Source organism: Apodemus sylvaticus, chromosome 7, assembly GCF_947179515.1.
Source record: "Apodemus sylvaticus chromosome 7, mApoSyl1.1, whole genome shotgun sequence".
Taxonomy (NCBI): domain Eukaryota; kingdom Metazoa; phylum Chordata; class Mammalia; order Rodentia; family Muridae; genus Apodemus; species Apodemus sylvaticus.
Genome location: NC_067478.1, coordinates 71,224,325 through 71,285,272, shown reverse-complemented (window position 1 = coordinate 71,285,272; position 60,948 = coordinate 71,224,325). Strand labels below are relative to the sequence as shown.

Genomic DNA, 60,948 nt, shown 5'->3' with positions numbered 1-60,948 from the left:
ATACTGCTGTACGTATGAATGTGTTCCTAAAGTCCGAGCACCTCTGAGTGGTGTGAAAGGGCGTCTGCAGCAGGTGAGCTGTTTGTGGTCCTGGTTGGAGGGGGCAATATCAACCCATGCAGGCCTTGCCCTGCGGTTTTCCTCCTACTGTGCTGTAAGAGTGAACAGCTTGGCAGAGAAGACTTACACCCAGACAGACATCTGGTTCGAAGTCACCCTTCTAAGTCTGTGCCCTGGTTAGAACATTCTCTAAAAGACAGATGACACACAGACCCATTAGCCCAAGGCTCTTCCGGGGCCCACACTCTTCTGAATGTGACCCAGTGAGTTCAGCAAGGGTCTGCTAAGCCACAGAGGTGGCCGGCTGCTAGTCAGATACTCCAGAGCACTGCCATGGTGACCACTATTGTCAGGAGATTCCACCAGCGTGGCTGAGAAATGCAGGTCCAGCCCTTTGTGGAAGCAGACAGCGAAGAAGGTGGGTTCAGGAGGAGCTGGGGGGCCATGAAGTCCCTTTGCACTCTGAAGGTCCTTGTCAGTGAAGTTAAGTCAGTGAAAGGATCACAGACTGGCTCATGTGAAGAGGTAGAGCTTTATTGAAATATAAACATTCGAGAACATGTAAGACAGAAAATAACCATGACATATACAGACACTTGCTGTGAGAGGAAATCTGAGGTATTTATTCACGGCCTAGGCTACCATGTGCTATCACATCTTTTTCTGGTTAGAATACATACAAGACACGGAAGGGGAGGATGCTGTCCTGGCTAACCACATGGCCACGTGGCCTTCAGGACTACACCTGCAGGGGAAGCGCCACTTGGGCCAAAGCCCTGATGCTGGGCACACGAGGCACCCAGCTCTTGCATTTTCTGGCTAGGAGCCTGCTGCTGGCTTGAGGGCAGTGAGGGGCATTGAGAGGGACAGGTGGACAAGCTGCCTGAGGAAAGAGCATTTGAGGACCAGAATGTCTCATAGCACTGCCCCGTCACCCCTGGGTAGGAAGGATCTATCCTTCATGACTAAATCCTGAGACACACTGGCCAAAAGGGCTTCTCACAGCACCAGACCCCAGATGTCCTTTGTCCAACCCTGCACGTGCCTCGTGGATAGAGCTTCTGAGGCAGAAGAGGGTCAGACCTCAGTGTAAGAGTTACGTGTGTGTGTTACTGAGTATGTGTGTCCTGGGGCAGGGATAAGAGCCTGAAGTCAGCAGTGCTGTGCTTGCCAGGCTGAGGTATGTTTGTGCATAAGCTTTTCCCTTTCTTGTCCTAGACAGGACTGCGAGGCCATGCTGTGGCCTCCACTGCTACCACCCGAGTAGTCCCGGTGGGTATGGGTGATGACATAACAGAGGCACACTGGGATGAGAATGGAGCCCTGTGTTAAGTCTACCCTTTCTCTAGCACAGTGGCCTGTTCCAGGTGCATGCCAACAGGAGACAGAGCTCTTAGCATCCTCTTGTCCCCAAGGCTCAGTCTCAGGCAGGGCCCGCAGCCACTTGCCTATGCCCCAAGGTGAGGGTTCTAAGGGTAGAAAGCTAGGGTAGGGGCGGTGGAAAGAACCAGTGTGGGTTCAGGATCCACCAGCAAGCATGGGCTTCCTCCCAGCCTCCTGCTGTGGTGATCCCTGAGTCACCCTACCTGCCACCCCTCCTGGCCAGGGCATGGGCAGGCTGCAGGGAGGCGGCTGCAACCCACCTGGCTGGGGTGATCTGCTTTCAGTTCTTTGGTGCTACAACAGCAACAATAAAAAATTAAAAATTAAAGTCAGCAAAACACATATTAAAAAATATTACAGAGATGCAAATACTTCCTGAAGAATCAAATATCAACAATTACAAATCTGAGGTATTTCAGTGAGCCTGACATCAGCATGTCTTGGGCTGGTAGGGCTGAAATGGCCCTAAGAGACGACGTTAGGGGCCAGGGACCAGCGGTATCATGGGAGAGTTGGCCAACATAGGCAGGCAGGGAGCCAAGGTTTGGGGATCAGAAGGGAGTCTTGTCAGAGAGGTACTGGGGCCTGGGCACCGAGAGTGCTTCCTCTCCATACCAGAGGGGTACTGAACCCAAAGCCCGCCCTAACATGCTTTTTTCTTAGGAACAACAACAAAAGGTATTCCAGGGCCCTGAGGAATGAATTTAAGACTTGGATATGGGAGACCCACACCTGGAGAATAGAGAAGGCCTGGGAAGACCCGTCCCCATCCTATGCTCAGCCGACAAGAGCAAGGAAGACAGGTTCCCGACTCCTAGAGCCCCAAATGGGATTTAAACACTGGGGGACTGGGCTGACTAAGAGTCTGGTGACCCTGGGGTGAAGGCAGAAGGCAGCAGAAGGGAAATAAATTAAGGGGGAAGGGAAGTGAAACGCCTCCAGCCCCATGTCGCCTTACAGATTGTCGATCTACTACTCTGGGTTGGGAGGTGGTTGGGGAACCCTGGGGAAGCTGGATGCCCAGATGCCCCACCCAGTTCTCCAAGACAATCCCTGATTGGACAACGCTACTCTGTCCTGCCCCCCAGGATACAGCAGAACCTGAATGGAGCTTGGCCAGATGGACACTTCCAAATTTAACATCTGGCCAGATGGTGTCTGATGTGGGCTCCATGAGGTGAGGTAAATTCTGTGCATCAATCTCCTTCAATCTTGGCAGGAGAGTAGGGAGTGGGAGCGGGGTGCTGCTCATCAGAGGGACCAGCTGGTGGAAGGCTCCGCACTGGGGGTGCCCCGGGATGAGGTAGGGCTCGGTGAGCAGTGAGAGCTGCTGCTGGCGCTGCTGCTGCTGCTGCTGCTGCTGCTGCTGCCAGTGCTCTGGGGAGCAGAGCCCGTGATGAGGTGGACCACTGGTTTCTGGGCAAACAGCACACCTGGGGAGGGAGGAAAAGCAGTACGGGCTAAGGAGGAGAGACCAGTTCAGTTTGGTTAACCAGGGCGGGACAGCTGGGCTAACCCTGTGTGTTTCACTCTCCTACCATGCAAGATGTCAGGGGAAGCCCAGACAATTGTCCTGCCACCAAAGGTTCACAGACTGCTGAAGGACAAGCATGCAAACACTGTCTTTGCTGGAATGACATACATGTTCTGAGATGGCTGTACCTCTGCTGCTGCACACATCATAAGGGTTCTGGAGAGAGGAGCAAAAGTACAGCCCAGAAAGGTTTTGGAGGTGAATAGTGTCTGGATTGTTTGAAAGGGAAAAAGCAGTAAACTGAAGAGACAGTGGCCAGAGAACCTGAGGGACAGCAGCGAGATGGGCCAGCCCACTGGGGCTGAGGAGGCGGGTGGGGTCTTGTGCAGCTCTATGAACCCGTGTGGAGGCTCTGGGAGCTCTAAGCAGGAGGACACCAAGACATTTGGAATTCAGGATGCACAAGTTCCAGAATGCCTGCAGAGGAGCAGCCTGCGGCGGCAGCAAGCACAGGTGTGAGAAGCAGCAGGCAGGGGGCAGCTGGTGAAGGACAGTGGCCTGGAAGCTCAAGGCTACTCTTAGGTTCCTGGGTCCCACATCCCAACATGGAAAGCCTAGGGCAGACAGGGTCCAGACAGGTGAGTGGCCATTTTCAGAGTGCTGGGAACCTCAACTCCTGACCCTCCCCATCCCGAGAGGAAAGGAGGTTGCCCAGGAGGATGCTGACGTGTGGCTGTATCTCCTAGCTTCTGTTCTCTCCGGGTCTCAACCTAGCTCCACATGTCCCAAGCCACAGCATGAGTGGCACCAGGTGGGTACATGAGCCTGGCAAGCCTCATAAGCATGGCCTTGCCTAGGAACCTGCTCTTTTTCTGGCTGAATTCCAATGCTTATAGCTGATGTCCTTGCAGGTGACCAGGAGCTGTCCCTAGGGAACTGCTCTGGTTTGAGTGCGAGGCTTTACTGGCCTGCGTGTGACTGCTCACCAGGCCGCTGACATGCCTCATGTCTCATGCCAGGCAGATGTCACCTTAACAAGACTCAGCTGAGCTTATTCCCAAGCCTGTCCCTACATACACGGAATAGGCAGGGACTCAGGGTTGCATCTGTCACCTTTGTAAATTTCATGTTGAACACCTTTGAGCGATCTATCTGCTCATTACAGATGATAGTCCACCTACCCACCAAAATACTGCAGGCAATTAGATTGTGACAACTGCCAATGCCCGGGTCAAGGCTGGTTTCTGCAGCACTCAGAGTCACTGCTAGTGTATTTCATTTATTTTTGACAGGGTCTCATTCTGTAGTACGGGGGTAGGGGAGGAAGAAGAGGAAGGGAGAGGGAAGAGGAAGATTTGCCATGAAAAGAGGGTTGGGGAGAGACTCTGGAAACACTCCTGCAGCAGAGGGCCAGCCCAATACTAAACTGTAACTATTTCAGGGATTTTGGCTGGGAGGTTGTCAGATTAGTTTAGAGGACTAGAATAGATTAGAAACTGCTCAGCTAATGTGCTGTAAAGCCTATCAAATAAGTCTTATAGTCTCGTTTATTTGGGAGCTAGCTGGGATAGAGAAAAATTGTCACTTTTAAAATTATTGTAGCAATAGAAAGAATTCTCAGACAGCCAGGGCTACACAGAGAAACCTTGTCTTGACCCCCCTGCACTAAACTACCCAAAAGAAAAAAAAAAGACATGGAACAGATAATTTAATGAGTTTTTTGCAGTCAGGGAAAGGATTCCTTGTTCTCTGTCACTGCAGAAGACTGGTCATACTATCAATTTGTGTACCTATGGTCCAGGGTCTCTTTACCTCAGGAATGCTAAGTCAATGTAAAAAGACACACCCCCACCATCCCACTGCAAGGTGTCTGAAGGAGTCGGCAGGGTCAGCTGGGAAACTGCACTTCAGCTGTGAGGCAGAGTGGGCCTCCCACAGCTCCAGAGGCCTACCTGTATAGGTGGTGCCATCAATATCCACAGACATATTGATGCTCCCAATGTTGCTTGTGGTCAGGTTCAGTGCTGCGGCTGAAGTTTCTGCTCTGTCTTCTGTGGGATCAGACAGACAGCACACATGTCAAGCTTCCCGCCGTCATCTGGTGCTGCTTAGTCAAGCTGATCTATGGTCTAATACTATCTCTGTCTCCACTACCTCTGATCATAGGTCTGGCAGCAGAGCCAGCCTAACCAACCTTCTGTCAATTCAACTCCCTAACTCACAGACTGAAGGGACAGCAGGCCAACCCTAACAGAGAACCCACTATAGTGAAAATCAGCCCTGGCCTCAAACTGCCCGGCGTACCTGAACTGTGAGAATCTTGGGGAGAAGGATTTTTAGGAGGCTGGCATATGGAACGCCTACGTTCACAGAGTCAAACACTCTTCCATGTGCGTTAGCTTGTCCACTGGCCGCTACGTGGTTCCCTTTGCCCATCAGCCAGGAGGGCTCCTTTCACTGTCTACCTTCTCAGCACACAACTGCCTGTGTTTGCTGGACAGAACCACAGCAACAATGGCACAGGGGCGGGGCTTGAAGGGGAGTGCAGGGAGAAAGATGAGGGAAAGGGGGTGTGTGTTTTGAGAAGGTGGAAACTAGAAAAATGAGGGGGAGGGGAAAAATGTCACACATCCTGCTAAATATGCATTGCCTACTTCTTCCTGAGGCCACTGGTGGCTCCACTGTTTCTTGGGAATGACAGACCTGATGACAGCTTATATCCGGTAAGGTACTGAAGTGGATGCAAACCTTGTAATTTAGACAGATCAAAAGGCTAGGCAGGGTTTGGGGGAGGGCACAGCATCTATGCCTGAAGCAACTTCTGACGTATAGAAAACTTTCCGGTGGTGAGATCTCAGCGAGCAGGCACCTCCTGGGGCTCGGCTCTAGCTCTGGCCTCTTTTTGGGCAGTGAAGGCAATGGGAAGGAGGGCTGGAGAGGATGGGTCCTAGGCCAGGTGGTCAGGAGGTACCTACTGCCACCAAGCCTCGGGCCCTGAGTGGAGCTGGGGTGGCAGGCGCTACGAGGAAGGTGGAGTTATACGTACACTGACGCTTACCTCTGCCGTTGATTCTGATCTTCATGGGGAGCTGCCGCGCCATGCTGAAGAGGTTGCGCTGGAAGGCCTGCTGCACCAGGCGCTGCTCCTCCTCTGACAACCTTGATGCCTTCTTCTCAGGGGGCTCCCCTGATTCCAGACGCTCCCGTAGCTGCTCCAGTGTGCCAGTCCGGTTGCCAGCCTGCTGGCCTGCCAAAGTCCCTGACACAGCCAGGCGATTTGGCACAGGCACTGGGACTCCATCACCTGTGAAGGAACCAGAGCTAGATCAATCCACTATAACTTACGCTTTCGCCACAGTGCCCATTCCAGGCAAAGAGAAACTGGGCTTTCTTTCTCTATGCCCTCCCTCGGCCAAAGGCTCTGCTCACCTTTCCTGAGAGTAGATGCTGGGGGTATCCGAGGGCTACTGGCACTGGTGCCACCGCTGGAGCCAAGCCCAAGGATGGAGAAACGGATCTTGGGGGATGAGAGAAGGGCAGGGGTCCCAGCAGAGGCAGCACTAGCGGCAGCGGCAGCGGCTGCTGCAGCGGCAGCAGCAGCAGCAGGAGAATAGCCAAAGAGGGAGGAGCTGTAGCTGGGCCTCCGACCTTCCCTGCGGTTGCCATCGATGGCTGCCTGGAGTTCAGCTGGGGAGCTCAAGGCTTTCTTCTCACACTCATAGGCATATAGATACTTCATGTATCTGCAGGGAAGGAGGGTGGAGTAATCTAGAACACAGTGCCAGACAGACTGTCCAGTTTATATCTGTTTTGGGAAGCAGCCTTGGTCAGGCAAGAGCTAGGGTATGGTACACATAGCAGAAAGAGTCTAAGGAGCTCGCAGGACACATTCCTGCAGGCTTCACTACTGATGCTCAGACACACACTGCCTGAATCTGAAGCATCGGTCAGAGAGAACCTTAAAGCCTTAGCTAACGTCTTCCCTCTAGACTCCACCTTTTGGAATGTCGCTAGGGAAATGAGGCCTGTGTTTCCCTGTGCCCTTTGCCCCTTCTGATTCAGCTGGTCTGGCCTCCCCACAGTACTGCACCAGGAGGGCGGCCCTGCTTCGTGTGTGTCATCTTCACTGGGCCACTCTTTCCTCAACGACACTGACAGTCTGGTTATCACTCTCTCTAATAGTCCTGATGGCTGAAAGTGTTGTTTTTATATTCACTTATTTTGTGTGTATTTGTACACGTGTTAACTGCATAACATGCCACACACATGCCACAGTGCTGGTACAGAGATCAGAGGACAACCTGCAGGGCCCTCTTTTACTACGTCAGTTGGGTCCTAGGGATTGAATACAGAGAGGTTTGGCAGCACTACCTGCTGAGCCACCTTTCTGGCCCCCAAAACCTTACTGCCGCTCAACAAGTCCAGGGCATGCTACCTAAAGATATGCCAACTCTTCATTCACAGAGCAACTAGAACATTCCAGAAAAATACTCCCCACTTTGGCTTTTTTTCTACATGGCTACTCTCGGATTTACTGTTTCTGTCAACCCTTGTCACTAGTTAATCAGTGGCCAAGCAGGGCAGCAACCAACGAGGCTGGCCTGAGGATAGGGGAAGAGGGCAGGCCACTTGGGTGGTCATATTCTCAAAGGAGAATAGATTGCAGGGACAGAAGCTCAAGTCTGAATTTCTGGACCAGTATGGCACTGACTAAACTGATTAGGCTCAGTTTTCATCATCTACAAATGGGATGGTATCTACTTGCCAGGAGAGACTGTGAGGTTTAAGTCACACAGAATAGTAAAATAATACTGGCATTCCGGAGCCATGAGGGGAGCTTTTCAGGTCTGAGGGTTCATCTCAAAGGCTTCATCATGTCAGGATTTTCTTCCCTTCCTCACTTAGGGCTAAACACCTAAAGCTACTTGGCTTTCTTCTTAGCCCTGGCCACTCACTGGGTCCTGAGGGTGAAGGCAGCGCTGGTGATGGATGTGGGCAGGTTCAGGCCTTTGGTGATCTCCCTCCAGATTTTCTTGTTGATGATCTCCACCAAGCCTCCTTTCTCTGTGACCAGTTTATATAGCATATACAGGTCCAGGATCTGCTTGGCCATGATGGGAATCCGGTTGATTGGCGTGCCTGTGATTGTCCAACAGGAGAGGGCTGGGTCAGTCAAGCTGAACAAGAAGACATCAGATTTGTGTGTGCTCATCATTAGCAGGCTGCATGCAATGCTTGTGAATTTCAGAAGCCTGATCTGACCCCAAAGGGCCTGGATCCAACAGTAATTAGACTCATTGTCAGCTTTATTTGGAAGAAAGCAGGGCAGGCTCAACACAGGGTTTGTGGCCTGAAGCAAATCCCTTAGCCTTTCTGATGCAGAGGAATTTAGAGGGTGTTTTGTTTGTTGTCAGAAGTATAATCGCAGATAATTTCTAATAGTTTGGCAACTTATACCCCTGGAGCCTTTGGGACCAAGTTCTGCCCAGGCCCGGCTGGTGCATCCACCTGCCACATGACTGCTGGTGTGAGAGCAGCTGAGGGCGCGCTCCTGTAGACTGCCTGCCTTCTCTCCTGAGACAGGGTGGAGAGACAGGTTTTCTTTTTCTCTTATGACTGGCCAAGCCAAAGTAGCTACTAGACATAAAGGTCTCCCAGGGAATAAAAAGCCACTCAACAATTCTTTCCCCACTCACTAATCACTCCACCCTCCCCCTGGCCTCTTAAAGAGGGAGGGTCAGAGCAGTTTCCGCCCACTGGCCCAGAGGGGAAGTGAGAGGAGCGGGGGACTTGATTAGGAAACCTGGCACTGGGCAGGAAGGGCTACTAATGAGCACTGGGGGACAGGGGGGGAGGGAGGGAGGGAGGGGTCCAGGTCCTTTCACGGGAGGGAGGCTGGGATGCTCGCCTGGCAGGAGGAGTGATGGATGACTGTCATTTGGCAGCTCGGGATTAATGATCTGGAGGTCAGAGGAGAGAATTCCACAGGGAAGGGTCAGCATCCGGGGCAGTGAATGAGACTTGTTGCCTTTTGATGGCAAACTCCCCTTACTGTACGAGGCTGCTGCTCCCGCCCCACCCCTTCCCTGCCCCCATCTTACTAAGTTGCCTCATAACAGTAAGCCAGCCGGAACAGAGGCTGTTCCTTTCCAACGCTGCTGCTTCATGCCTCAGCTGAACGCGTTGGCCTCACCACAGTTTTTTCTTTTATTTTTTGGGGGTGGTGGTGGGAGGATGCAGGATCTAGCTGAGTTAACCAGGCTGGCCTTCTGAGATGTGACAACACATCTAGTTCCTCTGCTGTTTCACAGGGTAATCCAAGCAGGAGAATCGAATGAAGGGCTCGCTCCCTTTAAAGAAATCTTATGCAGGGACTGAAAAGATGGCTCAGCAGTTGAGTATTGGCTGTTCTTCCAGAGGACCTAGGCTTTATTCTCAGCACCCACATGGAGAGTCACAACCATCTATAACTCTAGTCCCCAACAATCTCATGGCCTCTTCTGGCCTCTGTGAGAAGTAAATGTACACGGTACACAGACACACGCAGCAAAATTATATGGGCGGGGTGGCAATGCCTAAAATCCTAGCACCTGGAAGGAGAACAGGGTAGATTTCTGTGGTCTGTGAGCTCAAGGCTAGAGTGGTCTACAGAGAGTTCCAGTCCATTCAGGGTTACAAGGTAAGACCCTGTATTTGTATATGTCAAGTTTTTGTGTATGTGAATGCAGAGGCCAGAGGACAACTCTGTATGCCATCCCCAGGAATGCCTCTACCACATCTCCATTCCTGACGAGAAAGCAATGTGAACACAGCTGGGGGATGCCCTGGTAGGACCAGAGCTCTTTCATGCAGATAGGAGATTATTGAGCTTCAAGACCTTTGTCTTAACCAGTTGTTTTCTGAGCCCTTTGAAAAAGAGTCACGGAGTCAGGCTAAAAGATGCATAGGTAACCCAAAGACTATGACAGGATTCTAACGTTAACGAGGTACTGAGAAACGCGTGACAGAATCTCAAGTTCAAGTTCAAGGCTGGTCTCTGCTGCATAGACCACTGTCTCTAAATAAATAGGAAGACAAAGGAAACCCACACAAGTTAGTACAGAAGATACCAGCCCTCTGACCTCCTCCGACTCACGTCCCAGCTGACCACTGTTTTTCTCTGCTGCTCTGAATAATGAACCCATTCCTACCAGACAAGATGCCTAAGCCGGGAGGCTGTAGTTAGGGTCTTCCTTCAGAGGCCCATCCTCCAGAAGCCTCCAAGGCATCTTCACATGGGTAACTCGTCCACTTCCGAGTCAGAATATGCACGCTGACCCCCTCTCCCGTAACTTGTCCACCCCCCCCCCCCGCACCCCCTGCCTCTGTCCCCTCCCAGCATGCCCACAGTCCTCACAAGTTAAGCAGGGACTTCTGCACCAGCCCTGGCTGTCTTCATCAGTCACTTGCAGGCTGTTAGGAAGTGCCACTGCCTCTTCCGCTGAGGTCCCCTTTACACGTACGTACCTTACCTTTTTGGCCTGCTGTCAGGCCACTGGCTCACCTGTAGCAGCTGGAGCCACACCTATGATGTGCACACCGCAGCCAGATCACCTCCTACTTTTACTGGGTATTTCACTTGCTTATTTAAAAGCCCACAAAGCCTCACTGCTCATCCCACCAGACGTGACCGGGTCACGTGACCCACCCTCACAAACCTCCATGAAAAGTGGTCTATTTCCAGTTGATCCCAGCGACTGTCCTCCCTCTAGTCAGCCGCACCTCTGCAACATGGTCCTCAAGCCAGCTCACCCTTGCCTCTACTCCCACATTCTCAGACCTGGAATGCGTGTCTCCATTCTCCTCTCCATGCTGTCCGTTCTTCAGTATCTACTGCCCATGGGGAGAACTTTCTAACTACTCCAGTTCACACTCTTTCCCTCAGGATTTCTGTGATATCCTTCCAGGTTCAGCCAACTATGCTCATTGTTTCTTGTCTGTCCACATGGTTTCCCATAACTGTTAGCTCTGTAAAAGCAGGGACTATTTTTCCATCATGCACTAATATTCCTGTAGCTAAATTGCTGTTAACCCAGCACTTGGGAAGTGGAGACAGGAGGATCTGGAGTTCATTTTCTACTACGTAGGCCAGCCTGGGGCAACATGAGAGCCACTCAATTAGGCCATCACTAGCTTTGCATGTCTAATGGCGACAGTCCTAAACAGGCTGTCTTAAGTTCTGTCATGGATCATTGGGATCACAGCCACTGTTGAAGAGCCTGGGGAACAGAAGCTTAGAATGAGCAAGCTCCCAGTAGGAAGGCTACCAGAAGAATGGATGCAGAGGTAGGGTCTTGGCAAGGCAGAGCAACTGTTTCTCCATCAGTGGGAGGAGTGGGAAGGGAAGGCACAGTTAGAAGTTAGAAAGCTGTGGACTACCAGGTCATCTGTAGTTGAGCATTTAAACAGCATAGCAGGGCTTCCCAGCTAGAGACACACTGTTCTTCAGAAGGTCTGTGAGGAACCAGACACCTTTCAGATCATGTCTGAATAGTGAATGGCACTACTTTTTCCTGGATTACTTCAACAACAATACCATTTCCAAAAGAAATAATAGATTCTACCTTCTGAAGTGCTCATAATTCATCTGGAGACAAGCCAGGTGCACAAGGTGAAGGGGCCAGGCTGTTTATCCTGTTTTGTTTTGTTGTTGTTGGTTTTTTGAGACAGGGTTTCTCTGTGTAGCCCAGGCTCTGTTGGAACTCAATCTATAGACCAAGCTGGCCTTGAATTCACAGAGATCCTCCTGCCTCTGCCTCCTGAGTGCTGGGATTAAAGGCATTTCCTACCACCATCTGGCTTATCCCTTTTTCTGACTGAATGAGGCGTGGACACAAACCACAACAGAGGCTACTGTGGTTCACACTGCCTCTGCAGGCAGTTTCTCAGAATGTCCATGTTCACTTGAAGTAGTCACTAGGCTAGGCTCTGACCACTGGAGGTCTACAAAAGCAAACAGTACTGCAGATGTAGGAACTGTGATCTGTCTTCAAGGAATGCTCTGGTGTGAGTCTGGGAACTACTTAGAGAAGAAAACCAAGTCAGACAAGGTGAGGAAGGCCAGAGCGGTATCTGAAGTCAAGGCCATACCTCAACAGGAACTGGACCAGCTCCGTACTGGGAGAGCAGACACTGCTGGCTCTGTTCACATCAGAGGCTGCAGCCTTGCGCATGCTCAAGCCAGGGTTCTGCTTGATCTCACTCTGTGGCCTCGCAGGGCTCAGGAGCCCTGGGTGCCAGAGGAGATTCCTGGTACCACAAGAGGACTGGCACTGTCTGTTTGGTTTGAGGCTAGCCCTCTGTTAAGAGTGTTAAGATGGCTCCCAGAGCAGGCTGGCCTCTGAGGACCCTCAGAAACACAGTATGCTTTTCTTACATTATGCAGATAAACCAGACTTAAAAACCTGCCTTGCCTTGGGTTTTCCTGACAAATAGGAGAACCAACTGGAGTCCTCGGGCTGGTCTCTTGGCAGTTTGCTTTGCACTGAGTGGACCTGGAGGCCGTTTCCCTTGTCCAAAGAAGATGCTACTATGAAGACAGAGGAAGTCTGTTAGGGACTGTGCTGGTATTAGGGTGTGTGTATACATGAGCGACAGCAGCTCCTTGATGTGGGGAGGGCTTGGTTTCAGGAGCTGCCTCAGTTACTGAGTTAGGGACTAACACTGGCGAGTGATCTTGAAAATGGACGGCTGGGAACCTTCTCTTTTGAAGGATGGCTATGAGGCTTAAGATGTACCCTATGAAGTTCCACAACCAACGACCACTTTCCCAGACTTGTGGAGAAGAAGAAAGGGACTCTGGCTGCTCTCGGCTGTACTAGCTCCTCCTGTGATAAGCAGGCTCTTTGCCTGAGAGGGCCATGCAAAAGTAACGGCAGAGCTGCAGCAAGGAGGCACCCAACACCCATGGCAGAGAACCTGTGGGCTGCATCAGCCCTGCAGTGGACACGCTTGACTCCAACAGGAAAGGGTGTGTGTGTGTTGGGGGGGCACCTGACAGGGAAGCCTGCAGACTGTCAGTCACTGCTATCAAAGCAAGAGCTAGGATTGAGGGTAATTAATCATGCTCACTCTGACAGGAATCCAGGGCCTTATCTGTACCCCAAGAAATGCCACTGGTCTCTCGTTCCCTCCTCAATAAAGGAGACTGACAGTTGTAACAAAGAGGGCTCTTATCAGATTTCAGCCAGGGAGCCTGAGGCAGCCTCAGGGACAATGTAAAAAGGCTTTTATGAGGGCTAGGGACCCACCCAAGCCTCTGCGACCCCTGGGGCTTCAACCTTTGCTGGTGGAAATGCTGCTGGACACTCGCACTGACAGGCTAGAGCAGTAACCAAAAGCTTCCAGGGTGGCGATGGCTAGATAGAAGCTGCTCTCCTTCTAGCACAGGAAGCTCTCTGTCACTCAGAGATGCAAATAAAGCCAGAGAAGGGGAAAAGGCAAAAGAGACAACTGCTGCTGCCTCTAGACCCAAAGACGAGCGGCTAGGACAATGCTGAGGGGAAGCCCCACCCTTTCCATCACAGAGAATGAGTGGTTCCAAGGAAGACCCGCAATAATCTGCTCAAAGAGACTCAAAGTGTGTCTTCCTGTCTATTAGCTGGGACGGTGGGGGGTGGGGGGTGAGCGCCTAGGACCCAGGGGGTGAGCGCCTAGGACCCAGGGGTGGCTCTGCCAGGGATCCTGGCTGCTTTTTTCCTGACTTTAATTATGCCCATAGCCCGAATGAGACAATCAACGAGGGAGTCTGGAAGAATTAAAAATCCATGTTAGACCCGGGAATGTGTACAGGCAGGCTGACACCCCCACCATTCCTCTGTATATTAATCCTTGCCCTGTTCCTCAGGAACAGGAATCACAGGAAGGGTGATTTCTTCCCTGACTTGTTTATGTAGAACATATCTCCCAACAGGAGCCTGGGTAGCAGTGTCTGGCAGGCGGCAGCAGTCTGTGCCATGGTGTTCCACAAGGCAAGGAAAAAAAAGGAAGCCAGTATTCTGTTATTAGAAAGGCAAGGATACTTAAGCCCTCTGCCTCCAAGTGCCCGCAGCACAGATATGTAACTTAGAGGTGATGTAGTACACTAACTAATTTGACTAGCCAAGAGGATTTTCCACAAGCATAGGTAGAATTACTCCTTAGGTCAGAATACGAACCATTTCCAGTGTCAGAGCAGTCACCCTCTCACCCTCCACCAGGGCTAGAGGCGTCCATCATTCTGATGTGTATTTTCTTTTCTCTTTCTTTTTTTTTCTTTTTGAGACAGTGTTTCTCTGTGTAGCCCTGGCTGTCCTGGAACTCACTCTGTAGACCAGGCTGGCCTCCAACTCAGAAATACGCCTGTCTCTGCCACCCAAGTCCTAGGATTAAAGGCATGCGCCACCATATGCCTGGCATATGTATTTTCTTGAACTTTATAAAAATGAAGTCATCTATAATCTTTGTGTCCTGCTTTTGTTCCACATTAGGTCTATTAGAATTGCCCTGGGTGTGCCAGCCACAGTTCATTCTTATGGCTATGTGTATGCATGTCAGAGTTATATATCTTGTCATCTCAGACAAGATTCATCATTCCCATTTCCATTTTCAGTCATCAGCAATGAGTAAGAAAGACTCTGGTGGCTCTACAACCAGGAGGCTAATTTTAAATGTGCCTCTTCTGATACTCCAGCTGGGGTTTGCTTTAGGTGATCTTACATTCTGCTGTGGTTAATAATGAAGTCTTAATCCCTCAGTTCAAAGGTTAACAAAAAGTTTGAAGGAGGTGGACTGTGGTCCTCCTGTTTGCTTGCTAGTGGATCGCGTCTTGCCAAAGTTCAGAGGAGAAGGACAGTAGCCAGGCTGGGACATATATGGCTACCTGCTTCCTCTGCCATTTGTGGCAAGAACTTCCTAGATCCTCATCTAACGGTGTAAGTGGGCCAAAACCTCAGCCCAGTCTTTCCCTAGGCCAGCCCTTAAGATGCTGACTCACACTGCAACAGAGGGGACAGAACACTATAAATAATTTAATTGCTGTGCACTAGTTCACTTATGCAAGATTTTGAAGGGGAAAGGGGGCAAATTTTATAAATGTGAGGAATTCTAAATAATTGTACATTTAAAAAAAAAAAACAGACTCCCCTTTCCATTATTGTGGATATCTGGGTAGTTACAGGGAATTAAATGACAACTAGAGATGGAAGGAAGAAAAACAGTGTACTTAGCAGCAGAAGCTGGGTCACCTGGGGGAGAAAAAAGGCTCTAACTCAGACTGACCCTGAGTCACAGGTTTGCATTTCAAGTTCTCACTTGTGGATAAACTTTGCAGATAAAGCTCCCTGAAAAACAATTCATCTGACAAACATCTCCATCTGCTAGAAAGGGTGTCCTGGGCACAGAGCATTTACCACACCATACCCAGAGCACAGGAGAAACCGCCTCTACCAAAAGGCAAAGCAATATATGTCAGGAACACTTCCTTGCCTGAGATGGATAGATAAGCACACAACAGAAGGAAAAACACTCAAATTGCACTTTGAGGCAGACCAAGCCCTTTTCCCACAGTAAATTCTTTGTATATGCACATCAAAAACAGATCTAACAATCCACTGGGGAGAAGCAGGGGCAGTTTGTAGCCAGGACAGAACTGGTGGGAGGGCAGATCTTTGTGTAAGGTCTTCCTTGTGACCATGCAGTTGCTTACCCTAGCATTGTGAAGGGTGGGGGCAGGGATTAAGAGGCAAGAAAGAATAACTTGCTAGAGGGTGGGTACTCTGGGTGTTTTTCCTAAGTCCACTGCCCCAACCTGCTTCAGCAAATAGCAGCCTTCTTCCCACTGCTGAGTTGTCACATCTGTCCTTCCAAGGGACACAGCTGGCACAAAGATGAGAATCTCCCCTTGTATGCAAAGTTCTACCCTGTGTTAAGCAAATCCTCTGCTATACAGAGGCCAGTGGGGTGGGTATCCTATGCTATAGGAGGGACGGGGTTTGCATTTGTCTCTAAAAGCAGACCAAGCCATCATGAGGTTGCTGGTGTGAGGAAGTCACTCATAGACAGTGCAAGAAGAAAAGAGCAGTGGCCGCTGCCTGAGGAGACCAGTGCTGAGTCTGCTCTCTGGCTAGAAAAGGTCTCCTAACCTAGGGGCGGACTCTTCATTGTCACTTTTTTTTTTTTTGCTTTTGTCCCCCCCCCCCCCCCCCAGGATTTCTCTGTATAGTCCTGGCTATCCTGAAGCTCACTCTGTAGCCCAGGCTGGCCTCGAACTCAGAAATCTGCCTGCCTCTGCCTCCCAGAGTGCTGGAATTACAGGCATGCGCCACCATTGTCACATTTTAACTTTTGCTCTTTCCACCCCACAGAGGTGGAGCTCTTGGTACGAAAAGATCACTCAATAGATTAAAAATGTTCTGCAAAGTATCTGGGAGAATATTAAAGATGACTGTAAAATAGCACCACTACTACTACCACCACCAGATCATCCTATTTAATGAGCCCACACTTCTGGTGTTCCTCTCAGGAAACAGCTTTTCTTTCTCACTACTGATGGAGTGAAACTACCTGTCCATGAACTACCTGCCCATGGCCCCTGTTTACCAGGCTGACAAATTGGCCCCTCCCCTTGGGCATTGAAAAACTAACCATGTAAGGGAATGGAAGCTCAGAAACCACCCACAGGGAGTTAAATTAGTACACAATTTTATTTACACATTTGGCTTTAATTTTTTCGACACACACATACATCCCTGAATATACGTGCAACTAAAGTAGATACCAGGGCTCTAAAATCTAAGCATCATTCTGAGAACAATGTTCTAAGAAAATAAACTCTGGATGCAACACAATGTGTGGAACTCAGCTTGGCTTTAGTCTGCAAAAGAAGGTGTTATTTAGCAAGAGGAGCGAAGAAACATTTGGTCTTAGTGAATCTCAGGGTGTTTTTGTAGAATTATTTTGCTAGAGAGCTAATAGGGCTTCTCTTCTCGTTGTTTCTCCCCAGGGGTAGACATGGCCTGCAGGGAGCTTTAGCAGAACTACCATGGAAGTAGAACGCAGATAGTTACATCCTGACCAAGTGAACCTTCAACATCTTACAGACAAGGCGTGGCCAAGGAGAGGGCTTTGCTCCAGATGGTGGAGAAGGATGGGTGTTTGCCTGGCTTTGCACAATCTGCAGCCTTTTCCGTCTCCAAGGGCCTCATTTCCTCAGACCAGCAGGAGCTCAGCACACTGTGATCTCGGGCTCTTCTACTGGCAGACTGACCTACCGGGAGGGGAGGGGCCACCAGGGTGCAAGGAACTGAGTTCAGCCTAGAAACTAAAGGCCAAAGGCTGAAAGGCCCATCTGTTGCAGTTAATTCACCCAAATGTGTTACCAGGCGGGAGACAGCACAAAGCAGAAGTTACAACCTGCGCCCCTTCCCACATGATGGCGGTTTTTATCACCTGCAGCTGCAGTCATTTGGGGCAGCCTGCTGTGTACCGCCTCTCTCAGAGCCCCGGCCACTTCCTCTGAGGTGCCTGTATATGGAAGCTGCTGGAGCGGCTCCCAGCCGGGGGGGGGGGGGGGGGGGGGGGGGGAAGGGGGGGCATCACCAGGACGTTTAAATTCAGGTTTGGACAGTGGATGCTGTGGAATCGAATGTGCTGGGGGTGGGCAGGAGCTGACTTGCTGCAGACATCCCAAATAAGGAGACCTACACCTTGAATGTCCTATATCCCACTCTGAAGAGTAGACAGCTTGTGTCACACAATCAGAAGTTAAGCTGCTTCCCTGGTCACCAGAACCACACTCTCACCTAGGCTAGGAGCCAACAATATTCCAGGAAGGAGGTCCTGGGTCTACCTGGGTGGCAGTCTCTGTGCTCCACCACAGGGTGGGCTCCTAGAGCTCACTGCCACGCTAAAGCAGGACATAGTGGGGAAGCTGAGACACTACCTGACAAATGCCAATCCTAAAGCCATGTAGTAGCATTTCCATGGAGGTTGTTTTTTTTTTTTTTTTTTTCCCCTGCACTGAAAACTTTCTACTTATTCTTTTCCATGACAAGGCAGTGGCTCTTTCTAGAGGGCAATTTGTCCTCACAGGACATTCACTGTATCTACAGGCAGGTCTTCTCTGAGATAGGATTTCTTGTAGCACAGGCTGCCTTCAAACACACCATGTAGCTGAGGCTGGCCTTGAACTCTAATCTTCCTGCTTCTACCTCCCAAGTGAAGAGACTATAGGTACACGCCCTACACCTGGCTTCCAGAGACATTATTGGGGATCATGACTGAGCACTGCTATTGGCATTTACTGGGAAGAGGCTATCCTACTGCTAACATTCTATAGTGCACAAGTTTACTTCCATAAAAAAGAATAATCCAGGCCCTAAAGTCAACAGCTGTTAAGGCCAAGAAAATCTGCATTAGAGTAACTAACAAGCTGGAGATGCCACCTCGGGGCTGCCCCAGGACTACAGCAAGGCCACTGCCCTAAACCTCAGTACTGCTATGGAAAAGAAGCAGATCTATAGCAGTCCAGGCAGCTTAGCCACTGGCAGGGCAAGTGAATCAGGAGAACAATGCAGACAGCAACCAGCCTGAGCACTGACCTGCCTGCTGCAGAGACAGAGGCTGACAGATGCCTGTCCTTCAGGAGACACAGGAGGACACAGTCACCCACCCGCACTCACAACTATGATGGTCTAGCTTACATTTGCTTTTTAAGATCCTTCTGGGAAGAGGGAAAGACAATAAAGTAGAAAAATACAGCAGAGGCCGCAGCACTGATTAAAACCTACACTGCTATGGCAGCCCCTCAGAGACAGGATCAGCGCCTGGTTGCACCAGCTGGGCTGGAGGAGCTTGTAAATAATTAAAAGGCGATTGGAAGGCGAGCCCCAAGTATTAAGTGCATTTCTCTCTCTCAGGGCATGGAGAGTCTCCCTGCTGCCAGTCACATTATCTTTCAGGGCTGTATTTTTGTTTTTTACTCACACACACCGGCTTCAGATAACTGCTGGAGGAGTAAACTCACTAGGGTTGCTTACACTGCTCTGCTAGGCTTGGAGCTGAGGAACAAAACCTCCAATCTTTCTAAAGAAAACCAGCAGTGATAACTCACTACCATGAAGGCATAAGGCTTCTGAAAAAGGGAGGAGTAAAAGGGGAGAAAGGGTGGAGAGTCAGGGGTAGCTCTGGAAAAGAGGAAAGAAAGTGGGGGTGGGGGAGAGAGGGAGAGAGGGAGAGAGGGAGAGAGGGAGAGAGAGAGAGAGAGAGAGAGAGAGAGAGAGAACACGAATGAGAACAGGAGTGGTAGTTCAGCCAACAACGACATTCTTCCCAGATCTTAAGTTACTGACAGACCTCAAGGATGTGTAGTCAGGTATTAGCAAGGTCCTGGGGAAGGGTCTGGTGGGACCCAGTGGCTCTAGTGGCTCTATCCTGAGGGTAATGAAGGAGGGGCTACATAAACTGCTATGGGTCTCCTCATAGAGCGGCTGAAGTCCTGGCCACGCTTCCTGAGGCCTGACCTAGTTGGTGAACCCATAGCTATGACAGGATATAAAGCCAGGAAGTTGAGTCATTGGGCTCAAGATTCAGTCACGACATGGTCCAGAGTGGAGCCAGCTATAGGGGGTCGGGTGGAGGGTGAGCAGGACACTGAGGAGTGGATTAGGAATGGGTGTCTACATACTGGGCAGCTAACCTGTAGGAATATTCCAACTCTGTCAAAGAGATCCAATAGGTAACGCTGGCCATTCCTTTTCATGGAACTTTTCCGGTTCTCCAGAACAACCCAAGAGGTTCCCTGTGTTTTTACTTACTTTTCTCTGTCCACGTGGGACTAACTACACCAAGAGTACACGCCACATGCTGATTTAAATGAAGCCTGAGGCAGCTATAAGGCTACAATAAAAACATTTGGATTTGAAATGTCTCCAGAGACCAATTAATTAGAAGAGAGACAAAAATAAGGCAGAACCAAATCCATCTTTTGCTAAGGTCCTCTCTGCTTCCTTCAGTCTGGTTGCCAATTATTTGAATAACCCTTGGACAAGCAGGCTGGGTAACAGTGACACAGCAGTCATGGCACTTACCTCTCTTCTGCATAAAGATGAAGAGGTCATCCAGAAACTCTTTCCTTTCAGGATCACTGTCCAGTTCATACAGCTGCAGGCCAGACCCCAAGAAAAAACACAATGAAATAGCCCATCTTGTTCCAGGTGCCATCCCAGAGCTCCTACAGGCATCTGAGTAAATGTGCCACTCACATGGGTATGTGTAGGGGTAAGACAGCCCACTGCAGAGCTGCTTCTATCTTTAGCTCAAGACATTACAGACCTTGGCAAAATCTCGAGAGATCTCTCTTCCACGGCCTCCATCAGCATCATCACTCCAGGCCAAAGCACCATTCTGAAGGAGACAAAACACAGCATTGACAGGGAGGGAGCAGGACCATGTAAGTGGAAAGGAGACCTTCACTCAGGAAGACACGCCCTCCCTCAGCACTCCCCCTCAGCACTCCCGCTCACCTGCCGCCCACTAGAAATGCCTAGTCAGGACCCTCCACTACCCTTTGATTCTCCTGTTTTGCTTTTGAGGATAGTTTCAAATATGGTGTGTGGCTGGGTCTGTGGGTGGGTTTCAGAAGACTCTTCTCTCTTTGTTGATGGGTACTGTTCATGCTTGATAATGCTAAGAACACGAAGCCTATGGTCCCAAGAACCCCCGCCGCAGCTGACTTCTTAGAACCCATCCCTCTGAGACACATTCACTGAGCAGTGGGTGCAAAGACCCACAAGCTGTAGTCTCTCAGCTCAGCCTTCCCTCGGCCCCAAGCCCAGTGAGGAGAATGCCTGACTATGCCCGGAAGTGCAGATGAGGCACAAAAGCTAATTTTCATTAGGGAATTAAAGAACAAAACAATAAGCAAAACAGTCAAGCTTCAGTTAGACCAAAGCAATGTCATTCGGCTGAGGAGGAAGGGGGAGGGCTCGTGGGCCTTGCTCAGCTGGGAGGCCTCCTCCGCTTCTGTAGGAAGCCCACCCCGCACCCCAGCTGCACTGACAACTCCAGAGGCAGCCTCTCTGCTGCTACTTCAGAATTTCAGTCTTTTGGAATTTTGTCATCTTCATCAGAAAGGAATGTTCCTTGATAGAAAATCAATTGTACTTATCTTCTTTGTACTCCAGCACAAGTCCGTGCTGCCTGCTACATAATCGATTTGCTATTTGAACTAAAAATCTCTTCAACAAATATGCAAGCGCCTATACCACAGAGATGCACAGCCACCTCTGCCGGGGGCCTCCGTTCACCCCATCCTGGGAGCCGCAGCTGTACCTTGGCCTGTGGCATACGCTCCCTTGGTCTCTGTTGGACCACAGGCACACACCCTAGCAGAAGAATGGAAGTGCTTGAGGAAGGCATGCGGGTTAGGAGCAGGGACTTCTTGGGAGAACAGCTTTTGGGTTGCACAGGAATCTTGTTCTGAAACCATGAAATGATAGTCTGGGCGAGTTCTGCTTTGTACACACATGCACACCCTAGACCCCTGTGTGCCTGGAGGCAGAGGCATGACTCAGCTCTATTCTGAGGCCACATTTGGCTTTCCCTGCTCAGAGTTGGTTCTCAGGCGCAGACCCACTTCTTTCTCACAGCATAGCAGCAGCAGCACACGGTGAGGTTAAGTCTGACAGAGAAGTGACCCCTGTCAGTTGAAATGAAACAGGCTACGCCAAATTGTTTTCCTGCTTATCTTGTCACCAGTGTGTAAGAAAGTGCTTGGTCAGGGACTGCACACGCCAGGCCCAGAGGGAGACATTGTCACCAGTGTCCTTCCAGACCAATAACCAAGCAGAAGCATTGTGGAGTTTTGTTGTTTTTTCTTTTCTGTTGTTAAATTCAACCCCATGGTGTAATTATAGTCACCAGAAATCTAGTATCATCTGGTGGCAACCAGCACAATGAATAATCAAGATGAATTATGTCTGTCAGGTCAGCAAAACCAGACAGTTACATTTGAACCCCTTTCAAAGGGTTTCAGGAGGTCGCCCTAATGCCCAGTGATTTTGTTTAGCCAGTAATTCCTGCTGGAAAGTCAATTACCCTGGGAGCTCCTATTGGCTGAGAGACATTTAATGGGGATCACAGCACTTCTGTTATGTCAGCTGTTTACTGTGGCAGCTCAGTTTCCAACTCTGCAGCTAGCGATCTGAGGATGGTGCTCACGGGAGAATTCTCTATCTGTCCCCAAGATGAATCACTGGGTTTTTACTAATTACAGTAACTTGCAGGCATTCCAAAGGCTCAGGAACTGTGTCCCTGCTCAGTTGGAGGGAAAGGACCTAATCCACAACCTTGAATGAGTGGGGCTTTCAGCAGTGGGGGAGGGGTGTGAGAACAAGCGTGCTAGTGTGGCCCCCTTAGGCTATGTGTGAAAATAAACACCCAAGTGCCAGCAGAGCTCCACAGACAGCAAAGAGAAGAACGCTGGGGATAAGGAGGGGGTAGGGCGGGGGGGGGGGGGGGGGGGAGACTGGTACCCACCATGTCTCCACCACTTTCTCCAGCTCCACCCCAACTGCAAGGAATTCTAAGCACTGGCTATAGCCATTTAGTAGGAAACAGCTTAGACTGTGCTTGATGGAGAGAGGAGTCAGCTACAGGGGTGGGGTGGAGGGAGTGGAGAAGGAAGAATTGTGAACGACACCATAAAGTGCACACCAAATGCATGCCAATGTTTGTCACAGTGACAGGGTTTTAGCCAGAAACATCTCTAACCCAGTGACCCCAGAGCACAGTGGCCACAGGACAGAAATGAGACGCTGAACTTTATTATTATTATTATTCAAATGCAAGGCAAAAAGGGTGTCTGGATGCATTTGAGTCTTCCTTCTCCTGTTCCAAGGTAAGGATAACAAGACAGGGTTCCTCTGTGTAAACCTAACTGTCTTGGAACTTTACCTGTAGATCAGGCTGGCCTCAAACTCAGAGATCCGTCTACGGCTGTCTCCCAAGTGCTGGGATTAACGGAGTGTGCTCACTGCCCAGCAACAGTCCATTTCTTAGTTTAAAATATCTGGTTGGGGCCTGTGCAGAAATCTCTTATATTACTATTTCATCTGTGGCAGCTAAACTTCACCCAGCTTTACGGGTTAGCTATAATGAGACTAATCCTGCATCCTGTCTGCCCACATCACAGTCCCGCTGGGATGATGGGTTTCCTCATGAAGCCTGCTAGTTTCCCTTCTGGGCTGTCACCTCACGTCCCGGTCATCTGTGCCCCACCATCTCAAATCCTAAGCATCTTGAGGTATTCTTGGCCCCCAACACAGAGAGCACTGACAGCTGTGGAGACATGGTCAGTTCCCCTGGGACTCGCTGTCCCCCTTCTGCCTGCAGTTTAAGGGTTGATTACAGTTCTTTTCTCTGTTTACAATTCCACTGGATGCTATAAATGAATGCTATAAATAGCTCACTTATGCAATTCAAGTTTTCTTGACCTACCACCAGGATGTGGACATGATTAACTAAAAAGTTATTAGCCCTAAGATAATTTTTCTTAGACATCATGTGTGGCTGGCAGACTGCAGTGGTGGGGAAAATATGGAAAAGTAGAAGCAGACGGAGAATGGGTAGAATACATGGCAAGAGACAGCTCAACCTCTGTGATTCTTCTCTGTAAGGAGAATAGTCACTGGCTGCAGGGAGCAGGCTTTGAAGCCACTGGCACAGGCAACTGTATTAAAGAGCCCAGAGCCGGGCTAAGGGGAAACCAGGGTGGATGTCAACAGTAGCCAATGTTACTTATTGCCATTTACAGCCTCTTCAGCCTCCTCTTACTTCAGAAATCCCTTTTAACATCTTTGATCTCACCAGGAGCTCACAGGAAACTGACAGTTTGTCTCCAAATACTAACCCAAGACTAGTTTTAGCTGCCATACCCACATTCAACTCATTTCCCCCAGGGGAACCAGACTATTTTGCCTTTAAACGCCTTCAAAAAGGCAGTGAAAGAAGACTGGGAGGAGAGAAGAGGCAGGAAGCCAGTATCGGTGTGGGTTGTGTACCCCACCGGCAGACACTACACGGCCTTTAGGAGACTTTCCCTACCTAATCCTACATATGGAAATGGTTTGAATTGGAGAACATGTGGGTCAGAGAGCAGAAATGTCACTTGCCTTAGGTCTCACAGCTCCTAACTGGCTTTGCCTGGCTTGCTCAGTATAGAACTGCTACATCCTGGGTTGCAAAGAACGGCATAATGTGATCTGCGCAGGGGAATCAGGTGTGCATAGGAGAGAAAGGGGCAGAGGAATGTCTGTCTACAGAATGGCCGAACTGCGGCCTGCGTGGCCCATTAATGAGAGAATCTTTTATTCCTGATTCTTAATCACTGGCTTCATCTGGGTATTTCAGCCAAATGGAAATTGGCCTTTCTTGCCCTAGGACTTATCAAGGGACACCAAAAGGGGAAACCTTTACCTCTACCTCCAAAACAGACTGTCTGCTCTAGGATGACCAGCTTTCCCACAGGGAGGAAGGAGATCAGGAGGAAGGGAAGTGGAGGAAGAGGAGAGATTCCACTTCCTAAGGGGCATAGAAAGGTTTCAAACACAAATAAGTCAGTCTTAAATGACTGCTATTCACAGTAAAACACTGACCCTCTAACTTCTCAACATAGCAGAACAACAAAGCAGAGGAAAAGTGAACAGATCATTCTTTGAAAACCTAAAAAGCTGCCCGTGAAAGAGAAGTCAGGCTCTTAGTTGCAGCCGGCAACACTGCAGCGGCTGGGCGGAACTGGCCAGGAAGATCTCCGCTCTAGGATAAAGGCCTTCTTCTAACAGGACTGCCTGTTACTTATTGCCATTTACAGCCTGGCAATGGAGAAAGCCTTCATAGGAAGCAAGCGGCTGCTTGGTTCCGGACAACTATCTATCTGGAATCTCAAGGTTTGGAATCCCACACAAGGTGAGGCTGGACTACGTGGGCTTTACTTTTTCTTTTTTGGGAAGCAAAAACATGATGATAAATTCAGTCAGCCCAGAACTCACCAGGTAAGGCAAGCCATCGAGGAAACAAAAGTGGTCCCCACCCACCAGGAGAGTCACCAAGAGACCGGAATAAAAAAACAAGATGACAGACGTAGGCATAGTAAGGCTAAAATACCCAAGCGCCAAGTGTTTGGGAGGTAGAGGGTGGAGGCTCAGAGCTGGAGGTGAGCATGGCCTGAGGACTACGGTCTGAGGAGAGATTTATAGTTCAAATGAGCATGGGGTAGGGATAAACAAGGCATGTTTTGGCAGGAGGATGTAAGTATGTCAAGTCTAATGTTTAAAGTGGAAACAGGCTGTGAAATGCCTTGAATACCAGGAGGAAATTTAAATTCTGAACTGTGAACAGTGGGTAGGCAGCAGACAATTTCTGAAATGAAAAGAAGATGAAATCAATATTCTGCATAGCCTTAATAAACTACTTTTGCTGGAAAAATAATCTATACGTATGGATGTACAGACATCTAACAGAGCCAGGGCTGTGGGCGTCTTTCACTCTGTGGGGGGGGTTTGCTGTTCTAGTCATTCATATAACAACTTCTGATCTCCTAGGCTATACTACTAAACTTCCCAAGAGGTTCTAAAGGGAAGAAACAGAAGACAGATCAAAGCCTCCAGTTTAGTGAAGCTTAGTGGAGGGAGGTAAACAATTTTAAATAATATCTGTGCTAAGGATGTAGGTTAATGGTAGCGCTCACTCCTGGTTCAGTTCCTAACACTGTGGGAGGAAACAAAACAAAATAAATTCTACTTATGTCTATGAGTTTTTAAAAATTAAATTTTATTTTATGTGTATGGGTATTTTGCCTATATGTATGTCTGTGTACCACATGTATGCCTGGTATTCCTGGAGGCCACAAAAGATTGTCATATACCCTGGAACTGGATGTTAGCTACCATGCGGGTGCTGGGAATCAGGCTCTGGTCTATGAAAGAGCAGCCAGTGTTATTAACTGCCAAATCTACGGCTCTAGCCATAGATTTTATGGCTGTATGGTTTTCTTAAGCATTATTTTTTTCCACATTAGCTTTTTTCCTTTTTTTTGAAACAGGGTCTTACCAGTTACAGCCTGTCCTGGATGTGCTATATAGACCAGGCTGGCCTCCAATTCATAAAACATCTGTCTGTCTCTGTTTCCTAAGTGCTGGGATTAAAGGCATGCACCACTAGCCCTGCATTAACTTTTAAAAGTTATTTATCTCCTGTGTATGTGTGTGTGTTATCTTACATGTGTGCACCATGTGCATGCAGGAACCCTGGAGCTGAGAAGAGGGCAGCAGATCCCTGCAACTGGAGTCACGGGTGGCACTAAGCGATGTGGGTGTTGGGAAGCCGGTGATCTTAACCACCGACCCCTCTCACTGGTCCCCACATTAACTTCTGACCTACTGTTTATTCCCTGCCCCTCACTCCAGTAATGAAGACCAGTACTGAGACTGCCCTGAAGGGACAGAGTAGCCTACCACAGAGGCAACCCCACAGCAGCTAGTCTTTCAGGCAAAAGAACAGTCTGACTCTTCATTTATTAAATATCTTTTTAATGCCCCCTATGATAATTTATAGTGCCAATAGAGGAGTGCTGTACAAATAAGGATGGGTGGGTGGCTCTGCCAACTGAGAACTTGGGTTGGGTGGGGGTTGGGCAGCAGAACCAGGGAAAATGACTCTCCCAAAGAACAGCCAACTCAAGAGAATCGGTTGGATTGGGTTGAGGGAATGAAAGAGAGGATGATTGAATTCTTGAGGGAGAGAAGTATGCTCCTGTGCAAACAGAGAGAAGCCAGGCAGGGGATCAAGCAGGAAGCCTTTGAGTGCTAATGAAAACAGACCACTGTCTAGGGGATGGGGTGACAATACCAGTCCCAGAGCTAGGAAGAAAGCCAGGTAAGAGGAGCAGAAGCCAGAGGCTTTAGTATTGCCAAGTGGGGGGAAGGTCTAATATTAGCAAATGCCTACAGACCCAAGAAGGCTTGGCTTTTGTTTTCCCTTGGATTGGGGGTGGCAGGATAACCCCAGCAGACCACGCCTCTAAGACCTCAGGAGCCAGCACTGCATTCCTAAGAGCCCTACCTCCCTGGAGCCGGGAGCCTGACTTTAAAGCAGTTAAGTATCTAGGCTATTTTAGGATTACTCCTTGACCACCTGGAATATCTTATTAAAGCACAGCTCAGATGTCCGAAGCAATTTTAGTTCCCATCCCTCACTTCTCAAGGCAAAAATTAACCCTTTCCCTAGGGTTAAGCACAGGGGTGAAGCTACCACTAACTCTTTACTTCTCTACATTCTGACACCTAAAAGAAATGCCATGGAGAGAGAGAGAGAGAAAGAGAGAGAGAGAGAGAGAGAGAGAGAGAGAGAGAGAGAGAGAAACCGAAGAAGAAAAACTTTCCTTAACACCTTTGTGCAAACTAGTAACTCGTGCATCTTGAGCATTCTCTGAAAAAAAACAAAAGGTGATGCATTCCCTGTTTGTTGTTCTCCATAATCTGGAAGATATGGGCCCCAAAGGCAGGGATCTTGGCAAATTCCTAGGAACTGGCTCTCAAAGTGGTCATTAGCAAAATCACCAGGCTTCAAAGGCGCTCATCTTAAGCTCTTGGGTGCCAATGAACTGTTCTGAAATATAGTCCCTATCTGAAGTATTGAGGCTGAGTAGGGCTGGTTTTTTTCCTACAATAAGCACACATAACTATTTTTGTCCAGATCCACAGCTGGGTATTATATGTACTGTATATATGTGCCAGCTTTACTGATGACCTGGCTGGTGGTGTGATGTTAAAAATCTATTTCCTAGGTCTTAGTTAGCATGAAGGAAAGAAAACCACTCCTGATCTCGTCCCACTTTGACTGACTGCAGGAGAAGGTGAGGGGCAGGGTTACAGGGGACGCCTAAGGGGAAAGGGGAGCCCCAGGAAGTAAAACAGATACTGTTAGAAGTACACAGATAAGATCAGGATTACTGCTCTTAACTAAAGCACTCCAGCCCTGGGAGCACCGGAATTATAACTATCAGATGCTCACCTTCCGCTGTCAGGTAACTTCAGCAGGAACCAGAAAGGGCTTGCCCACCTCCTGAGCAAGAGATCATTCAAACTCAGTGGCTTGGAAAAAGAGCCAAGTGACACTTTTTCTGATTAAGCAGCAGAAAGGGAGCAGGGCGAGGAAAAGAAAGGACATGATCCTACATTCTCATCTAGGCACAAATCACATCACACAGTCAAGAACACTGGCAGAAATGAGGTGTTCCCATGAAACAAGGAGAAACAGAAAAATATAACATTGGTGCTGAGAAGACCAGATGCCAGTCAGCTCCCCTCTGTGGAACCCAGCGCTCAGCCCTTCCCAACCTCCCAGCTGTTTCTGGGAGGTTTGCTTCCAACAAAGGGCTGACTTGGCCACTAGAGCTTATTGAGAGCTGCAGCGCCTGTGAGGACAGCTAAGATGTGAGAGGCTGAGAGGGTAGGAGACGGGCCAGCCACTGCTCTGCACAAGACACAGTGTAAAAATATCTATCAGGCATCAGCTTATAAATGTTTTTTAAAAACTGCTTGTTTGTTGCTTGTTTTGAGAGGTTCTTGTGTAGCTAAGTGGGCTAGAACGTTCTACCTTCTGGTTTCGACCTCCAAGAGGCTGGGAGGACACATATGAGCTATCAGGCCCAGGTTAATGTCTCACTTTACTATTTACTTGCGTGTGTGCGTCTGTATAGATATGTGTGGCACTCACAGAGGGTGTCAGATCCTGAAGCTGGAGTGTGGGGGGCTGGGAGCCACCCACATAGGGCTTGGGACTCACAAGGGCAGCAAGTGCTCTCAGCCACCAAGCCATCTCTCTAGCCCCTCAGGTTTACTTTTTAGACTAAGTTTGTACTCTGAATTTATCTATAGTTGTTTTCATAAGTGCCTATTTATAAGCACTTTTGTACTTTTCTTAATTCTGAGGTAAGTGACTAAAAAAACATAAATAAAGGATGAAATGTAGCTTTGTGGTTAAAAAGCTTGCCTGGAATGTACTAGAACCTAGGTTCAATCTTCAGCACTACAAAAGAAACACACAAGAAACCAAGCACACACACAGCTTCATGAATGTTCACAAGACAAAAGCAACTAGAAGTATAACACAGGGAATCCTGTTTTTGTTAAAAATATAAACAAAACATGTGATTTTTAAAAGTCTGAAAAGGTATAGACTTACCAAGAAACCACCCCAAAGTCCTACTGATTTTTACTTCATACATTTTAAACTATATGTCATTTTTACTTCTCAAATATTTTAAAATACATTTGACAAACATAATGAATCAAATTTGTAATCTCAGTACTTGGGAGGCAGAGGCAGGAGGATTCTAAGTTTGAGGCCAGCAAAGGCTGATACTCTTTCTCAAATTTTTGAAAATTATAATTTGAACACTCAGAGATCTACCTGCCTCGAACTCCCAAATACTGAACTAAAAGTGTGTGCCACTATTAAATTTTACAAATGACGCTTTAGCATTTATTTAATAATAAAAAAAATTCCAGACTATTAGGTAATAAAAGCAGAGAACAAAAATTGTATATAAAATAAAATAATAAACCTACAGTAGGCATTTCCTTTAAAATACAAAGGAAATATCACAAATGTTTATAGTTATAGCTAAATTGTATGACTGTAATTGATTGTTATGTGTTCTTTATAAATTTGTCTATTTTCCATATTTCCTAAATGAGCCCAAATGACCCCTACAATTGGAGAGAAAAAACCAGAAGTTATATAGACTGACTGATACTGAGACAGGGTTTTAGGCAGTCTAGGCCGTGGACCGGAGTATGTAGCCGAGGATGGCACTGAACTATTGGCCCTCTATGCTCTGCAGAATTTAAGATACTACACACCCAGTCTGTGGTGCTGGGGATTGAACCCAAAGCTTTGTGAGTTCTAGACAAATGCTCTACTGAGCTCCAGGCTGTAAAGTTATTTTTAAAGCAATGAAACCATTGAGAGACTGACTCTACCCCTTCCCTGTTCTGTCTGCAATGAAGCAGAAGGCAGCACAGGGCTGCAAGCCAGACAGACTGGCCTGGGTTCACTTCCCAGCTTCTTCTTGGTGAGCCCACATAGAGGCTACTTCCCTCTTTCCTCATCTGCTGTTAAAACAGACAAAAGGGATGATGGGAGGTCCTGGCCCAATGAACTAGAGCCAGTCACTGTCAGAGGACAAAAGTCCTAGCTGTTAAAAACAAATAGGGGAAAAAAAGAAGAAAGAAAGAAACGAAACCACTAGCAAGGGCAATCTGATGTAGAACAACTCCTGACTTCCCTCAGTTCTGAACAGAGAGAAATAGGAGCAAGTGTTAAGGCCGACAGCCAAAAAGCTAGCCTGGAACGTGCCAGAACCTAGGTTCAACCTTCAGCACTACAAAAGAAACCAACAAGAAACCACACATACACACAACTTCTTGAAGACAAAAGCAACTTGAAGTACAACACGAGGGGCTCCTGTTTTTGTTAAACAAAATATGTGATTTAAAACATCTGAAAAGGTCTAGACTTACCAAGAAACCTCCCAAAGTGACTCCTGCTTCACACCTGTGAAACTACCAGTCAGTGTCACTTCTCACAAGCCCTAGCTCAGCTCTGACACTTGCCCCTACTCCTATTGTTGCCCAACTAGTTTTTCAAGCTTAGTTTTAATTATTACTTTTTAATGTATTTAGTGGGGGGGTGGTATGAGCCTTGTCTCCTTCCTCTGAGGGTCTGAGGGGGCTGGACTTAGGTCACCAGGCAATTAGCAGCACCTCTGCCTGCTGAGCATCTCTTCATTCCCAAGCTCTAGTTCTTTTCTTTATCTTCTCTTTTTTGAGACAGGCTCTTACCAGGTATCCTCAGCTGGCTTGGAACTCACTATTTAGAGCAGTCTAGCCTTGAACGCATAGAGACCTGCCTGCCTCTGCCTTTTGAGGGTTGGGATAAAAAACATGTGCTACCATGCTGGGGGCTGAGGGGGAAGTAAGGGCAGCTACAGTTCTTACCAGGGGTGAGGACTGGGGATTTAATTGTCTCCCCAACCCTAGACTTCAAGGTGCAGGTCTCAGGTGTGTCAAGAACCACAATGGTTCATAAAACAACTGCCCAGCAGGTCAGAGGAGCACACAGCTTTGCCATCAGAGCGCCCTGCAAGTCAGGCTCTGACTGGGCACAAACGTACACTTCTAAGCTGCTACGCAGAGCCTTGCAGAGGGGAAAATGAACCACCCTTAAGACAGAGCAAAGCAGCACAGGAGGAAATGAACAATTATATGAGTGAGGACAAGACAAAGGAACATGCACTCAAATTCAATGGGTCCTACAAGCTGACCTCTGACTTCCACATGCACACCATGGAATGTACGTGGACACACACTCAAATAAATAAAATTCTTAAAATGTCTGTCATCAGCCAGGCAGGTGGTGGTGGCGCACGCCTGTAATCCCAGCACTCTGGGAGAGGCGGATTTCTGAGTTTGAGGCCAGCCTGGTCTACAGAGTGAGTTCCAGGACAGCCAGGGCTATACAGAGAAACCCTGTCTCGAAAAAAAACCAAAAAAAAAAAAAAAAAAAAAAAAAAAAAAAAAAAAACAACTTAAAAAAAAATGCCTGTCATTTCAGCAACTCAGGTGGCTAAGGCAAGAGCATGGTTCCAGCCCAGAAGATGGAGAGCGATCCAGGCAGAGGGAAACCCACAGCTCAAAAAAAAAAAAAAAAAAAAAAAAGAATCCATAAAAGAATAGAAATTGGAAGTATAGTTTCTAAAACCATGTAAGAGATAAAGAATGAATAAACAATGAATAAAGGCAACAAATAAATGAAGACAGGATTGGAGAAAAACAAAATAGGAGCATGCTTAAAAATCAAAATCAAAACGAGAGAGTGGAAACAGATCCACTGTGAGACTCAGGATGTAGCTCAGTGGCGCAGCACTTGCCCAACACGCACAATACCCTGAACTTTAAAAAATCTACCCCTGGTTCTGGAAAGACTCAATGCAACAGTATAGGGCAATACCAGAACAGGGAAGTGGGAAGGGGTAGATGGAGGAACAGGGGGAGGGAAAAGAGCTTATGGGACTTGCAGGGAGTGGGGACCCAGAAAAAGGGAAATCATTTGAAATGTAAATAAAAAAATATATCAAAAAAAATCTACATGCATCGCTCTCAATAGCCAAATACTTAAAAAAAAAAAAAAAGCTAATTTTGTTTTAGAATATTTCAATTAAACACTCTCAGAACCTGATCATACAAAAAAAAAAAAAAAACAAACCCTTAAAATATAAGTCCTCAAATTAACACATGCAGCTCAGGAGACACAGTAACACCATGTCTGTCAATTAGAGAACACACATTGTTGTCAAGGACATTCATAGAAACTAACCATATATAAGATTAAGACAGAGAACATATTAAGTTTCAGAGACTCAAAAGCATACCAGATTTCAAGGGCCAGAGATATAACTCAGTTGGGGAAGTATTCCTAGTATTCCTAGTTTCGGCTCAGTTCCCAGCACCACAAACACTGGGTCCAGTGCTACTGCCTGTGATCCCTGTGCTCAGCAAGCACAGGCAGAAGAGTCAAAGGTTCCAAATCACCCTCACTTACATGGCAAGTTGCAGGCTAGCTTGTGATATGCAAGATCCTGTCACAACCAGCCAACCAACCACACTAGCTCTCCAACCTCGATCCAATTAGGCTATAAATACTCCAAAAGATAAAACTCTCAAATATGGAAATAAAAACCACTTTATACAATCTCAGTTAAAGAAGCAATTACAACTGAAATCATGATATGTAATAATTTCCAGTGAGGGCTGAAATACAGTTCAGTAGTCCCAGGCTCAATCTTCAGTACCACAGAAACAAAACAAATCAATCAATCAATTATGAAAATTTTTAGAATATAGAAAAAGTAAGAAAGAGTCACTAAAAGTATTTATAGCCTAAGATGTGTTTGTTAAATAACAAGAATGCTGGAATATGTGTTATAATTACAATGGCTTAAAGGAAAACAAATTTGTATAAGTAAAACTGACAATAAGATGAGCAGATCATATATATATAAACCTCGAGAAAAAGGGCTGGCCAGTGGTTGCCAGGGCTGGCAGAGGAGGAGAGATGGGCGGTGGACACACGGGATTTCCAGGGTGGCAGAGTTGCTCTGTTACCCACACAGTGAGAGCACTGCACCAAACGGTCCCCTCTGACCTTCACTCACTTACCATGAGATGTGCACACTCAGAACTCCCCACCCCATATAAAACTGTGTCATGAAATCTACTTTGTAATAATTTCCTTAAAAAATTCATGGGGGGGGGAAACGGATCTTACTCTAATGTAAACTACAGATTCAGTGATGATAATTTATCAGTGAAATTTCCTTGATTATAATAAATATACTCTCTGGTGCAAGACAGTGATGAAGGACGGGAGGAGGGATTATCACTGGATCTTCTGCCTAATTGTGCTATAAAAACTCTGAATAAATGATCTATTTCAAAACACATATGCGGCTGGCAGGGCTGCCTCTGAGCTTGATGATTGGAGTTTGCTATTTAAAACACACACGACGGAAGGTGAGAATTCTCACAGGTTGTCCTACAGTCTCCCCATGTGTCGTCTACTCCCCCAACACAGAAAATAATCTAATTAGTTTTTTAAAGGTGTAGAGCAATTGAGGCTAGCATCAACACCCTGCATGACCTGATCCTGTCTGAGTAAGCGACAGTTACGATGGAGAATTGGGGTGACAGAGAGCCTGGGCAAGGCTGCTCAAGCAGAACGGCCAGCACAAGCAAAGGCCACAGGGCTAACACAGTGACAAGAAGGGAGGCTACTAAAGTCGAGGCTGAAGAGGGCGAGTGGGCCTTACATCATGCAGATGCTGAAGTCTATAATTAGGACACCCGGCATATGTGGAGGGGATTAAAGCAGTGACACACCCTGCCTTGGTTTTTAGATCACTAAAGGCTATGGCCAGTGGATTAAAGTGTGTGAGCAGACTTGGATGAGGCAGATAGATGATGGTGGACGAGGGGCAGAGTTCTAGATATTTATATGAGGAGGATGATGAGCTTTGGTAACAGGGTCTAGAAACAGGGAGTGACAAAGGGCAGGTATGAACTAACCCAGCTCCAAGGGCCTAATAAGGCCAGTTCTCTTGAGAAAAAAAGGCAAAGAGAAAATGATTATCGGGGAGGGTAGCAACTAAGAGTTCAGCTTTACCAGAACTTGGGATGTGGATGTCGGAGGATCCACAGTCCAAGGGCAGCCTCAGCTGAATAGCAAGCTGGAGAACAACCTGAGTTACCTCAGACTTGAAAAAAGATTACAGGGATAAAGAAAAATAAGCAGAAAGAAGAGAATATTTCAAGGAGTTACTACTATCCATCCCTCTTCTCAAGTATCAAATGAGGTCACGGAAGCCTGGACTAGGTAATATGGAGGCCATTAGAACCTCAGCAAAAACGAAGGGCCGGGTTCCTGTTGGAATGCGTTGGCAAGGGTGATGAAATGAAAAGTGAAGTGTCCACGTCCTCTGAGAAACCAGGACTGGGCACATGCAGTCCAGGCTCCTTTAAAGCAAACTCGTGCCCTCTCAACCATCTCATGACATGTGGATTTGAAGACAATAGTATTTTTTTTTTAATTTTGAGAAAAGATGTTTAATTGCAGAGAATGATTCAGATGAGAGGAGTCTGAAGAGTCAGAAAATAGAAGGCTTCACTGAGGGAGCAAGTCAGGAGAGAGCGGGACATGAACCCCGTGCAGAGGGATTAGTCTTTGAGGATAAGAACCAAACTAAGCCAGCGACCACTTATGTAACACTGGCAGATCCCTATGCTAACATGGAAAGCACAGCAGAGCACCATGGTTTGTGTTTCCATAGCTTGGAAGGTCTCAGGGACTCTAGAATATTTGTGCTTGGCCACAGCTCTAGAAAACCTAAGGGAATTGTCCTCAAGTAGCGACTATTTACTGAGCACCTCATCTACCAAGACAGTAAGGACTGAAAATTAGAGCCTAAGCATCTAGGAATTAGTGACAATTCAACCTAACTTTAGACATTATAGGTATGCACTTTGCAAAGATCTTTCACATTTCTATTTTTCTTCTACATTGTAGCATCTAAACAACAACCCCAAGGATGGTGAGAGAGGACTACCACCCTCAGGCGCAGATGTCTGCATGGGTTGAGTACAGATGGTTAAAGTGCTTGGTGAAAGCACGGTGACAAACAAGTGACCTAGAGTCACACTTCCTGCCTCTCATAATCAAATCTGCTAGTAAGTTGCAGATGTAAAGCAACTGCCTGAATCTTTGTGGGTTAATGTCTAGAAGGGCAACCAAGTTCCTTCATAAACTGTCATAAATATCATAGGGCTGAAGAGCCAATTAAGAGGCCTCGGGTTCTAGATCCCAATCCTTTCTCCAGTAAGTGTATTCACTGTGATGACTACCAAAGCCATAAACTCAAAATGGACTTCAAAAATAGAATTAAGCCGGGTGTGGTAGCACAGGTCTTTAATCCCAGCAATCAGAAGGCAGAGGCAGGTGGACCTCTGCAATTTCCAGGTCAACCAAAGCAACACAGTGAGACCTTGTCTCCAAATAAGTAAATGAGTAAGTAAGTAAGTAAATAAATAAGCAATTAAATAAAATAATTTTAAAAACAAAAGGATAAGAAAGAGGCCAGGTGTGGTGATGGAGGTAGGCGGATATTTGTGTTTAAGGCTACCCTGGTCTATAGAGAGAGAGTCCCAGAACAACCAGGGCTACACAGAGAAACCCTGTCTTGAAAACAAAACAAAACAAAACAAAACAAAACAAAAACCCCCAAATATAAGAGAAGTAATACATAGAAAGACCTTGTTTCAAAAATCAAACAAAGCAAAGAAAAAATAAGTAAGCACGTAACAGCACGAAGAAGAAAGCTGAAGGCTATCAAACTCCTCAGCTACTAAGACGGAAGCATGAATGGAGCCTTTGAAAGCACGGCCCACATTCTGCCTAAAGAACCCGTCCTCAGCAGAGTTCTCGCCCTAGCACTTTCAGCCCGACAGCTCCTTGTTGGGAGTGAGCATGGCTTGTCCAAGAGTCTCTGGGACGCCTAGCAGGACTCATGACTCCCTCATTAGGAGCTACCAGGAGATCTCCGGATTCCAGATGCAGATACCACAACATTTCCTGACACTGCTACGCGTCTGGTGGAGCAGTCAAAGATCAGCTCCTACTGAGAGCCACTGATCTAGACAGACTATGGTTCCAGACACTGGAGGCCTGAAGACACACACTACAGAGAAAGCAGAGAGAGCCTACCACCTTTTCTTTCTAGGTGACAGTTTAAACAAGTTTTGCAGAACCCGTCAAATGTTTTTGCATGAAGTATAAGTATGTACCTAGCACAGTAGGCCTATTGATGGGTCCACATGCCAGAGGACAGATCCTGGTGATGAGTTTGTCAGAGCATTAGAAGAAAAAGCCAGATGTCTCACTCCAAGCTAGTCACCCAGCAGGAATTAATCTCTCATTGTAAGACAAGACTAACCTTGATTTTTTTCAGTTTATTTACCTATTTTCTGGGACAGTCTCATGAAGCACAGTGTGCCCTCACAATCAGCTGCACAGCCAAAGATTATTTTGAAATTTTGATCTTTCTTTTCCTTCCTAAATGCTGAACTGCAGGAATGTGTCACTGTGGATCAAGCTCAAGCTCTGCCAACTGAATCTCACAGGATCCCAGTTTCCATTTCTGTGCCATTAAGTGTCCACAAATTCATCATTTATTAAAACAAAATAAAACAAATTCTAAACCAAGTTGTTTCACCTCAAATAATCCTCTGTTCTGTCTGCCAGCGCACACAGAACTTAGCGGCCCTTCCCATCTGCCTTAGAGCTGCCCCCCCCCTCCCACACACACACACACACACACACACACACAGACACACACAGCTATCCTGCAGAGGAGCTGTCAGAAGGCTCAATAGGCCACAAAGAGCTTCCAGGTGTCCGGAGCAGGCAATCCCATGTTCTCATTAACATGTGATGAGCAAAATTTAAGAAGGGTTATCAATTTTTCAGTTGCAACTTTTCTGAACTAAGTCTTGTCCATCCTAGAAGGCAACTCTAAACAAAACCTTATACCACACATGGGCTTGAGGAAGGGCCAATCTTTATTGAGTAACAAACCCTAGTAAATCTCAGTGGTTTGCACTAGGCTGTCTACACAAAGCTCCACACAGTAACCAAAGTGCCTGGCAAAGTATGCAGAAAACCAGTCCTACACACTCTGGCCCCACATACCTACCAAACTACCCCTCATCTTCCTGCTGTGTGGAAGCAAGCCTAGCTCCATTAATGGGCTCAAGACAAAGCCTGTGTTTCTGAAACACCCACTATCAGGCAGCAGAAGACCACCCCTAAAGGCAGCAGCCCCCACCCCCAAGCCAGCTGTGTGATCTCCTTTGAGAAAAGGGACACTCAGTTCTTTGTTGTCTTGTTTTACAATTATTTACTCTGCCCGTAGAAATCTGGCGGTTTTAGAATGCTAGGTTCCATGGTGTTATCCATCTTCCCAGCACCCTTGTGCCAGAGAACGAACCAGGCCTTGAGAAGCAAATATTTTGCAAGGCTTGCTTTGAGAAGAGACTCCATGAGGTAATTTTGACTCTATGTGCTATAAGGACAGGATTTCAGAAACAGGGTAAGTGGACCACTCTAAAGCTTTTCAGTTTGCAAATGCCTACCCAGCCCTCACTGAACTCCTCCTGTAAAACATTTTTCGAGAATTCTCCACTATGGTGTACAAAGGGGGGGGAAGGGGTCACTTCTACTTTGGTATGTATATGAATGTTTAGAAAATCATCTATTTTAGAATATTTGCATCACAGAGCAGACTGGGAAGGGTTTGAGCTGGTTTAGGGAGGAATTACGTTATTACATCTCACTTTCAGCCCTACCTTGAGGTTGCTGCAGCACCCCTGCTAAACATCTGGCTCCCTCAGGGAGACATGCCTGTAGCCAACAGCCCTGGCACAAAGACTCTGCCCAAATATACTGTTTAGAATAAAGGATACTACAACTCATTAACAATTAAGATCTTGTGTCAACTGGAAAAGGTCTTTGAATTGTTGCCGGAGCAAGTGCTACTTAAAAAGTTAATTACTTAAAGAACAAAAGGCTGAAGAAGAAGAAAACCTGCTGGTCTTGACCAGCAGGTCGGTCTCCAGGACTGATGGTTTACAGGCTCTCTCTCAAAGCTCTGCCTTTAGTCTTCTGTCCAAAGCATAACTAAAAACATTAAAAAATAATCTCAAGCACATTACTTAGTCCTTTAAAAACATGTTTAAGGGCTGGTGAAGACGCCTGCCACCTGAGCTTGATCCTGGCAGACAGAACGGAGGATGACACCTCTGTTCTCTGACCTCTATATGAGCATTGTGGCAAATACACCCACCCACAGCCGCCCACCCACACCCAGCTTAAAGTTAATTAAAGCAGCGTTAACACAAGGGAAGAGGACAGGGAAGATGACTCATCTGGTAAAGGCACCGACACTAAATAGCCTGAGTTCTATCCCTGAGCCCCACCACGTGCGAAGAGAAAACCAACTCCAACAAGTTCTCCTCTGACCACCATATAACACTATGGTGTGTATATTACCATGTGTACACACACACACACCAGAATGTAGCAAAACTTTAGCACTTACAAAAAAACAACAAAAACAAGCAAAAGAAAAGCTCACAGACCAAACGGAAAAACTAAATCTACAAGAGAAATAAGAAATGGCCTCAAAAGCCGTAAGACATTGTTACCCATTGTCTTACCTTCTGTCCCAACAAAGTTCTTTATATTCAGAAGGAATGTAAATATAGAATGAAATATTAGGCTTAGCTACTTTGGCATTTGTGAAAATATTTTTTGGCAGGTGTTCTGCCAAACAGTCTATATTTAGTATGTATGCCTCAGAAACGTAAATGAACTCAAAGCGTTTGAGCTGCCAACAGCCAGCCTCCAGAGCCCTGAGCTGTACAGCCACGGGGCAGCTGCCATACAGAATGCAGGGCCGGGCGCTCTGCCACGGCATACACGTGTGCACGCACACGCCGGTCCTGAAGAGTCTCTTTTTTCAAAGCTCTAATGGCTTGACCTCAACACCTGCTGCACTTCCTGAAGACAGGCTCTGGAGCTCCACTTGTTACACACACACACACACACACACACACACACACACACACACACACACACACACACGGCTGCACTTTCTAGGAATGACCGCACACACAGAGGCTGGCCAGCTGCCAAGGCGGGGGCAGCAGCAGCCTCGGGCCTGAACTTTCCCAGTGCTGTCAGGGCGGTTCCCGCCACGAGCTGACTCAGCGGCCACCATGGAACGGTGCCAACCACACAGCAGTGCAGGGGCTGACGGCAACTCACAGATGTTTTACTAAAGCAGAGAAATCAGCCAGGAGGCAGATCTGGGCTGGTGGCCAGGGTGCTGCTGTCGTGGAAGCTGGGATTCCGATTCTACTCTGAGCTCTGCTGCTACCTCTCAGGTGACCTGTCCCCCCCCCCCCCCCGCCCCCCCTCACACACACCTTCTCTGCTTCAGAGGTATGCCTCTCCTGATGCAGATAAGGAAGGCACAGGTCACACAAAACAACTCCTACAGCACATCCGCCATGCACTTGTGCATGCATTCACGTGGCTTGCTCACCCTCTTAAAAACAGCACTGTTTTTAACTTTGTACCTCAGGATGGCCTAGTCCTTACCCTGCACCCCTGGATGGCCTCAAACTCATGGTAATTGCCTCAGCCTTACAAATTTGGAGTTTGTGACTATAAGCCATACTTAGCTTCATTATGTTCATCTACAGTTGAGAAAACAGAAGCTCAGAACAATTTAGAATGCTACCAGAAGATCCCTGAATAGACATGGCAGGGATGGGATCAGAACCAATCAGCTGAAGCTGCTGTTACACACCTCCAGCAAACCTCACAGGGCTCTGTGAGGAAACAAGGCCTGATTTTTCAGCCTCCAAAGGACCTTTTCCATTAGGACCTTTTCCATTAGGACCTTTTATTCCCAGGTGCCTTTTTGTGAGCCATAGCTCTTTCCAAATGGCTACTAAGTAGCACCACTGGACCACAGAGTGAATGTGTGAGCTCAGAATATCTAGGTACTAATGGCCTTATCATGAATGTCCCGTCTATAGTGCCAACAAGTCACCCTGAAACCATTTATCGTTACTCTTATACTTTGAATAGTAAAAAACTGCAGTCGAAGGTCACAAAGAAATTATGAAGACAAAGACTTAGTTGAGAAGAGATTTCACAGGCTCCACCTGTGATTCACTGTCCACCTATATAAAAAGCTTCCTCCTAGCATGCGGGAGGCCCTGTCCCCAGCACCTCTAGCCCCACCCTCCCAGAGAAGCAAGTAAACTCCCCACAATTGACTCTGATATGCAATCATGTTTGGAACCAATTTCAACTTTCTTTGGGTACAAAGGGAATTCTGGGGTCTCCCTTCGCTCTTTCTAATCAGATATAATGCAAAGATAAAATTACGTCTATAAGGCTCTAGAGAAATACACATAAGTGCTTTTAAGCAGTTATCTTCAACTTCAAAACAACAAAAGAACATGATCTTGAGTTTCCTTGTAGTTAAGAAATTCTTAGGAAAAAAAAACATTCTACATTCCCCTAGAAAACTAATTAGAACCATGAACTTCATTATTTAAATTCTTTTAGACAAGGTCTCCCTATAAAGCCCTGGCCGACCTGGAGCTCAGTACGTAGACCAGGCTGGCCTCTGCCTCCTGAGTACTGAGATTAAAGATGTATACCACCACACCAACCTTTTATTTTATTATTCCTATTATTATTCTTGTTATCATCTTCAGGTTTTTGAGACAGAGTTCACTCTAAAACTCATGGAGAGTCTCTTCTTCCTCCACCCCCTGAATGCTGGAATTACAGGTGTGAGCTAACCACTTTGGTTTTTATATAGCTCTAATAAAACACAGTTGTTAGCTCATTCTTCCTTTAAAAAAATAAAGCCAGGCGGTGGTGGTGCACGCCTGTAATCCCAGCACTCTGGGAGGCAGAGGCAGGCGGATTTCTGAGTTCGAGGCCTGCCTGGTCTACACAGTGAGTTCCAGGACAGCCAGCGTTATACAGAGAAACCCTGTCTCCAAAAAACCAAATCCAAAAAACCAAAATAAATAAATAAATAAATAATAGTCTTTAACAGAAAATTGAAACAAACTACATTCAGAGTAACTTATACACTCTACTGCTTTAATGAGAGAACCATCACTTAACCTTTTGTGGTCCTAGAAATTAAATGTAGGGCCCTAAGGTATCATGGAGCAACACCCTCAGTTCAAGGGAACAAATGCTGAGAAAAACGTCATTTTTCCCCCTATAGGTCAGTGGTGTGGGTGAGAAGGCATACTTCAGTCTACTCCCACACTGCACCCTCTGTAGCTGACCTGTAGGCAGAACAAATGGGTTCTCCCAGCAGAAAGACTGACCTGCTTAAGCTGTTCATCCAGATTCCAGCTCGACTGCGCAGCTGTGGGGACAGAAGGCGGGGCCTTGGCAGCATCTTTGGTATGGTCTTCTTTAGTTTGTTGTCCCTGTGGTGAAAGTCCAGGTACTGGAAGCAGGCTGGACATGGGTGCTGCTCTGGGTTCTTGGCGAGTTCCTTTTTGCATGTGGAAATACTTGGAAGCAGCCTGGGTCTCTTTTTCAGCCACCTCTGCAACATCATCATCATCTCCATCTTCATCTTCCAGACCTTCCTCTTCTTCAGGCTCGGAGTTCACGGTGCTCTGCTCAGACATTCGAGCTAGCGGTGTGGCTGGTGGAACTCTGGCTAAGGGACCCAGGATGGGACCACCAGAAGGTCTCCCGGGTGTGACGGAAAGGAGAGCAGGCTGTGTGCCTAGTTTTGAGGCATACAGGAACTGTGCTTCTCTTGTCTGTGGCCCCTGCTTCTCTCTGGCATCCATCTGTAGCAGAGCCTGCTGTGGCTGCTTTTGCTGCTGCTGCTGCTGCTGCAGAGGCTCCATTACTGTCTCAGGCTTCACCCACAGACTGGCATGGCTCTCAACCTGGGCACAGCCCAGCAGGCACGCTGGGTCTATATTTTAGGTGAGTAACCAAAACCACAAGGGAGGAAGAGGAGGGGAAAATACTATGTAAAACAGGTATAAAAGATTTTCTTTTCTCTAGTAAAGTTCTGAATACTAAATGCTCCTAAACCTGACTTTCAGGATGAGTAAGTCAAATGGGTTTGAAGGGTGGGGAGGGAAAGTTACACAGAGAACAGGATCTAAGAGGGGAGTGGGGTGTGTGCAAATCTCAGTAGCTGTAGATTTATGCATTTAAAAAAAAAAAAGAAGAAGCCAGGCGGTGGTGGCGCACGCCTGTAATCCCAGCACTCTGGGAGGCAGAGGAAGGCGGATTTCTGAGTTCGAGGCCAGCCTGGTCTACAGAGTGAGTTCCAGGACAGCCAGGGCTATACAGAGAAACCCTGTCTCGAAAAAACCAAATCCAACCCCCCCCCCCAAAAAAAAGAAAAGAAAAAGAAAAGAAAAAAGAAAATCCAGAAGATAAATTTAAGTCTGCTAATAACTGAGTTCTCCTCTCTTCCTCTCTACCTCATCAAACATTTAACTATCAGGCTTGCACCGTACAGGGGTTTGAACTGTGAAACCGGCAATAAACTACAAACACTGCAGTTAACGAAGGCAAAGAATGGACCGGCTGCAAAAGAAAAAATATGGCTTCTATTCCAGGCCCGCTGGAGAGGATTGCTACTCAGGGTAGACAGAGTAGCAGGCAGACAGAATGACTCTTCTGATGGAAAAAGCAAGACCAAGCAAAGTGCTCTCGGTTTAAACTTCGCAAATTTCCCAGATCAAATTGCAGGGCAGCTTGTTGAGTGGACTGAACCAGGCTAAGTGGACATTATAGCCTCCCAAAGAATCCGGTTTCAACAACATGAAAGAAAGAAACATGCAAGGAGGCGGCAAAGTCTCAAATTGCAAGTTTCCCTCAAAAACAAACGGGGAAATTCCTCTGGAGATTTTAAAGTTAATTAATTTGAAACAGGTACCAATATTGTCTAAACAAGTTAATGTTTCTTTTTTCTTTTTTATAAACCACAAATAAATCTCCTCACATCCTCTTTCTTTCTGATTCACTCCTACTATATTTATTCTATGAGTACAGTAAGAAAAGGCTTCCAGTCCCAAAGTATCCTGGGGCAGGTTCATCTGCATTCTTACCAATCTGTCTCCAAACACAAATCCTTTTCACACCCTTCCAACTCTAACCCTTCTCAGGCTTCTCCTTCAACACACCTCACTTAAGTTATATTTTCCCACAAGTCTTCCTAAGAGCAAATTTTAGGGTGAAGAGGACTGGCAACATGGTGTGCAATTCTGTTGCCACATGAAAGGACAAGCTGCACTGTACAGGTTGGGACTTGATATTTGCATTGTCCCAATGTTTTAGGATCGAATTGGAAGGTAGGAAAACGAAGCCTTTACCATCTTCAAAAATTCATGAACGAAATAATCTCTAACAAGAAAAAAAAAACGGCTTTGATTTGTAAGTTTTTACACGTTTAAGGAGTACAATTTTTAAAGCTGGGTTTGGGGGGAGGAGTTCAAAAAACAGCCAGAGCCATTCTAGACAAATCTCATTTTGTTTCTTAGAAGCACTTGGTTGTAGCTTTCATCGGTGGATAAAAGATCCAAATTCCAACTGGCCTCTTACTGCCTGTACTTCCTCTAGGCAGTACAAGTATAAGTTATGCCTGCAGCAATACTTTCTGCTTTAGTTCTTACACTGTAGGCAAGCCTGAAAGTTGGCAAAAGTGTTTACTTAAAATAAAAACCACTTCGGAGACAAAAATACCCAAACAAAACGCACACAAAAGAATAACAAGCAATTCACTGGTCATTTAGAAATATTCGTATAACCATTAAAGTCAAACAACACAACTGGAATATTTCAACCAACTCCTGCCAGTCGTTGTACAACTGCTTCTTGTCTGGTTGGCACCATCTTCTCGGTAGGCTGTCCTCAGCAGGGGAGGGGAGTATCCGATAGCGACAGAGATGACTCCGTTTTACAACTCAATTGGCACATTCTCCCGCACGGAGTTCATCTCATCCCAATCCCTAAGCAGCCAATAATTCAAACGATACTACTAACATCTAGAGAATTTACGTCTTAGAAATCTACAGTACTTCATCCCTCATCCCTCGCTCATGTTCTCTAAACTTCCCGGACCCCCAAACCGAGAGCAACGGACTGCTTGCCGCTTGAGCCCGGCCTTGCTGACCATTTCTCTTACCTTCGTTTCTAGCTGCTCTGTCCCCGACCCCCTTCGAGCCCCTCTTTCCATTCTTTACCTCCCACCCAATGGAGCCCTATCACTTTTACCTCCAAGCCCCCTCTGCCAATCTCCCGGCTCTTCTCCAATTACCCCATCTGAGCTCGCTCTGCGGTTGCCCGGGGATTCCCTTACCTTTCCCATCTCTTTATCTGAAACCACTCCTCTGGGTACCGGGAGGACCGAGCTCCTCCCGGGGCTCTCACTTTTTTCTCAGCGGACCCCGGCTTCACTAGCCAGCGTCTCCCCTACACACCTGCCTCGGTTCCCATTTCGGTCCCCTCCACCTGCCACATCCCCGCTCCCGCCGCGGCAGAAAGAACCAAGACCCGCGCCGCTCACCTATGTGCAGCGTTCCGGGCTCGCGGGTAAGGAGAAGGCGGCCGCTCAGACCCCAGAGTAGCAGCTGAGCAGCGGTCTCCTCTGCAGCTGGGGGCCACAGCCGGGGCGGGGCCCGCACCGGAAGCTGTGCCGCGGGGCCGGGCCGTCAGCCCGGGGCGGGGGAGGGGCAGGCAGGGGCGGGGCCCCACTGAAGGGGGCGGGGCCCGAAGCCGGAAGCAGCTAAAAAAGGAACGAGGTGGGGGTGGGTGGGTAGTGCGAGACGGAAGTGACTCCTAGAGACCGCCCTCTGGTTGAAGCCGTGGGCGGAAGCTATATAAGGCGGGCGGAGACTTCAGCCAATGGGAGAGCACAGACACAGAGGCGTTCCGGTTTGAGCGCTTTCGCGGGGAGTTGAAAAGAGCCCGGCTGGCTACAGCATACAGTTTTCTGGCAGCCGTGGTTGTGAATTGCTTATAATAAGTGAAAGAGAGGCGTAAAGAGTGTTATCTTTTAGCTAGTCTTCATCAAGCATTCCCGCTTTTTATCAATTTTTTTATAAACTTCACTTTTTGGACTGAAATTTTCTTGTCCTGGAACACCGCCTCTATCCATCCCCAACCCCACCCCGTCACAGGCGTTAATATTTTCGTTTTTCAGGTTTCAAAGGTAGAAGCTGAATTCCGGCAACGCTTATACACTAAGACATCAGCAAAACCTTGCCTTCTGAGACTCCTGACTCTGGGGAACATCTGTCAATTTATGCATGCACCTCCTTGTTTTAACTTTCTCTCAACTGACCATCGTCCTTGATCCAGAGTCTACAGCTCACTTAGTTTTGGGTCTTAAACAAATCCCAGGCAAAATCTAGGCCTTATTGCCAGGGCTGTCTTCCCTCCCCTCTCCTCTCCTCCCCTCTCTTCTCCTCCCTCTCCCCTCCCCTCCCCTTCTTTTCTCTTTTGATAAAAAGTAGCTCACCTATTTAGCAAGTGCAGTTGACCCTCAAGCTCCAGGAGTCCTGTCTTACTTCCGAAATGCTAGGATTGCAGGTGTGCACCACACCTGGCTTTTAGGTGTTGGATATTCAAATTTAGACCCTTATTCTTTGGTGCCAGTCTCTTAACTCACTAATCCATCTACTCAGTTCCTGATGAAGACTTTTATATGTTCTTAATTACATTTGTGTATGTGGGGGGGGGGGGGCACCGAGTCATTTCCTCCCTCCTTGCTGAAGAATTGTAACATAACTCTTCCTCAACTTTATTAGAAACTGATGAAATTATCTCTTATATATTAACCTCCTCTCCTTCCTTCTTATCTAGGATTCAAAGGCACACCATTACAACCCCAATCTTTCAATCCCACCATAACGTTCCTTTTCCTCAACTAAGACCTCTAGAGACCCAGATGAGACTTACATAATTTTCATTCTTGTATCTTGTCCTAGAAAATGATTTGATTGGACAGACTGAAATTAAGTTGCCCATTTAAAATGAATTCTAAGCAGTGACTTCAAAGTTTATTCTTCTACTCAGTGTGATCGTCACCATCTCTGTGAATCTCTGACTCTGTATTTATACACCACTTCCCCTGCTCACCTTACCATATAGGTACAGAAAATGTAGAATACCCTGAAATCTAGAAATCTACTCTTATATGTTCCTATTCTGTTTTTCCTTTTTATAAATTATGCAATCAAAAAATACCAAATTTGGGCTGGAGAGATGGCTCAACCGTTAAGAGCACTGACTGCTCTTCTAAAGGTCCTGAGTTCAAATCCCAGCAACCACACGGTGTCTTACAACCATCTGTAATGAGATCTGATGCCCTCTTCTGGGGTGTTTGAAGACAGCTACAGTGTACTTACATATAATAAATAAATAAATATTTATTTAAAAAAATACCAAATTCCTTGTACATGCTCAGTCAGGCCCTCAGTTGAGTATTTGTTGATCAGTAGACAAAACTCATTTCCTGCCTTCAGTGATCTTTACTGGTTCTGGAGAGAGAAAGCAAAATACATAGTGTCAGATAAGTGCTCTGCAGAACAAAGCAGGGCAAAGATTAAACAAGGTGTCAGGCAACTTCTATTTTTAGATGCTGGAGAAGAACTCATTGATAAGGAGCTCTTAAACCGAAATGGGACTGACTTAATAGGGGTGAGTCACATCTAGTGGATATCTAAAGAAAGAATGTTGGAGCAGAGGAGATAGCATATTTGAATGCTCTGAGGTAAGAACAAATTTGATGAGTTAAGAGGAAGGGAGATACTAAGAATAACAGGGAAACACAAACTCATAGCAAACAGATTTTATGGCTGAGTGAGAGGTAAGTTGTAGAGATTCTATAAGGAAGTAGCCAGGGACTCAAGCATGGAGACTATTGTAGACTATAAAAACAATTTTGCCAGTCCCTACTAACACCCATAGAAAGTTTTGAGCCAAAAGGTCACTTGATCTTGTTTCAATCTCCAAAAGAACCATTATAGCTGTGGCACAGAGAGTAGAGTATAAGACTAGAGAGAGAAAAATAAAAGCAATAATCCTGAAGGAAGAGGATGGCATCGTAAAGTACATGATGTCGTTAGAGCATTAGAGGCAGTGAGAAGTGGTCAGATTTCAGCTCTGTTTTGAAAATGAAGCTACCAGGATTTGCTCTTATTCTGGTTGTGTAGGTCAGAGGAGAGCCAAGAAGGATCTCATTAGGTGTGGAGCCTGACTAACTGGTACCATCGCACCATGCACCTCGGGGACATCATCAGAGCTATGATTAGCAAGAAAGAGGAATGCCAAACTGATACACAGAACAACTTGGCAGTAGATATTACAATATAATAAAGATATTTTGTTGAGTGAAACAAGTCATTACACTCTTGGAACTAGAAAGATCTGGAGAAGTGATTAAAAGGGGGTAGCAAAACATTTTAGTTGTTAGGGTTTTTAATTTTAATCTTTGTGTGTGTGTGTGTGTGTGTGTTATATTCACGGGGGCCAGGAAGAGGACCTGGGGTGTGCTGTTTTAGCCTTCTCTGTCTTATTGCCTTGAGACAGGGTCTTTCACTGAATCTGGAAGTAGGCTGTCAGTAGCAAGCCCCAGAGATCCTCCTGCCTCTGCCTGCCACTGAGGTTTTATGAATTTGGACTCCAGTCCTCATGCTTGCATAGCCCATCAAGCCATTCTCTTGCCCCTCCTCCTTCTTCAAAACAAAATGTTTTTATATAGTCTTAATTCTCAGAAATTTCCTGTTAGCCTCTTGCAATATTAGATCTTTCAATATTCAAGCAAATCAGTGTTTCACCCACTTTCTTAGTATATTTTGTCTTGTTTTGTTTTGTTTTGTCTTGTCTTGGGGATTGAACCTAAGGCCTCATACTTGCTAGGCAAACACTTTGCTTCTAAGCTGGATGCTTTATTAAAAAGCAACAAACTGGGGCTGGAGAGATGGCTTAGCGGTTAAGAGCACTGACTGCTCTTCCAAAGGTCCTAAGTTCAAATCCCAGCACCCACATGGTGGCTAACAACCATCTGTAATGAGATCAGATGCCCTCCTCTGGGGTTATCTGAAGATAGTTACAGTGTACTTACATATAATAAATAAATAAATCTTTTTGGTTTTTCGAGACAGGGCTTCTCTGTGTAGCTCCGGCTGTCATGAAACTCACTCTGTAGACCAAGCTGGTCTCAAACTCAGAAATCTGCCTGCCTCTGCCTAGCAAGTGCTGGGATTAAAGGTGTGTGCCACCACCGCCCGGCTGGCCCATGCTTCTAATCCCAGCACCCAGGAGGAAGTGGAAGGTGAACCACTGTGAGTTCGAGGCCAGCCTGGTCTACAGAGTAAGTTCCAGGACAGCCAGCACTACACAGAGAAACCTGTCCAGAGAAACCTGTCCTGAAAAACCAAAACCCACAAAAACAAAACAACAAACCACAAAGAAAATACGGGGGGGGGGGGCTGGAAAAATAGATAAGTCTTTAAAGTGCTCATTACACAAGCAGAACCTTAGTTCCATTTCCAGAACCCATGGGGGTGGAGGTGGAAGGGGGGGAAGCTGGGCACAGTGGTGTGTGCCTGTAATCATAGTGCTGCAGAGACAGAGGGATAGGTAGATCCTGGGGGCTCCGGGCCAGTGAGCCTAGCCAAATTCTAGTCCCAAGCCAGTGAGAGACCCTATATCCAAAAACAATTCGGAGAGCACAGAGGGAAAAAGATACTTGAGGTTGTCTTCTGACCTCCACACATATTTGTGTATACACACATGTGAAGACGTCTTAGGATTGAAAGGCCTTGCCTGGGGCCTTCATGCTGCATTTTCCCGAGGCAGAAAGAAGAGCAAAAAGGCAAGAAAGGCACAAACTTGGTTCTGTAAGAAGCCTACCTAGTCTATCAGTACAATAACATTAATCTGCTCACAGAGGCAGACCCATTATGACGTAATATCCTCACCTACTAACACGATTGCTTTGACGATCAGTGTCCAGTTCGTGAACCTACAGGAATGCATTCAAAGCATTCAAAGCACTGTCTCCGTTATTTTCTTTCTTTCTTTTTTTTTTTTAAATCCTTTCCCTAAACCCAACACTCTGTGATTAAAGCATTATATTTCACTATTCTTCCTATGAAAACTTAGAAGTATTCTCCCCTGGCAATGGGCAAAGAAACACCTTGCTGGTGGTGTGGTTTATCTTGGTTTGATGCCTGGCTTGGTGGCCAAAGCTGTTTTATGACTAGGAATCATAAAAATCAAATCAAATCCAGGCAGCACAGAGTGGGAGGAAGAAGACAGACAGAGATCTGTGTTTAGTCATGCCACATGTGGTACCACATATGGAAAGCCCCACGGCCCAGGTGAGCCACAGCCTACCACCACACAACATATCCCAGCAGACAGAGACCTCCAGACTGCCATGCCACCCACAGACTTGCCCTCCAGCCATGGCCTAGGCAGGCTGCCCCCCCCAGCATAGCTGTAGCCATTTTGTTCCATGTCCGCTAGCTATTTCATATTGTTGCTGTAATGTGCTTGCTAGTCATTGACATGAAAATATAAATTGACTCAGAGCAGGGTCATGCTGACCACATACCCTGTTATGTTCTCTGTATGAGGTTTGTTTATCTTAACAAAGTCCACAAAGCTTTACATAGGACCTATCAAGTTGAAGGTCAATATGAATTGTTATGTCTAAAATGGCTTGACCACTGAGAGGCACTTCCACACCTGTGTATGAGCTAATCGCGGTTTTTGTGGTTTTAGCCTTTATAAGCTAACATGGAAAACTGTTCTGGGTCGTAGCCTCAGCTCCTGAATTCTGAGCTATGGCCTTGATCAATCAATTTTAGGGTGTGCATTAAACCATCCCTGTCTGACTGAGATTGGTGTTTGTATAGTTTGTGGGGTGGCTCGTGGACCCCAACAGTCTGTGAACAGTTGGGGCTCATGAAAGGCCCAGTCCTGCTGATGGAAACCTGCAGGATCTCCATGACACAGGGCAACAACAGGATAACCAAGAGGAGTCCTGGTGAGGATCCAGTATTGATGGTGTCATAGAAGCCAGAAATCTCCAGCCAGACCAATGACTCACTGTAAGGAACATTTGTAAGTGAGGATGAGTGGACAGAGGATAGACTGTGGGACACACTGTGACACACTACAGCTTCCACAATGAGATGTTCTTACTTTTATTTATTTATTTTTGGGGGCTAATTGTTTTGTGTATTTTTATTGTGGGGGTGGAAGGTTATAAGGGTGAGGGTGGATATAAGGGAATGCGGAGATGAACAGGACTGTGGTGCATGACATGAAACTCACAAAGAATCAATAGAAAGTTAAAAAACAAAAATAAAAAACCTAGAAGTATTGCTGTTGTCATCTCAACCAAAGTTCTTGACCTTTTTCCTTCTAAAGCATCTTATGGTTTCCCACTGCTCTTGAGATCAAGACTTAGATTCCATCACATGGTCTGCAGGGCCTTAGGAAGATCTAACTTCTTGCTAGTCTCTTTGGTTTTAGCTCCTCTTCAGGTTACAGTAGTGGGCTCCAGAAAGCAACCTGGATGATGTCACCTTGTAAATGTAACCTTGATTTGCTTAATGTAATAGTTGTCGTCTCAGAGGCTTACTGCTGAATATATTCACCCTTTCTAGTTCTTTCTGAACTCTGGGTGACTGGTTTAAGTCAGCTGTTCTGGTTCAAAACTCCTTGCCAAGCTGACTGATCCCATCTGGCTCTCTCAGTTTCTTGCTGAATTGCTCTACTTTGCCACATACTAACTCTGGCAATTTGTTCTAATCATCTGGCTCCTTCTTATCCTCTAGCTTCAACTGCCTCTGCATACGGAAAAGCTCAGCTCCACTGCCCTGACTCCCCATCTCCTCAACTCTCAATTCTGATGATCTCATCTCTGCCTCTTCCTTTCCTCTCCCCTCCCCCTCCATCTCCCTCCTCCCCTTCCCCTCCCCCTCTTCCTCCCTGTCCTCTCCCTCCTCTCCCCTCTCTCCTCCTCCTCCCTTCTCTTCCCTTGTTCTCTCTCCACCTCCTTTCTCTCTCTCTCTCTCTCTCTCTCTCTCTCTCTCTCTCTCTCTCTCTCTCTCTCTCTCTCTCTCTCTCCAGCTCTTAAACAGCTTTTCTCCTGAAAGTTAGTCCTATCCTAACTCTGATTCACTCTGTCAAATCTTTCTCTGATTTATTTTGTCTGCCCCTCAATTAGACATCATTATTTGGGATTAAAGGTGTGTACTAAAAGATTCCCGCCAGAGGAATGAAAGTTGTGTGCTAAGGGTGTCTGTATTCTGTCTTCAACACACAGATTTAGGAGGTCTTGTTTGCTGGATTAAAACTTCTCTACAAGCCGGGTGGTGGTGGTGCATGCCTGTAATTCCAGCACTTGGGAGGCAGAGGCAGGCGGATTTCTGAGTTCAAGGCCAGCCTGGTCTTCAGAGTGAGTTCCAGGACAGCCAGGGCTACACAGAGAAACCCTGTCTCAAAAAAAATCAAAAATCAAAATACAAAACAACAACAACAACAAAAAACAACTTCCCTACAGAAGCTGAGACAGAAAAGTGTTCTTTTTCCCTCTCTTAGAAATGGGTGTGTGTGTGTGTGTGTGTGTGTGTGTGTGTGTGTGTGTGTGTGTGTGAGAGAGAGAGAGAGAGAGAGAGAGAGAGAGAGAGAGAGAGAGAGAGAGATGGCTCAGCAATCAAAAACATTGACTGTTCTTCCAGAGGTCCTGAGTTCAATTCCCAGCAACCACATGGTGACTCACAACCATCTGTAATGGGATCCAGTGCCCTTTTCTGTTGTGTTTGGAGAAAGTGAAAGTGTATTCACATTAAATAAAGAAATAAATCTTTAAAAAGAGAGAGAGAGAAAGAAATGGGGTATTAGCAAATGTGATATGAAAAGATGCTTGAACCATGACAACAGGGGCTAACCCTTTCACGTTACTGGGCATTTTCCTACTGTCACATAACTCCCAACTGACTTGATGGCCAACAAATACAAGGACATTACTCCATCTGATATTAATCAGTTGATCACAATTAAGTGTGGTACCTTAGAACTAATAGCTTGCAGACCTCTGGACACGAGAATTATGGCATTGTAGACCATCCAGGCTTGATTGAGCTGAGCCTAGAATTCCCCACCAAACTCCCAGGCTAATGAAAAAATAAAAATCATTTATTGTCTTATAATTAATCTCAACCTTTTGAGATGGGTTATTCTGCAACAAAGGAAAAAAAATTGGTCAAGGTGAATTTTGCTGATCTACTCCTTGGAACTCCTAAGCACTGAAGGACAGAATGACAGACATTTGTCACCTTCATACACTTGGCCCAGTTACATTAATTTCTCCCATTACATTTTCTTTTTTTCCCTTCTGTTACTACTCTAAAGGCTGTGGAACTCGGGAGAATGGAGCCTAAAAAAACGAGGCATACTAAAGTCTCATGCAATAGCTATCTTTATTCAGAGTGTCAGACAGTTTATACCCCGAGGCTTAAGAAACTTCACTGAGTGTACAATCATAAGGATGAACTACACAAGGAGAAAGCAAGTTTTTCCATAGAGGCATGTAAGCAAATAACAATGGCTTGTCGTAATGAATAATCTGAAGTAAACGCACTCTATCCATTACATCTGGGGTCAGCACTAAAACACATCCCAAGAATAATTCCGTGTTTTTGAAGAAATAGAGGTCACAAGACTCTTGTTTTCTTGCAGTTTTTTCACAAGAACTCAGAAGTCCCCTCATATGACTCCATTCTTGGACTGGTTTCTGACATCCTCCCATTAAATTTCTTACAGTTCTATTTGCAACAACAAAAAAATTGCATAATGCATACACATATGAAGAATAATTTTACACATCCTGTTTCTCACATGTCAGTTAAATAATCTTCGTTGATTTTATTACAGTTGTTCTCTTCATCTGTGACTTTCATATTTGTAGTTTTAGGTTTTTAAAAAAATTTATTTATTTTATGTATAGGAGTACACTGTTGGTGTCTTCAGACACACCAGAAGAGGGCATCAGATGGTTGTGAGCCACCATGTGGTTGCTGGGAATTGAAATCAGGACCTCTGGAAGAGCAACCAGTACTCTTAACCACTAAGCCATCTCTCCAGCCTATAGTTTTAGATGTTAATGATCAGGTAGGACCCAAAATTATAAAGGGGTGCAAAGGTTTTACATAATTCTTTTGGATAGCATGATGAGCTCTTGCAGGATCTTGCCCCTTCCCATCCATGACAGGAATCATCCTTTTTTGTCAAAAGAGTATCCATGCTACATGTTACTTAATAACTGTCCAGTTCTTAGATCTACTCTTCTAGTATCACAGTGCTTGTGTTCAACGAACCATAATTTTACTTAGAAATGGCTTCTAAACAAAGAATAGTGGTGATGGTGGTTTGGATATGCCAATGTGCATAAGATACTTCTTTTAACTTAAAAACAAAAGTACAATATGAGTATGTGTCAATCAGGGAACCCAGAAGACATATACAGTGCATAGCCTTTGAAATTAATAGTTATTAACTTAAGCTTGAGTTGGTCATCAAGGGGTATTTCTGGGATTAAACACCCTGTTGAGATTGGAAAAGACTGTTGTGAAGTTGCTGTACCTTTAACCATCATGGAAACGTAAAACGTAAGTAAAGGGTAAAGGTTTCCTCTGGTCATGAGATCAAGGGATGCCCTCAGGAGCCTCTTCTGGCATGTGTTAAGCCTCTGTTGAGTAAGTAGTATTGATGGTGCAGAGAAAGAATGTGACAGAAGGGGTTCCTGGAAGTATTGTATCAAGTTAACACATTCAGCAAGGGTTCATCTTATGTGAGGTAGAGTCTCAGTAATATTATCTGCAGCTTCCTTGGGCTTCCAAAATGTCACCCTACAGGAAGAGGATGTCCAGTCAGGCCTCCTCTTGGAGTCTCCTCTTTCAAAGAACTGTTTGAATTTTAAATTAGGCATTTGGTGTTTGGGGTCTGGTGATCTGCCTGTGTGATAAAGCAGGCATCAATCAGCCTATCAATTTGGGGGAAAACTCTAGTGCCTACTGAGAGCCAAAGCTAACCTTTGAAAACTTTTTCCAAGTGACAACTCCAGTCAGGCTTAGGGGCTTAAGAGGCTAAGGCAAGGGAATTGCTATGTGTTTGAGGCTTGCGTGTGCAACGTAGTAAATTCCAGGTGGGCTTTGTTAGGGTACAGAATGAGACCCTGCTTCAAAAGTATGTATGTGTAGTTTGTGTGTGTGTGTGTGTGTGTGTGTGTGTGTGTGTTAGTGATGGTGCTGAGCCAGTGATGAGCCCTGAGCATGAACTAACAAACACTTCCCTGTTTTTTTCTTTCCTTTAAGCACATTCTCTCCAGCCAAGGCCCTTTCTAAGCTTCCGTCTGAGTTTTGCCAACATTCTGGTGAAGCAGTTTGACCTTATTCTCTTCTATCTGAGAACAGAAAAGGACAGACCTACATGACAAGCGAAAGGCAAATCCTGAACTGCATCAGCCTTCCTTTAAAACATTGTACTGTGTCAGGGCTAGAGGGATGGCTCAGCTAGTAAGGGCTTTTGTGGTCAAGACTGATGGACCTGCATTTGAGCTCTGGAACTCATATTGAAGGAGAGAACCAACTCCTGCAAGGTGTCTTCTGGACACCACAAGGGAGAAGTGGACCACAGCTTCACTTTCAAATAAGGAAATAAAATGTGATTTAAAAAAATTATAGTAACAATGTATTGTTTCATTTTCCTTGTTTTTTTTTTTTTTTTTTTTTTTTTGGTTTTTCAAGACAGGGTTTCTCTGTGTATCCTTGGCTGTCCTGGAACTCACTCTGGAGACCAGGCTGGCCTCAAACTCAGAAATCCGCCTGCCTCTGCCTCTCAAGTGCTGGGATTAAAGGCTTGTGCCACCACCACCGGGCCTTTCCTTGATATTTAATTGAAAGTTGTCTTTGCAACATTCATCTAGATTTCCACGTTGCTTGGAGCAAGGTGGTCCCACAGACTGGCAGAGCTCCAAAGGGAGCTAGGAAGCAATTCAAGCCATCTGTCCTAGAACAAAATAGCTGGTTACAGAACTGTGCCTCCAAACCAATAGAGCCTTGGTAAAACGGAGGCCAGTGAAGTGTTGTTCAGAGTAAGAGGAAAAGGTATTCACTGAGGTCAGCCTGGCGATGAGGCTGGCTGGCTGGGAATAGCTCTGGTGCTGTAACTGTGTCCACAGCATGGGCTTGGGCTTTCCAGTCACTATACATTTTTATTTTCAAGGCTAGAGAGATGGCTCAGAGGTTAAGAGGACTTGGTGCTCTTGCACAGGATCAGAAATTCAATTCCCAGTGCCCACATGGTGCCTCATAACTGTTTATAAATCCAGCTCCAGGGGATCCAAGGCCAGAGCCATGGGCATCTGCATTCATGTGCACATACCTACATGCACACACACACACACACACACACCCCAACACATAATTAATAAAAACAAGTCTTTAAAACGGGAAATCTTTATCTTCAAGTACCAACACTAAATGGTATGTGTGTGGATCTGAGAGTATGTATGTATATGTGTATGTGCTGAAACATGTATGTATGTGTGTATGTGTGTACATGTATGTGTGTGGATATTTGTGTACCTGTGAAAGTATGTGTGTGTGAATCTGTGTGTATATATGTGTGTGCATGTGTATGGATCAGCGTATGTGCACACGTGTATATCTCTGTGTTTCCTATGTGTGTAAGCATGTGGGCCTGTGTGTATCTGTATGTGTGTATATATATGTGCACATGTGTGTATGCCTGTACATGCATATATAAATCTGTGTGTGTATGTTTGTATGATGTGTGTGTATGTGATGTGTGTGTGAATGTATGTGTGCATGTATGTGTGTAGATTTGTATGATAGGTGTGTATGTGAATCTGTGTATATGTATGTATGTTTGTATAAGGTGTATGTATGTGTGTATGTGATGTGTGTGTAAATGTATATGTGTATTATGTGTTTGTGTATGTTTGTATGATGTGTGTTTATGTGTGTGTATGTGTGTGCATGTTTGTACACATGCTAGGCAAGTGCTCTACCATCTACCACTAGGTTACATCTTCAGCCTCTTTTTATTTTTTATTTTGATACAGGGTCCCTTAAGTTTCCCAGGTTGGCCATGAACTCACTCTGTAGTTCATGCAGGTTCCTTGAAATTGTGGTCCTCCTGCCTCAGCCTCCTAAGTAGCTGTGATTACAGGTTTGAACCACACATTTTTTGCTGTTAAGGTCAGAATTCCTGTAATTCCTTCTTTCTAGAAAAACAAAAACAAAAGTAAAAAAACCAAAACAAAAAACAACCCATCAATTTCAACAAAAGACAAGCAGATATTTAATTTGCATTTTATAATGTGTTTTAAATTTTTGTTTGAATTTTTGTATGTATGGATGTTTTTGCTTTGCCATCATGTATATATATGTCAGAACCTCTGGAGCTGAAGTTACAGACAGCTGTGAGCTGCCTTGTGGGTACTGGGAATTTGGAAGAGCAACTAGGGTTTTTAACTGCTGAGTGAGCTCTCCAGCCCATAATGTGGTTTTTGAAACATAATCTCATTAGGTAGGCCAGGCTAATCTCAAAATCACAATGTTCCTGAGATAGATGTTGTAGAACCGTGATATCACAGAGCGCAGTCTACTATGGAGACAGTTCAGGGGAAAGACCCCTTTCCAGTTACAGAACGGAAGGGCTTGCTTGAGTTTGCTGCATTTTTGTGGACTAACTCATTTTCTCCATTATTGTACATAGTGCATATGCACCTGTTGCAAAATCAATGCAATTTTACTCCTAGACTTTTACTAAAGGAAGCTACATATAATATAAGAACTACAGATATTTTTTTAATTTTTAAAAATTATATTTTTTACATGTCAACTGCAGTTCCCTCTTCCTCCTCTCCTCCCAGTCCCTCTCCCTCAATTTTCCTCTGCCCTCCCCTCACCACCTCCATCCACTCCTCCTTTGTGTCTCTTTAGAAAAGGGCAGACCTCCCAGGGATATCAACCAAACATGCCATATCAAGTTGCAGTAAGACTAGGCACCTCCCTTTGTAGTAAGACTGGAAGAGGCAACCCAGAATGAGAAACGGGGTCCCAAAAGCTAGCAAAACAGTCAGAGACAGCCCCTGCTCCCACTGCCAGGAGTCCCAGAAGAAGATCAAGCTAGTTGGGTGGTGGTGGCGCACACCTGTGATCCCAGCACTTAGGAGGCAGAGGCAGGCAAATTTCTGACTTCAAGGCCAGCCTGTTCTACAGATTGAGTTCCAGGACAGCCAGGGCTACACAGAGAAACCCTGTCTCACAAAAAACAAAAACAAAAAAACAAAAAACAAAAACACAAAAAAAACAACCAAACAAAAAGAAGACTAAGCTACACAACTGTGACAGACATGCAGATGGCCTCAGTCAGGCCCAGTCAGGCTCCTGGGTTGTTGGTTCAGTCTCTGTGAGCCCCTGAGAGCCCAGGTTAGTTGATTTTGTGGGTTTTCTCGTGGTGTCCTTGACTCTTCTGGCTCCTGTGGTCCTTTCCCCCTCTTCTTCTGCAGGAGCCCCCCAAGCTTCGCCTAATGTTTGGCCGTGGCTGTTTTCATCAATTGTTGGATGAAGGCTCTCTGATGACAATTGGGCTGAGCTACTAAAATTCTATTAAAATAAAATTTATACGATACCACGGAAATTAAAAAGTTGTCTGCCCTTCAGGTCTTTGTTTGCTGGCCTTTCCATGGAAAGAAGACATGTTGAATACAGGGTTTATGCAAATCAACAACACAGACTTTTAACCCAATTCCAGGGAGAAATGATAAGCTCATTTGAGAACCTAATTCAGAAATCCAAGTTTTAAAAACCAAACTGGGATTTCAGTTTGTTTAGCTGAAGTCAAGTTTCAATTTAATTTAAAAAAAAATTATTTATTTTATTTATATGAGTACACTGCAGCTCTCTTCAGACACACACCAGAAGAGGGCATTGAATCCCATTACAGATGGTTGTGAGCCACCATGTGGTTGCTGGGAATTGAACTCAGAACCTCTGGAAGAGCAGTCAGCACTCTTAACCGCTGAGTCATCTCTCTAGCCCCCTTAATTTAATTTTTTAAAATTTAGTTTTACACACATAAATCCTACTCACTCTGGAGTTTGATTCTTATGAGCTTGTAACCATACCGAGATCTGTTTCAAAAGACAATAGAATGGTTACAAAGCAACTGTTAAAAGCCATTTTGATTAATTCCCTTCACACACACCATAAAAAGATGCAAATAATTTAGTTTAACACTACAACCATCTAACAACCAGCCATTTCCTAATATGGGCATTTCTGCCAGTCAGCTTCACTTCTGCAATCCAAGTGCTAGAAGAATGGCATTGACGTCTGTGCTTCTACAACTTCCTCCCTTCGCCCACTGCAAAGTGAGGGAGTCTCTGTGGAATGTCTTAACATTAACTATGGTATCATCAATAACTGACTCTCTTGGCCCAAAACTATAGGATCTGCTCTCGTGTATTCTAGTTCTAATAGCTTAATTACAAAGTCCAAATAAATGTTCACAAAGTTTAAGGACTCACTTTTTAGTAAAAATAGATGGTAAGGCAGGAATAATGGTGCATACTGGACGGTGGAAGCAAGAGGTTCAGGAGTTCAAGGTCAGCCTCACTATAGAGTATGTATAAGACCAGACAGGGCACATGAAACTCTGTTGGGAGAGAGAAAAAAAAATTCAACATAGAGTAATCAAAATGGTTAAGCAGGTAAAAATACCACCAACCCTAAAGACCTGAGTTCTGAGATTGACCCCTGGAAGTCATATTGTGAACAGAGAGAACCAGCTCCTGCAAGTTGTCCTCTGTCTTTCACACATAAAAGAGTGCATGCGTGCGCGCAAGCGTGAGCGCACACATACATACACCATAGATATTAGAAGCAGAAGAGATGGCTTGTTGGTTAAGAGCACTTGCTATGGAATTATGAGGACCAGAGTTTGTATCGTATGCTAGCAACCCCTGTAACAAACTAGGCATCCCACAAACATCTATAACCAAAGTCAGTACACTTGCATCGACATGGGAAAGTATTGGTGATTCAATTTGAAAAGAAACCAGTGGACCTTGCTGCCAACTCTGAAGACATGACTGATCCCTGGGGACAGCATGATGGAAAGAAAATTGGTTCAAGCTGCCCCCTGAGCTCTACACTGTGTCAAAGCATGCACACACATACACAAATAAAAACAAGAAGAATTTTTAATAAAAAGGAAACTAACTAGAAGTATGTAAAATAAATCATTTGGAAAGGAAAAAAACATTTCATGCTGATTCAGTCTTTTGAAAAACAATTTTCTATCTCAACAATAAAGACAGTTATGGCATGTGTCCTATTTTTAAACTAAAGGTGTGTGTTGCTTTCTTTGGCAATTGAGAAAATTATATATTTAGGGGGAAAACCCTGTACACACAAACCGAAAGTCACCATGTGCTGCCGAGCACTGCTGCTTAGTTCTGGCAGCGATCTTCACACCTCAGGAAAGTTAATGCTTGAAAGTGAAGTGAATTGCTTCACTGCTTTGTAATCACTCATATCTTCTCCAATGAACACTTTGCAGTAGTGGATGCTGAATAATAATAGAGGTGGATATTAGCTTTATAACTTGGCTACAAACTAAGAGAAACTGTAAGCTAATAGGTCGAGCTAGATAGTGCTAGCATGAAGCTGGCCAGGCCTTTGCATTTGCAGAGTTCCAGGGGAAAGAACTTGAACACAGGATAGTAGCAAGAGATTAGAAACAACCTAACGGTCTATCCATAGGAAGTTGGTAAATAAGACGTGGTACTTAAGCTGTGTACGAAGCAAAAACAGGGACTAGGGGGGCAGCTCAATGGATATATCCTTAGCATAAGTAAGGCCCTAGGTTCACTCTCCACTTCCAAAAGCAAGAAAATAAATAAGTAAAACAAATGTAGCCCTATTGGTAGAATGTTTGCCCAGGATGCACAAGGCCCTGGGTTGATTCTCTATCACACTTTACAAAAATGCCAAGTGGGCCTAGTGTATTCCAGATGTGTGCCACTATCCCTGGGACACACATATGATCTCAGTACTTGGGAGGCAGAGACAGGTAAATTACTGTGAGTTTGAAGACAGCCTATCTCAAAAAAGGAACAAAACACTCCCTCTGAAAACAAAACAAACTTGGTGGTGTGGTGACATACCTGTGGCCCAAATACTGGGGAGTAGCGACAGGTGGATCAGAAGTCATCATCATGGACTTCATAGTAAGTTTGAGGCCAGTCTCATCTCTATCCCACAAAACAACTAAAAGAAAAATTTAGTATTAATAATTAACAATAATAATTACTTATAAGCATATATATATATAGATGTATATAATTATATTAAGGAAGTATGAGTCAAAGTATGTATCAGTCAATCTTTCTTTTTCTTTTTCTTTTTATTTATTTGTGATTTTTTTTTTTTTTTGGTGTTTTTGGATTTGGTTTTTTCGAGACAGGGTTTCTCTGTGTAGCCCTGGCTGTCCTGGAACTCACTCTGTAGACCAGGCTGACCTCAAACTCAGAAATCCTCCTGCCTCTGCCTCCCAGATTACAGGATTGGTGAATTTTTTTAAAGATTTATTTTATGTATACAAGTACACTGTTGCTGTCTTCAGACACACCAGAAGAGGGCATCAGATCC

At 46.0% G+C, this 60,948-nt stretch overlaps 1 protein-coding gene across 1 annotated transcript; it reads right to left on the bottom strand.

The window, feature by feature from the left end:
• Positions 1-573: 573 nt before the first annotated feature.
• On the bottom strand, positions 574-44,876 carry Arid3b (AT-rich interaction domain 3B). The gene is made up of 9 exons (XM_052188215.1): positions 44,751-44,876; positions 41,533-42,143; positions 20,267-20,338; positions 20,023-20,095; positions 7,873-8,056; positions 6,347-6,660; positions 5,976-6,221; positions 4,870-4,968; positions 574-2,876 (listed from the first exon to the last, which is right to left on the bottom strand). The coding sequence occupies exons 2-9, from the start codon at positions 42,070-42,072 to the stop codon at positions 2,695-2,697; spliced, it is 1,710 nt and encodes a 569-aa protein (XP_052044175.1). The 5' UTR covers positions 42,073-42,143; positions 44,751-44,876; the 3' UTR covers positions 574-2,694.
• Positions 44,877-60,948: the final 16,072 nt, after the last annotated feature.

Excerpts from the sequence above, each read along its gene's own strand:
- Arid3b (XM_052188215.1), bottom strand. The coding sequence starts at position 42,072 with ATGGAGCCTCTGCAGCAGCAGCAGCAGCAGCAAAAGCAGCCACAGCAG. Across the intron at positions 6,661-7,872 it reads GCCTTCACCCTCAGGACCCA|ATACATGAAGTATCTATATG; the intron begins GTGAGTGGCCAG and ends CCTTCCCTGCAG. Across the intron at positions 2,877-4,869 it reads TGATGGCACCACCTATACAG|GTGTGCTGTTTGCCCAGAAA; the intron begins GTAGGCCTCTGG and ends CTCCCTCCCCAG.